Source organism: Oenanthe melanoleuca, chromosome 13, assembly GCF_029582105.1.
Source record: "Oenanthe melanoleuca isolate GR-GAL-2019-014 chromosome 13, OMel1.0, whole genome shotgun sequence".
Taxonomy (NCBI): Eukaryota; Metazoa; Chordata; class Aves; order Passeriformes; family Muscicapidae; genus Oenanthe; species Oenanthe melanoleuca.
The window spans coordinates 8,773,461-8,845,355 of record NC_079347.1 but is presented as its reverse complement, the minus strand read 5'-3'; the positions used below and the strand labels follow the sequence as shown (position 1 = coordinate 8,845,355).

The 71,895-nt window shown below is 44.7% G+C and overlaps 1 protein-coding gene across 1 annotated transcript; it reads right to left on the bottom strand.

Moving 5' to 3' along the window:
* Positions 1-52,214: 52,214 nt before the first annotated feature.
* On the bottom strand, positions 52,215-59,846 carry NMUR2 (neuromedin U receptor 2). The gene is given in 7 exon segments (XM_056502531.1): positions 52,215-52,253; positions 52,255-52,475; positions 53,385-53,510; positions 54,202-54,286; positions 59,125-59,520; positions 59,522-59,560; positions 59,562-59,846. Coding segments are annotated over 7 exon segments (1,191 nt in total).
* Positions 59,847-71,895: the final 12,049 nt, after the last annotated feature.

Sequence of the window (71,895 nt, the reverse complement as noted above, 5' to 3'; positions counted from 1 at the left end):
TGGCTTAAGCAAAAACACACGTCCCAGTAGGGCCAGATATTAAAATAGCAATGGGAGAATTCAGCTGGTTGGAGTGGCCTGGAGTTGCCTCTTTGGTGCAAAGAAATTCCTCTTTAACATGGGGGATTTTTTATATGCTCATCCCCACAGAGAAAGAAAGAAGAAAGGTTGTTTGTTTCTGTGCTGAGGGGAGTCTCAGAGATACCCAGGCAGCTGCTGGGAGGTGTGAGGCACCCAGGGAAGGAAAGCTGTGCCCAGGAACATCAGGATTCCTTGTTAGGGGACTGTGTAGGGAAAGCCAGCAGGTCTCTCTGCTGCTCTGGCTGCCTGCCACGTTTCCAAGCACGAGCCAGCTCTGTCTGGGCAGCTGGATCTGTTTGAGGACTCTGCCAATGACAAGGCAGCCAAGCTGTGAGACTGAGAGGTGGTCGAGCTGTCAGAACCTTCTCTTGCTTGCAGCTGCTATGGGGGGAACACAAATGCAGTTCCCTTGCTCTGGCCCAGACCAGCACTCTGGGCAAAAACCACCTCTACCTTTGTCATTTGATATGGGCAAGCAGGTGAAGAGCTTTGATTGTAAAATCTGGTGTTTTGGGAAAGTTTTGATTTCTTATTGCATTTATGTAGAATATTTTCACTTCAGGGCTGCAAAATTATAATTTTATCTTGAGTTCTCTTACCAGCCAGCAGCAGCAGTTACCCTGTAGCATCCCAGTTGAGCACATTACAAAACCATAAAATAACTTGATTTGACTGCTGAAACGTCTGAGTATCCTCCTGCACATCTGTATCCTCCAAACCAGGAGCTTTGGAGCTAGATCAGAGTGTCTTCAAATCCCAGAGAGAGTTCAGATCCAGGGCTGCTCCCAGGCCTGACTGTTCCACAGCTGGATCTCAGAAACATCTCTGAAACTCCTGCCATTAACAAAGATGAGTCAAGTGGGTCATTTCTGCAGCTGATATCTTGTCTGAGTCATGAGTTAAAATATTGTGTTAGTGAAAGACTGAGGTTCACATGATGATATACTGTTATTTTTGCAAGAATTGTTTTGTTGTCATTAGAAAAAAAGGTAATTCTACCCAAAATGGGAAGACTTGTCTGGTCTTGGCTGATTAGCACTGATAAATGGATTTGGAGAATGAAGTCAAGTTAGGAATTTCTGCTGTCTGGCAACTTCATATTCATTATGAAAGTCTAGCAGGGGTTTCAGTCATGCTGCTTTGCACTTGGAAACAGTTTAGCTCATCTCAAGACAGTGTGGGAACAGTCACAAATGCCAGGAAATATATCTGTGATGCCACCAGAGAGAGGAGAGGGATTTGAGGGCTTGTAATAAGAGCTGGGAGCCAGAGAAGCCAATAAACAGCTCAAAGGAAGTCAGGAGTGGCATCCCTCTCCCTTGTAAAGGGTGAAAAGGGAGGGAAGAGCATCCAGCTCGGTGATAACACAGGAGAATGGGAATGTTTGAAGGATATTTTGGGGACACTGAGCAGTGCCAGGAGCTGTGGACTGGCCCAGGACTGGCAGGCTGAGGGCTCTGGGCTCTCCAGGGCTGTGGGAGGGCAGAGGGCACACTGGGGGCTCTCTCAGGAGTGCAGGCATGGACTGGCACCCCAGGGGTGTGTGCTGTGTCACTGTGTGTGTCACACCTCAGCCAGGGCTGTCTGCACCTGCTGGGAGATGTCACGGGTTCTGTTTCTCCTCTGGCTGCATAAATCCCATTTCTGAATGATTCCCTATCCAAGGTGCTTCCCCACAACCAAAGGGACCAAAAAACTCCTTGGATTTTCCATAAAATAGAGAAAAACAACCATTGAAGAGAAGAAGTATTTCCCATGGAAATATTTTTATTTCTTCCCTGTGTCTGAGCATGGGAAGCAGCTGAATACTCTCTTTCCTTCCTGAATGGAAGGGATGGGAAAAGGAAGAGGAAGAGAAAGGAAAGGAAAAGAGAAAGGTAAAGGAAAACCCCCAAAGATTCTGGGGGTTTCTGCTTTCCTCACTTAAACAACCAACCAACCAACCAAACAAACCCAAAAAACAATCAACTAAACCTCCAAAACACCAAAGCAATTTATTTTAGAAAATGCACCAATTCTCTATTTGGAAATTAAATTCTGAAATGGCTTGGTTTTAAAGTGCTAAAATTAGTGCAGTTGGCATTTAATGGATTTTCTTTAGCAGAAACTATTCCTGGCACACCACAGAACAGCCCCTGCTCCTGCACTGGTGGAAGCTGGGAGCAAGGTTAGAAATAGACTATTTACCTGCATAAAAGTGCTTCCTCCAAAGCAGCCTGATCTATTCCTAGGCCTTTGTGTCTTTTGGCTCTATTTCTGCTGCTAATCATGTTGTTAGTGGGATTACACAGGAGAAAAGGAGGATTATTTTTCACAGTATGAATGTGTGTTTCGATTTTTGGGCTTCAAAATGTCATCCCTCTCCTTTCAAGGGGCCAAACTTTGTTTCAGATCAAGACAGGAAATAAAATATCATGTTTTGCTTTGGGAAGCTGTGTTGGTTGTTGGTTGATTTTCAAACTGTCAGTGAATCACATATTTGGTTGTTCACAGAGTACTAGTTGATATTCATTCCCCACAAATGGGGAAACTGAGGCACAGATGGGCTTCACCTCCCCAAAGTTTGGTCTAACTTGACCCCCAAGCAATTCCTGGGGAGAACAGATACTGCTTTTCATTTTTTTTCATGGGCTGTTAAGGCAAGGCTGAGCACAGGGTTCAAAATCTCTGGATGCAGTTCTGAAACTGAAAATCAGGGGAGGGGGGGAAAAATAGGAAAAAAAAATAAATGAGAGGCTCAAGTCTTGTGGGAAGCAGGGATGGCAGCTGAGCCAGGTCCAGCAGGTCCAGCCTGTGTCTCCTGTGGCATCCTGGTCCTGTCTCAGGTGTGCAGGTCTGGGCAGGAGGATCCCCTTACATCAGTGGATGATGATTCTGGTGCACTGCTGGATCCCTGGTGCTGTGGGGTAATTGAATGGACATATTTCATTAAACAAAGCCTTCACCATCTGTTCCATCCCAATTAGAAATGCAGAAAAGAACATATTTCTCAATGACAATGACAGGGAGGGGGAAAATGTATCAATGGTTTCAAATCATGTAAAATTTTTCTGCAAGACAGATGCACAGCTGGGAAGTTCAGGTTATTTTCTTGAGTCAGATTCCAGATCTTTAATTTTCCTCCCTGAAACACCAGTTTGGCTGGGTAGGAACTTCTGCAGTGTTGTCCCTCACAAAATTTGGAAAGGGGATGAGGGGAGGTCTGTTCAGCTCATTCCTGGGACCAAGGCAATAAGGAAAGAGCTCCCTATGAATTGTTTTGTTGTTTTATCTTCCTGGTAATGGAAATTGCACATTGATGCTATGCTGACTCCCCATCTCTTCCTGAGGGAAGCTGAACTTCCAAGCTGAACTGAGGTACCAAGTAAAAGAACTCTTATTTTTTTAATTGCAAATCATAGTGATACACTGACAGGAAAAAAATTATTCTCTGAAAATAAAGATCCAGTGGTGTGAACCACAGTTTCTGTCCATGTCTTGTGTGTCTGGCTAAGAATGTGTTTGGTTTCTGCTCCATCCATTTGCTGGGGATGTCAGGAACCAGCAGTTGTCAGCAGGAACAGGCAAGAGGGGGATGCAGATCAAATGCCTGATGTTGTCCTAGGAGGTGATTTCCAAACCAGGAGGCAGGTTTGCTCTGACCTTTAGGAGGCAGAGTTGACTTGTTTTATTGCTGTGGTGTGTTTTATCTTTACATTCCCATTAATCATTTTCATTCCAATGAAACCTGTAAGCATGCAGTGCACAGAGCTCATTTCATCAAGTCCATGTGTGTGTGTTTCTTTAAAAAAAATGCTGCAGCCAATTCTGTTAAATTATTAGCCCTGTAATTCTCAAATTTACTGTCACCCTCAGGTAAAATTGCTGCTGCAACTAAATAAAACCCCTGGAAATGAATTGCATCTCTTGACAGCCCTTAAGCCCTTGAGGCATTTAAATTCTGGATTTAGCACAGGATTATTACTTCAGTGCAGCAGTTCACCATGTCTTGGCAGAGCTGCCCATCCTGGCTCCACCACGGCCCTTTTGCTGTGTTTGCCTGGTGTCAGTGTGGATCCAGCATCCCTCATTTCTTTGGGAGTGCTGGAGACTCAGCTGGAATTCCTTCACATCTCCTCCTGCTGCACAATCCAAGCCCCTCATTTCCCAACCAGGACTGCCCTGGCCAAGATCCCAGTGCCTTTCTCAGTTTGTTTGCTGCTGGTGTTGCTTTCCTCTGGCACTCTCTATATTCTGAACTTGAAGTTTGCATTTATTGTAAAGGGTGTGGGTATACAGGGCCCTGCTGAGAGCTGCCAGCCACAGCTCAGAGCAGGATGGAGAGAGAGTGGGGGTGAGGTAAGAGAAAGAAGTAAGAGAGTGGTGGGAGAAGTAAGAGAGTGATTTTCCCATTTACAATACAATAAATCTTCTTCTATGTTGAATATTCTAATTTCCACTAACCAATCTAATACAAGATACAAGTCCTATAGCATTTACATACAGCCTATAAGAATCATTACATTACCATAATGTGTTATACTTTAAACCCTAAAAACTACTCTTTGGACCCCTTCTGCCAAGCTAGCAGGGTTTTCTCTGAGCTTTGGACTTGCTCTCCAGCAGAAGGCATTGTTCTATCAAGAGGGGATTACTTTCAGCTGGCCATCCTATTGTCTTCTAGTTATTTACTAAGGTTTGGTATCTCAAAGATGGCTTTGATTTCAATCTCGCTTATGGTTTCTATAGTCTCAAAATCTTTTGCTAAGCACTCATATTTATAAGGTTTTCCTGTCTCATCCTTTCCAACAGGAGGGGTCATTTTGCTGTTTTTAGTAGCTTTGGACTCTCTATGACTGGAGCCAGCATGTCCACCTGCTGAAGGGGCTGTGCATGGCTTGGTGACATGGCTGTGGCCATGGAACCAGCAGGGCATGGTGGACACTGCTGAAGGCTCATGGAAAAATTCAGCCTGGATTTTTCCCAGGCTGTTGTCTTTCTCAGCTCAACCTGGACCTTTCCCAGGCTGGGGATATTTCTCAGACACTAAACAAGGGAAGGAAGAAAGAGCAGCACAGATAAACACCTGGTGTTGACCACCCAACTGTGTGAATGTCTGGTGATGTTTTGCACAAAGCATGTTTTCAAAGAGGTGTTGCCTTCTCTGACCAATGTGTCTTTTCTACTTTGTTTTTCATGATCTCTCCTATATGTATGCCATGGATTTTTCAATAAATCACTTCTTGCTGCTTGGAAGGAGTCACGTTGCTGTATTCTTTACAGCCTTACAGCCACAGATCATGGAGGGAAGGAGGAGCTGGGGGCTGCAGGGTCAGGTCCTGCTCCCAGACACTCAGAGATGCTGGAGCAGAAAGAGTGAAACCAGCCAAGCAAGTTGAAGCTGTGCAGAGCATCAGCAGGGATATGTCCTTTTCCTCTTTATTCATGTTAATGCTTTATAAAGTGGCAGCCTGAATTGCATCTTCTTTTTTTGAATTTTGCATCTTGGGCTACTGTCCTTCTGCAAAGACCATGTCAAAGCCTCTCCTGTGTCCTTGCACAGAGGAGGAGGGAGCACAGCCTGGGCAGCAGTGCTGAGGCACAGGGCAGTGTCTGGGGAAGGGCTTTGAGCTTGGGGAGCCAGAGGCAGTACAGCTAATCAGAAGCTGGAGATAAATATGTAATGGCAGCAAGGCAGCAAGGATGTTATTGATAATATCCGAGGCCTTGGCAGGCAGTTCTGGGTTCTGACGTTTAGCAGGAGGTCAGCAGCAGAAGGACAGGAGACAAACATCACCATGATCTTTATTTTGTAGTCTCTGAAGAAGATCTTAACCCCATGGCAGTCTAAGTCCTGATTAAATACCCTCTGTGAATACTGATGAGTTAATGAGCACTTGAACTTAGAGCTTCTGGCCAGCTTCTGCTGATCCCATCCCAGACAGAGTTAGTCTTGATTCTGAACAATTTGGATGTTCTAAGATCAGGATAATAGTGCTTTACCTCTCCCACCCACATCCCAGCTTTCACAGATTTGAAGACACCATCAGCCTCTGGAAGAAGAAAACCAAATCTGACTCTATCCAGAGCCAGTTACATCAGAAAAGAGCCCAAACAGACCTCTCTCACTTGCTATTTGTGCTCAGCTCCTGATCACTGCAGCTGCAAGACATTTATAAACAGACTTAAAATACATCTCTGCTAATTTCTGACAACTTTGCTTGAGGACCAAATCCCAAAGAAGACCAATATGGTGATGGTCCCCAAGCTCCTTAGAAGATGCCTGCATCTCAGCTCACAGGCAACCTTGGCCAAGTCTGTGGTGAAGAATCCAGAATTCAGACATTTAGTGGTGAGTTGAATTGCTGTGTGAGTTTTGCTTGTCCCTCACCCAGACCCAGGGGAGAGCATGCAGAGGAGCTGATGGGGTGAGGGATGGGAGCAGCTCTAGTCCAGATAAAGCAATGAGCGTTGCTGTGCAGCACCCCAGTGTCCCTGCCAGCTCAGGGGGCAGCCACAGGCCTGGCTGTGTCAGAGCTGGAGGTGGCAGCAGCCCTGTGAGCAGCACTGGGGGAGGCAGGGGCAGATAATGCCAGAGGAGAGCAGCACAGCAGCACTTGGCACTCAGAAAGGTTTATGAGCTGCAGAGCAGGGCTGCAGCAGAGCCAGCCAGGACTCAGAGCAGTGCCCAGGCTGATGATGCCCGGGGATGCTGTGCTGAGCTCTGAGCCCCTGCACACAGATGTCTCACCCCACACTCCACTGAGCTGTGTAATGGAGAGCTGACTGTTTGTGACAATTTAGGGCTGTGCTCTGGCTGGAAGGTCAGTGTAAATTAAGATGGCATGATGAGAATTGTGAGGACATAACTGATGTGCTTAGCATTTTCTAGCCAGGAATAAACAAATTCCCAGGTGTCACAAATCTACAATGAGTGAAAATTATTCAGCCCTCTCCTCGGTGCTCTTGTGTCTCCTCTGACAGGCACTAATGGGGTATTAGAGGCCAGCAAAAATAGCTTTTGCAAACCTTAAGCACAGAGCAGTGCTCAGACACTTCTCTGCTTTTGGGTCTCAGGTAAAATGTGTGCCTACCTTGGGAGAGGTACATCCTGCTGGGAGGCAAACAGGCTGTGTGCCTCAGCTGGAAGACTGAAAAATAGGGTTCAGTTTAGACTGAAGAGACTAAAGAAAAGACTGAAGGCTGAAAAGTAGGGTCCAATGGCCTCAGAGAGCCAAACCAGCCCTGTCAGCTGAGGGCAGTTCCATCCTCTCCCTCAGACAGCACTGAGCACATCTGCCTCCCAGCCCTGGGCTGTGCTTCTGGGCACCAATGTTGGAATGAATTGTTTCCTGGGACTCTGATTTTAGACTTGGACATTTGACCAGCTACGATGGAGAGCACAGCAGGATGCAAAGAGAGTCTGTCACAGCCTGAAGCCATGTTGTCTTAGCAGGAGAAGGAAGGAAGTCCTGGCATCTAGGAACTTCATGGTTGTTGGACAAGCAATGGGCACAGCTAGCACTGGGCTCTGGGATGGATTCAGAGTTTGCTGCTGCAGATTTGGACTGTGATTTTGTTATAGAGCTGAGAGTAATGGCTAATTAATCAGCTGAGTGACAGAGCTGGGGGACCAAACCTGCCCCTCCTGGGCCCAGTTCCAAGCACAGGCATTACATGCCCTGTTCTATGCAAATGGAAAGTTGTGTGAACTGTTCTTGTGCCACCAAATCCCTGCTCAGGAGTGAAAAGCTGTGAGCAGCTTTCCCCTCCTCTCTGGCTGAGACTAAACAGATAAATGGGGTACCCTTTCCTTCCCATTTCCCTTCCTGTCTTCCCAAGCTTAAAATCCAGATCACTGCCACAGAGGCAGTGAAAAAACAAATATTTCTTATGGTTGTATTCCTGTCCAGAGAAATAAACGGTGTGTGCATGTATGTTCACACACACACACACAAATGACGCATTTTAATTTTCCTCATAAAGGATGAGGAACGTGCATCTGGGCATGACTGTGAGCCAGGAACAACGCATTCATTTCCTCACTATTGCTTTATCCCTTTTGACCTTAATTTGAATCCCTCCGAGCTGGATGGCTGCAGCTGTCAGGGCGGCTGTGCCTTGCCGTGCTGGGACCCAAGGAATCTCTGAGCACCCGTCCCTGCCCGGAGCCTGCCATTCCCTGATGCTCTCCCCGCCCTCCTGTGCTTGGTGCATTCATCCTGCAGCTGCCCCGATTGCAGGGAGGCAAATGAGGTGATTCCCATTAATTCCACCTCTGTCATTTCCCTGCCTGCAGCCTGGCTGATGAGCTTGTCAGCCCTCAGATGACAGCAGGACAGAAGGTCAGGTTCTGCTAACAATGCCCGAGGAGCTTGATCTGAGTAGCAGGACCATGCTGTTGTGGAAGGGCTCTGACTCAGTCTGCCTTTGCACAGCTTTGCTGCAAAACTTTTCCTTCCTAGATAGAGCCTGGCTCCTGCAGATCTTCCAGACCAATCTGTTAAATGATCCCCCTTTCAGGGGTGTCACTTCCACCGTTAGACACAGTCTGAGGCACTGCAGGTGTTTCTGTTTAGGTGGAAAGGGGCTGGGGTGAGGGGGTGCTGTGAGCTGAGGGGTGGCTCCTGAACCCTCTTTCTGCACAGATATTTTTAAGAATAGCTCCAGGCAAACACTCCCAGTGTCTGGTGACAACTGGAGACCCTAGAACTGTGTAGTGGCTTGTGAGCCTGGGTTTACAGGGACTTGATGCAATGGGATGACCCCACAACAGGAGCACATGAGCACGTCATCCTCCTGTGTCACCCACAGGAACAGCTGTCAAATTAGCCTTGGACTCTGCTCTGTGCTTCCCCTCACAGTTTGGTCTCCTCAGCCATGCCTAAGCTCAGTGCTCTTCTGCATCTGCTCCTCCCTGCCTACCTCCTTCCTTGCCCTGCTGTCCCTCTCTCCAGAGCCTGTCCTGGTTTGCATCTCCTTGGCGAAGGGGAGCGACAAGAGCAGTTGCTGTGTCCCACCCCTCCCTGATCTGTGGAGCTGCTTTTCATTCTCGGCTCATAGCAACTAGAAGGAAACCGTAGCATCTCCCAGCCTGAGGGAGGACAGTCCTGGGGCTCACCACAGCCCACCTTAGGAAGAGATTCTCCCAAATCCCATGCAGTTTCCAACGGGCCATGGTTTATCCTTCCTGGTGCTGCCTTGCAGCATCCTCTCTCCCTGCAGCACTCGCTGCAAAGCCCGGGCAGGGCTGATTTTCTAAGGCTGGATGGACCCTGTCATTTTTCTGGCTCTTTCCAAGCAGCACATCCCGGCTGACCCTGCCAGCCTGCATCAGGACAAAAGAGCGGCGCCCCTTCTCGCTCCCCGGTTATTTATTTATTTCGAGGCGAGCGGCAGGAGCCGGCGGGATGGGCTCCCTCCCCGGGAGCAGAGGCAGCAGAAGGCTGCTCAGATGGTGCAGCCGGCAGATGGCTGCGGGAAACCCCCAGGGCAACGCTGACTAAAGAGCACAAACTGCGCTGGGCCACGGCCAGCAGCAGGGAGGGATGGCCGGGAGGAGGGAGGGATGGTCAGCAGGAGGGAGAGATGGTCAGGAGGGAGGGATGGCCAGGAGGAGGGAGGGATGGCCAGGAGGAGGGAGAGATGGTCAGGAGGGAGGGATGGCCAGGAGGAGGGAGGGATGGTCAGCAGGAGGGAGAGATGGTCAGGAGGGAGGGATGGCCAGGAGAGAGGGAGGGATGGTCAGGAGGGAGGGATGGCCAGGAGGAGGGAGGGATGGTCAGGGGGAGGGAGAGATGGTCAGGAGAGGGAGGGATGGTCAGGAGAGAGGGAGGGATGGTCAGGGGGAGGGAGGGATGGTCAGGGGGAGGGAGGGATGGTCAGGAGGAGGGAGGGATGGTCAGGAGAGAGAGGGATGGTCAGGAGAGAGGGAGGGATGGTCAGGAGGAGAGGGAGGGATGGTCAGGAGAGAGAGGGATGGTCAGCAGAGAGAGGGATGGCCAGGAGAGAGGGAGGGATGGTCAGGAGGGAGGGATGGTCAGGGGGAGAGGGAGGGATGGCCAAAAGGAGGGAGGGATGGCCAGGAGGGAGGGAGGGATGGTCAGGAGAGAGGGATGGATGGTCAGGAGGGAGGGAGAGAGAGAGGGATGGATGGATGGATGGATGGATGGATGGATGGATGGATGGATGGTCAAGAGGGAGAGATGGCAAGGAGAAAGGAGGGATGGTCAGGAGGGAGGGATGTGTGGGAAAGCAGAGAGCAGCACTCAGCCCATCCATGGGGTGCTCCCCAGCAGGTTCCTGCCCTGCTAGCAGTGTGGTCCACAGCCGTGCTGGGAAGGGATGCAGGGACCTTCTGGTCGGTGCTGCTGCTCCCCCTGGCAGGAGGAGCTCTGGGAGAGGTGGCTGGGGCTGCTGGTAGCCCACGAGTGGCTCTGCCTGTCCTGGCTGGCTCAGCAGCAAAACTGAGCTGGAAAAGCCATGAACGTGTCTCCCTGCTGAGAAGGGAGTGAATCATAGCCAGGAGGTCATTCAGGAGATGGTTCCCCTGGAAGCTGGGGGCTGGAGGTGGCTGCATCAAGGTGAAAATGATCTGGAACTGAGGGTTTGGTGGTTTTTTTTCTTTGTAGCTGATTTGTCATTTATACATCTGCTTTCATGAATTTGAATTCCTCAGCTGAGCCTTACCTGCTGCACCCAGATGCCGCAATTCAGCCGTGGCTGTGGACTAACAAATGTTACCCTTGTCCACTTTGTCTTTTGTATTGGCTTCATAAGAAACCAGAGTGTGAAAACACAGCACCATCAAACCTAGCTACAGCAGGTTATTCTGCAGTAAACAGGATAATCAATTGCTCAGTATCCCAGTGTCTGCTAGCACTGCATCTGTTTGAAGTATGTTTTTCAGTGAAAAGATGGCTCTGCATAATGCATAAAACCTCTCTTCTCCATCAATATACCTGGCCAACAAGAACTGAGCTGGAATTTGAACTGAGTAGAAGTTCATTCTTTTAGCACTCTTTTGTTGTTTTAAAGGTTAACTTTTCTTTCTTAAAATTGATTGTTACCATCCTTTCAGAAAAGACAGTGTAAAGACTGGGGGGAAAAGATAGTGTTTGAAAATGGCTAATGGAGCTGTAGGAAAATATAACTTATGAAAGGAAAAATAACTCTCCTAGTCAGTGCATTAACTCATGTCATGACCTTTTAATGGCAGTGTTATAGGTTAATTAGTGTCTGTGCTGTCCTTGGGCCTACCAGAGTTATTCACAAAGGATGATGGTCTCATTAGGTGGGACTCCATAAAGACAATCCCTCTATAAGTGGTTTAATATCTGTGTGTGTGTGTGTGTGTGTGTGTGTGTGAAAATGTTTTGCTGTTTTCAGCAGAAAAGGACATTAAAGGAAACAGAAAATAAAATACCTGCATGCTGTTGAGATTCTGACTGAGGGCTTAGAGGGAGGAATTTTTCTCTTGGATTTTCCTACATTTGGGCTTTGTTAACCTGCTTTGAGGCTGAATTGAGGCACTGAGAGCTGGAAGTGTTTCCCTTTGAAGGACCTGCTTGCTCTTTGCAGCTGCCAGAATGGCAATGATCAGCCTCCTCTGAGCATCACCGGCTGCTAACACAGGATTAATGTTGCATGGGCCTCTCTGCTGAGGGAACACAGCAAATGCCTGAGGTAATGCAGCCTTCTTCCTCGAATTGAGAGGGGAAAATAGGCAAAACGACCTTTCAGCGGTGAAAGTGAATGGAAACGGAAAGAAATGGAAGAGGCAGAGAGGCTGCGTGAAATGCTCCCCTGTCAGACGGGAGGGCTGAGGAAAGACATGATTTTTGTCCCTCATTCTTTGTATATGTGTCACATACCTTTGGCATCCTCTCCTCTCCTCTCCTCTCCTCTCCTCTCCTCTCCTCTCCTCTCCTCTCCTCTCCTCTCCTCTCCTCTCCTCTCCTCTCCTCTCCTCTCCTCTCCTCTCCTCTCCTCTCCTCTCCTCTCCTCTCCTCTCCTCTCCTCTCCTCTCCTCTCCTCTCCTCTCCTCTCCTCTCCTCTCCTCTCCTCTCCTCTCCTCTCCTCTCCTCCTCTCCTCTCATTTACTACTGTAGTCTGCTTCACAGAAGATTTCTTTAGAAAAAGAACCCATGAGGTTTATAAAAACCAATAGAAAAATCTGCATTTTACTGAGCTTTCCCCAGGAAGGAATACTTGTCAGGTTGACAGGACCAGAACAGCATCTTCTTTTGAATCTTAAAAAGCAGATCACAGACAAGACTAAAGGAAATGGTGACCATTTGCTTCCTGGAGAGAAACCCAATTGCTTCATTAAAGAAGAGTTGTCACATGCTTGTTTCTTAAATCCTGCTAAATACCTGCTTAGTGGCATTATTGACAGGCTTTTCTCATGAACATTGAGCTGTTAAGCTGCTCCTGGTTTTCAGCAAGAGGTTAAAGGATTTCTCAAAGCTCCCAATGAAAGCCTTACTAACTGGATTAACTGCTAACATGGATTTAGGCTTTGAGTCAGATTAACCCCCATTGCTCAAAGTAGGTTCTACTTGTTCATCTTTTCTTCCCTTTGTCTTCCTTCTTCCCAGCTCTTCCCTTTTTTTCTATTGTGAGAAATAAGGGAGAAATAATCCTCTGTGCTTGTGTTTGAGCAGTGGGACACTGGAGGCACCAGCTGGGCAAGGTGGTGGCCGGGCCCCATCAGATGTGACAGTTTCTGTTTGGAAAATGGGGGGAAGCTGTGATAAGGAGAGTTATCAATTGGTCTGCAGATTTGGCTTCTGCTTGTCTTTGCTATTCTCTTCCTTTCCTCAGCAGCATGAGAATCATGAACTCTATTTCATAAAGTGATTTAACTATTTACACACCTGGCTGGGCAGAGAGCACAGAGTGCCTCAAACTGGATAACCCACGGTCTGCATAGCACCAAAGACATGAAATTAATCTAATTTAGGCTGTAGTTAAACGTGTGTTCCTTCAGCATTTTGGGAGGACTGAAGCACCATGTGAGCTGCTTTTGGCTGATTGTTTCTGCCATTGCACTGCTTTCTGGGCAGGTGTTTGTAAGCAAGTTAAAGCATCTCCTGCCACATTTAGAGGCATTACCCACTCAGTCTGGATCCCTAATAAAGGGGAGAATTGGCAGCCCCACTCGTTGCTGTGTGGTGGTCCTGGGGATGGCTGGCTAAGTGAGGGTCTGCTCCAGCCCATTTCCCAGGACCTGCAGTGCAGGAATCTGTCAGCAAATGCTGAAGGAAGGAACCAGGGCTCAGCACTGTGGTTGTTCTTGCCTGACCAAACTGGCACACGAGTTGATTCCCAGCCCAGAAAAGAGATCAAGGAATGGAGCCAAGGCTGTTTCTGCTTCTCTGTCTCCTGCTCACTGCCCCGTTCAGACCTCTCAATTTCCTCTTGTCCCAGTGAGACCAGTGATGTGATGTCCAGCCCAGAGGGGTCACAGCCTGCTCTGGCCCGCCCAGGCTGGCAGAGGGTTCGTCTGTCCCTGGGGAGGGACACTCAGATCCCCCCGGGGTGGTGGCTTGTCCCCAGGGGTTGGAGCTGTCTCATTTAGCTCTGTCTGTGTGCTGGCTGGGATCTCAGCCCAGCTGGCTGAGGCCCATGCTGCCAAACAGAGGCTGAAATGCAAGGAGCTCTGGCAGAGTGTTTGTACCCCAGTGAACATCACCCTGAGTGTGCTGGGTCCCACCGTGTCACTGTGCTTTTCAGACACTGCTGTTTCCAACCTCGCTGGCTGGTGATCCCAGAGGGCATTCAGGAGGTCTAGCAGCCCCCTGCCTTCCTCTGGGCCCTGGGAGTCTATGCACATCTGTGCTGCTTTGTGGCCAGCCCCTCTCTCAAACTGTTGAGACTCTTCTCTACAAACCATCATCAGGATCCAGACGACCCTGCCTTCTCATTTCCCTCCAAAACTCATCATCTCCCCTGTGCTCTTCTTAATCTCATGAGATTGCTCTCAGAGTCCCTCCCAGCTGCCTTTATCAGAATCTAATCCATTTTATCTGAATTGCTAACCTGCTTTCTGCTTCCCCTCCACCTTCCTTACCCCCACCAAATGTCACTTTAATCTCCCATCCCATCCTCCTGCTTTTCCCAGAGATCAGCTCCTCCTCCTGCTGCTCTTTCCTCCAGCCCATCAGGCTTCTCTGCTTTCTCCCCAGTCTGCACCTACACCCCCAGCTGCTCGGCATCAGCCTGTCCTGCCTCCCCACTGCCAGGGGAATCCCTCCCACATTTCCTGCACTGATTTCCTCCCACACCTCACTAAACATCCCAGAGGGCACACCAGGTCACTCCTTTCGTGCTTTCTGCCAGCAAGTGCCGATTTCTTGGGGCAGTCAATAGCTCCAGGTGTGTGACACGGTGATGCTGTCACCCAGCAGTGGCTCTGCAGCACCTCTGGCAAAGCTCTCAGGGGTGGCATGGCCTGTCTGCCTGCTGGCACATCTTGCTCTCAGCGTGTGCAAGGACCTCCCAAAGCCCTGCAAACATAGGCAGAGCTGTTTCTCTGCAGTGCTTAGCTCAGCACTTGGGGGCTGTTCACACCCTGCCTCCCCTCTCTGGACATCTCAACAGTTGTTTGTGGAATTCCTTATGGTTTGATGTCTGGCATCTTACAGAACAGCTCTGTCATATCCTTTTTGCATCACATGACAAAATTAACTGTTTCCTAGTGATGAAAATGACTGTTTTCTAGTGTTATGACCTGCAGTGAGACAGGCCAAAGAAGAGGAAGAGGGGGAAAATAAAATTAAAGTCTATCACAAATACCAGAAGGAAGTGAGCTGTTTATGGGGCCCAGGGGAAGGTGACCCCTCTGATTTAGTGTGGTGATTGGAAAGGGTTATGGGTAGATGGTTTGGAATGGGATACAGCACAGCTCTTAATGTAGTCTTTTCCTCTTAGGGTATGAATTCACCTGCAATGTGACAGGCATGAAAGCAGAGAGGTTGTAACATGGATCTCCCTTTTTGTTCTTACAAATACTCCAGAGCTCTTCTAAGCTCTGTGCAAGTCGAAACAACATTAAGTTTCTCCAGCTTATTCTCTCAATTCCTTTAATTCCCTTTGAGCTAAGGGAAGCAAAACCTTTGATGCATTGATAAGACTTTGCTTCCCACTGCCTAACATTCAAATGCCCCTTCACTGCAAATGCAGGGCTCTGTCTGGGCAAGGGCCCTGCCTTCAATTGCACAGCAGTCAGGAGACCCCCTGCCCTCCTGATCTTCTTAAGGGTTTGTTTTTGAAGAGCTCCTCATAGCAACTGTGGCATAAAAGCACTTGAGTGTGACTAAGTATTGGCCTTGATGGATTTCCTAGGTCTAATCCCCTGCACATTATCCCAGCGCTGGCTTTACAAGCAGAATGATGAATTTTAATAGCAAAACAGAGACTTTCTGGTGTTGATGTTCCCCCTTTAAGGGAGGCACCAGACAGAGCTAGAAGCTGTGAGATCTGAAATGGGCTGTGGCCACTTCTCTGCCTTTGCAGACAGGGTGGAGCAAAGTACTGACTTGAGCTGAGATCTCAGCTTGGTGAGCCTGATCTCTCCCTGCCTCTGCCCCGTGGGTTTGACATGGGACACTTTCTGCCAGTGCTGCCTGTTAATAACAGACATGAAACACAGATGAGTATGTCAAAGCTTTGGGAGTTTTCCATGTCACCTTTCACTGCTGGGAGACCCATCATTCTCCCAGGACTCCATTGGAAGTAACTTAATAATCTTATCCCTGGAACAGCACTGACTTGCTCGTGGGGCTAATTTCCTTGTAGTCTGCTCCCCCAGCGCTGATCTACACGAGTGCTTTCCATTAAAGTGTGCAATTTGTGATATTTCATAGTTAAGAAACGCTTGCCAGGTGTTATTGGTTTGGATTTTGGCATGTAATGGCCAGGGTAGCAAGCACTAATAGATGGCTCTCTCTGACCATTTTCAGCAGTCACCTTGCCTACTTCTTGCTGACACAGTTCTTAGGATAATTAATGAGCTGGCACATTCCTAGGAGCTTTGTCAATGAATTAATCTCTGCACAGAGGGAACAGCTGAACACAGGTTTCCTCCTGTTGTCTCTGGCAAGCAGGGGAGGTGGATAACCTGCAGGCAGGCAGAGAGGGGGCTGTGCAAGTCTTGCTTTAACAGGGGCTGAAGTTATGCATCTTGAATATATTTTTGTGCACCTGGTTTTATCCTCTCAAGCCCTCGTGTGTCTGATCAGAGTGTCCAAGGTGGTTACTTTTCCTGGCAAGGGAGTGCAGCTCATCATTAACTCGATGCTACAGGAGCAGAGGAGAGGTTCAGCTCTGCTGGTTGTGTGAAGGCATCTGTGTGGAATCATTTTGTCCAAGTAAGCAAAGAAAGGTGAGATTTAGGAGGATGATCAACCCAAGCTGCCTCTTCTTGATAAATTGTGTTTCAAGACTGATCAAACTCCAGGACTGAGACTGGAAGTGAAACAAGGAGGGACAACAGTGCCTTCCTGAGGGCTCCAGGCATTGGCTTTGTCCCACTGGAGGAAATGTCCATAAGGGCAGTGAAGGAACATTCCCTTCACCCTCCCAAGAACAACAGATTGGAGGGACCCCCATGGCCTTGCACTGCCATCCTTCTCTGAATCTCTACTCCCAGAGGCTCAGTGAATCTGTGAGAGCCTCTCCAGGCAGCTCCTGTCACAGCTGACTGCTGCTCCCCTTCTGCAATGTTTTATTAAACACTGGGCAAAGCCCCTCCAAGGGTTATCACTAAGGGCTGGGGAAAGAGGAATGGGTGGAGATTGTTGCTAGTGTGGATAAGGCAGAAAACTTGAATGTAAAGAACTTGTGACTAAAACCTCTGAGCTCTGCCTTGAGACATCAGTGGGGTGAGAGGTGCTCTTGGCTTCCTTGAGCCATCTCCTGGGAAGGAGATCTATGGATCATTACACATCTGTTGTGCTCAGGAGTCACTCCTGAAAAGCAGGAGGAATCTCTCCTCCTCTGGTGGGACACTCCCAAAGGAGAAGGTTTTGTACTTTTGCAGTAGAAGTGAAAAGGACTCCATGATGTGGGTCAGGGCAAGCCCAAGATTTGATTTGCTAGAATGTCCAGCACAGGGTCCTTGGTTGTGAATCACTTGGGCAAAAGGATGTTTAACTTTTGAGTTTAGGAGCTGCTCCTTGGTTTGGACAGAGTATTAGGATAATAACCCAGCTGCACAGCCAATGTTGTATTAGAAGTCCCAGGGCTGCTGGTGTTAATCCCAGCACTGTCTAAAGTAACTCTTGCCTCTGTTAGGAAAGAAAATTATGTGTTTGCTTGAGGGACAAGGTGATCCATGAGAACTAAGAAATGGATGTTTCCTTAGGGTGTCTAGAAGTGAGACATAAAATTTTTCATCTGATTTTGTACTTGCTTGCTTTCTTCCCTCTGGTTGCCAGCCCTAACCAGCCATGGGGAAAACTCTTAAGGTTATGGCATGTCTCTGTTTATTTGACTGTGCAAGAGATTGTAAAATGGCCTAAAAGTCAAGTCCATCCACAGGTAATGAGAGGATTGACTTTAGTAAAGAAAGGAGGGAAACAGTTCTGCAGTGAAGCCACTGACCAAGCTCTGGAAGACAAGCTGGGTTATTGCTTGCCTGTGGGATACTGGCTCTCCCCTGGACTGTGCATGTTTTGCTTTCACTGTCACCAAAGACATCTTAGTGATGAAACCAAAAGAAAAGTAACATGACTGGTTTGTATAAAAATGTATTTCCCATTTTGGTCGAAAAGGAATCCTCCAGGCTTCTACTTTTCTAAAATCATCCAGGTGCATCAGAGCATTTCCAAACCAATTTGTCATCATTTCAGGGGCTGACTGCCTGTAGGAACAGGGAGAGCAGTGGTTGGGTGCTATCCCTGGGATGTACACATCTGTTTGACCCAGCCCCAACCTACAGCTTCAAAAGGATTTTCACAGTGTTTCTGCAGCCTCAGTGAATTACACTGGGCTGGATTCTGCACTGGTATTCCAGCTGTGCTTTTATCAGTGTAGAAAAACACTAAAATGTCAGCTGGAAGAACACAGGAATACTGCACTCCCACCTGGGGACATTTTTAAGATCAGTGATGCAGCTAACACACACACGTCCAGTCCAGCATGGATACAGTGGCTGTCGTGCTCTATTGAACTGCTAAACTATTTTTTGGTTCATATAAGTGGCTTTGAAACTGCAGTGATAAACAGACCAGAAATTTCTACAGAGAGCTGAAGTATTTATCTACCACTGCCTTCACAGTGCAGAATCCCTAGAGGTTTATGGTAAATTGCTCTCATTTGTGACCCCTAAGAAAGAGGTGGATACATCCAAATTTAATGGCTGAATGAAGTTCCTTTAAAGTGTTCACACACGTGTCCTTTAATGCTGCTCACACTGTGAGAAGCTGTGGATGCCCCATCACTGGAATTGTTCAGGGGCTTTGAAAAACCTGGTCTAGAGGAAGATGTGCCTGCCCATGGCAGGGGGGGAAATGAAATAACCTTTAAGGTCCCTTCCAACCCAAACCATTCTGTGATTCTGTCTCAGAATATTCACAGCTCAGGCTGTTCTCAGCTGATCTCAGGGTATTTTTCAGCTAATTTAGATGGTGACATCATTCAATGGCAAGAGAGAGGCTCCTTCTGTGGTGTTTCCAGAGCAAAAGTGAGTTGAGAGGTGATTCAGATCTTTCAGGTAAAACTTCCCCCAAAGATCTGTTGTGTTGCTGTGAATTAACAAACCAAGATCCATCTTGGTTGGATGGAAGGGAGAGGATGGAAACTTTCCAAGGAAATGCAATGTGCACCAATAAAATAAAAAATGTCCTGGCAGCCCTCATGTTAGAAATCACATTGTGTGGCTCTTATATTAAATTTCGTTTTTAGTTTTCAGAAGGCTGTAGCTGGTGGCTACTGTTGTGTCACACAGAGTTCCAGTGGTTGTTTTTGGTTTAACAGTTTCAAGTGTTTTCTTTCAAAGTCTTCTAACAACTGTTTCTGTTTTAATTGTGCAGATTGTCCCTCCCAAATTGTTTGCTCAAATGTCAGGTTAGAAACAAAATGGTCAAGTATGGTTTTTATGTTCTTGACCATGTCTGTGTTGTATCATCTCATTCATCTTTCTGATTTTCCTTCTGTGGCTATTATCTTTGTAGCCTTTTTCCATGGAGAAAAATCCCAATTATCCTTACAATCCTTTTTGAAATTGTGTTCATTTTTTACCATTCCCTCTTGGGTTTGGTACAGATCTGATCACAGCACTCACCAAGGAAATTACTTGTGGTTTCCTTAGCACACAGAACATTGGCATCTTCTGTTTCCCAATATTTTGACTCTGAAGCAGAAGTTTGACACATCTGCTCAAAACATCTGTGGTGTTTAGAGTGTTTGATCATGCTGAGCAGATCAAAATGACCTTTGTTTTCTCAGGCTTTCTTTCTCTCACCAAATGTTACAGTGAGTTTAGATCCTTTCAGACAAACTGTCCCAGCCCTTGGGGGTTTCACCTGAAGCTGTGCTGCCCACCTCACTCACATTTGGCAGTCTTGTTGAAATGGTGTCCTTGCAGGGCCTGTTAAATTTTCTATTTCCCTGCTCTCATTGTTGATTGTTTTCCATGCAGAAGCTGAGAGGCCCCTCCAGACCTTGCACTGACAATAAGGCTTTTCTGGGGCTCTGTGCAGGTGAAATCCAGGCAAACCCCAGTGTGGCTCTTTGCCTCCCTCAAGTGCCTGGCACACACAGACCTCTGTGCAGCTGTGACTCAGGCACTCAGGTGTGCTCTGCACCTTGAAGAAGCTCATCTCTATTTTCCCTCTCCTTTGGAAACATAGATATGAAGATTTTTGGATAGAGGAGTTTTTCTTTGCCTGGGCACATCAGGATGAGAGAATGATGGCCTCTGACATTGCTGCCTGAGACAACTGCTCCAGAGCCAGCCTTTTCCAGGACATCATCACTGGCCCATCTGACTTCCTAGCAGTCTGAAAAATTCCACATTTAAACTTTGCAGCCAGGTCTGTCTCAACACTGAGGTGGTGAGAGCAGACCTTGCTGAATTGGGTTTGTGCTGCTTCCAGCCCACCTGCTGTGAGGCACTGGGTCTTCTCCTAGGCTTGGCAGGTTCTGCCCAGAGCTCATTGCACATTGTTCCTAAAGCTGTGCTGAGCAGATCAGAGCCAAGGTTGCTCCAAGAGAGCTCAACTCAAGCTCAGGACATTGCAGAATTGTCCTTTAGTCCTTTTGTCATCTATACCTGTCTTTTCTCACTCCCTTAGCTATCCATATCCCTTTCCAAAGTCACCAGACAGCTCCAGTCAGGGCAGTGGCAGCAACATGAGGAACACCTGAACAGAGAATTCCCAGCTGGCTGCCTCCATCCTCAGCAGCAATGATTAGCCTGGCTCTGAAAGGCAGAGTGCAATAAAATGGAGACAGTTCTGCCCTTGATGCATAGCAAGTGAAAGACTAGAGTGAAATATCTCTGAAAACTTTCCTCCACTAAGAGTAGATGAGTGAGCACAGCCCTTCTCTGTCTGCCTTTCTCTTCACTCAGCAGCAGCCTAGAGCTCAGCCTTTAGTGTCTTTGCCCTTCTCTTCCCTACCTTCTTTAGCAGCTCCTATAGATAAAAAAATAAAGTGGCTTTTCTGTTGCCCTAGCCCCATTCTGTCACTCCTGTGCACTCCTGTGAACGTGCATTATCCAACAATAAAGCTGCTGTGCAGCCAGCATGGAAATGCTATTGGCAAAGCTGTAATGGAGGCAGGAATTGATGTCTGTGGCCAGGTGGAGTTCTGAGGGATTGTACCTGAGCTAATAATACCTTGCTGTGAGCCACTGAGTTCACCTATATCATCTGGGGCAGGAAAATCTATTGGTGCTATTCAAGTGTGGCTACTGCAGTAATATCATTTTTCTTTGAAAAAAGAAGTGTTTACTTTTAATTGGAATCAATGCCAGTCACTTGTCTCACACTGAGAGTTAATGAGAGGAAAGTATAAAGAGAGGAAAATAGTTGAAAATTAAAAATATTTTCTGACTAACTATTAAATACCCCTGTTTTTCAGTCATAATTACCTGGCATTAGGCCAAGTGTAGCTGACAAGTCAAGGAGTGAGTTTGTGGCTGGGTAACTGGCCATGGCACAGCTGGACACAATGGATGTTCTGGCACAGCCTTGGGATCAGGCTTGGGGAGGTCTTAGCCTTGTCTTTCAGAGTGAAGAGCCAGAGTGAAAAAAAATACATCCTTCATCCTTTCCAATCCCTCTACCCCATTCAGAGCTGCACTGCTACAAAGCTGGTGCCCCCTTCACATCTCCAGCATCTTCATGCAAACAGATTTGTTGTCCCTCTCAGCCAAGGTATCCCAAGGTATCTGTCAGCTGCTAAAGGCATCATTTTCTGTTTATCTTCTCCTAAGCTGCTGCTCCAGCAGAGCTGCAAAATTAACATTGTGCTGAGCAAAACTGTCTGTGTAAAACAAGGGCAATTTATACAGAAATATCCATAATCCTTCACATTAAAATTTGGCTGTTAAAATTCTGGCACCTCTCAGAGGTCACTCTAACCTAGTTAAGTTCTGTTAAGAAAAACTGTTATTATAGCTCACAGCTTTTTTTTTTCTCCCTTACAAGATTGTCTCCTTTGGCTTGTGCTCTTCAGCACTCACCTCTACCTCCCCTGCCTTGCTCCTGCCTCTCCTGGTGTAAATTGCTTTCTGTCATGCATTATTAAAGACTAAACTTAACTACCTGGACACTATGAAAAGTGCTCAATAGTGGGGTTAAAGCTCCTGCAGTATTTCCTTGTTTCTTCTTTTCCCTGGTTGGTATTTTGACCACAAATGAAGCATGTTGAGGGAGGCTCCTTCTAGAAAAGATGCTAGGCTGGAACAGAACAGATGTGAGTTCAGCTCCCTGCTGTGACATGGGTTTCCTGTCTGTCCTTGGATATATAATTTAATTTGTCTCTCTCATTCTGTCTCATTTGCACATGATAATATTTGTTTTCACCATCCAGCACATCTCACTGTGTTTCTTCTCCTGGTGCACAATCTGTATTAACCAATGTGTACACAGGACTATGGAGAGTAGGATTTCTGTCTCTGGACCTCAAATTTCATAACACCACACAAATAAATACATTAAAGAAGTGGCTCTATTTCCAGCTTTTTCATCATGAGTGTATGATGTTTGAAACAGAATGGTGTTTAGGTTAAACTTGATCTCTCTTGCCTGAAGCTTTTAATGAAGTAAAAAGGAGAAGATTTCATTTCACTATTAGTGTGACAAGTCTATGACCTTAAGAAGAGTCCTGCTGAATTTCTCTGGGGGATAAGTATACAGCTATATAAATCATAGAATCATAAAATATCCTGAGTGGGACAGGACCCACAAGGATCACTGGAGCCCAGCTCCTGTCTCTAACAGGACACCTGCAAGACTCACCATGTTCAGACCCCTGAGCTCCTGGTGCTCCTTTGTGCAATATTCCCTTTTATCTGAATGGTGGAACCTGGATCAGCAGCTGTCCTGCTCCCATGGCACAGGGCTCATGAGCACTTCAGGGTGCATGGCAGGTCCTGGCTTCTTACAGGGCACGTTTCAAGGAAAACCTTGCAGAAAAAGAATGGTACTGGGCACATCCAGACAGAGAGGAATTCCCTAGCAGGCAGGGGAAGAAAATGTCACTTGCAAAATGAGTGGATGTTTCTGGGACCATGGCAGCATCACAGACTGGCTTTGAGGATGAAAGTGCCATTGCAAAGTAGGAAAATTCTTGTTCCAGTGTAAGTGGGCAAACCAAGGTAGGCACAGAGTAACTGGGCAGAGAAACCTTGGGCAGTTCTCTCCTGTTTTCTGGCAAGGAGACACAGCAAACCTTACTTCCTCTTCATAGCTGGCAGCATGAAGTTGCAAGAAGTTTATTCTCAAAATGTACTAGAAACAATCATGGTAGAGTCCACATTCCTCATCATATAGATAAAAGTGACTAAATTGGGGCTTCTGACAGCAGCAGCTGGGCTGGAAGTGAATCTCCTCCTCTGTACAGAAAGGAAGTAAATCACATCCAGAGGGTCCCAGAGAGCTCCTGTCTCTGACACTGATATGGAGGAACAGACTGAAAAAGATCAGCCTGACAAAGAAAAGTATATTTATACTGCAGCAGTCAAAGGGACACAGGCACTGGACCCTGGGGATGTTCCCTTTCTCTTTCAGGGGTCTCTGATCCTGGCAGGACCATTCCCCCCTGTGCTCAGTTGTGAAGCTACTCCAGGATATAAAAACTTCTATACTGCAAAGTCTTGAGCTGGCAGAGGAGCACAGTTCAGTGGCTCCACCATGCAGGTAGTTTTGGGGGTATCAATGACACCAATTGTATTACTGAAAGTTAGTCCAGGGTTTAAACATCACACAAAATGAAGTGGCAGAGGTTCACTCATCACCTGGGGGTAACACACTGTGGGTTATCCCCCTGGCTTGTTGAGAGGTTTAGAAGGACTCTGCAATTTCACTGCAGGAGACTTTGCTATAGTTCTTTTTGACCACATCCTTGGGATTTTGTGTGGGCTGGGGTCTCTTTAGTAGCTTTATAGGATCAGAGGAAAAAAAAAACAACAGGTGAGAAGGGATTTTAGGAGTTTTCTTTATCCATTTTTCTACCCCTCTAGCAAGGACCAGCTATCTATCTTTATAATTTCTGATGGATGTTTGTTCTTTAAAAGCCTCCAACAGCGAGACTCTACCATGCCTCAGGCAATCTATTCTGTCCCCTACTTCCCTCACCATTAGGAGGCTTTTCCTGAAGTCTAACCCTCATATCTCTTGCTGTCACTTAAGCCCATTACTTCTTGTGCTTGCCACCTGGTTGTGGCAAACAGATTATTTCCATCCTCTTTCCAACCACCTTTAAACAATTGATGGCTTTCAGGCTCTCTCCAGTGTTTTTCTCATACTCTCCAGTGTTTTTCTCTCCTCTGCCTGAACCAGCAGCTCCCTCATTGCCTCACATAGATCATGGTGTTTGACAGTTTTCTCATTTCTCTCCTCTGGAATTTCTGCAATTGTTTCACTACTTTTCTTTTTTTTCTTTTTTTTTTTTTTTTTTTTTTTTTTTTTTTGAGGTCCAGTGCCTCCAGTGGAGTAAAACTGAGGTTTTATTAATACAAGCTGAGGGAAAGAAGTAGATCAGTTACCTTTGCTTACAGCTCATGACAAATTCCCATCGTCACCTTACACTTGTAGAAAGATAATTTAAACTAAGGCAGAAACTGGTGGGAAATTATTTTCTTCATGTGGCAATTTATCTGTTGTCTTTCAGATGGTGCTATTAAGTTTTATTACAACTCTTGTTCTTTCTGCAAATGATTAAATCTCTGGGACAGCTGGTACTGCTGAGGTGAACCACTCCTCCATCAGTCCCTGCTTTGAGTGTTGACATTTGGGTGCTGGCAGCTGTTCCCAAGGAATCAGGGTGTCACTGGAATTACCCAGTCTCACTGACCCTGACTTGGAAATTTGGGGGTGGAACTGTGGTATTCTTGTCCCAACAAAACAACAAGGTGGCTGATACTGGACATGGGCTTCCAGATGAGCAAATGGGAGCCAGCTGGTCACCTTTTTTCACCTTTTCCCATTGTAACTTTGTTTTGGAGATCCTTTCATGTGCTTTGAAGGAAAGGCAGGCCAGCAGAATTAGCTCTGTGCTGATACAGCATAGGGACATCTCCCCATTACTGATTATTGCCCAAACACAGAGAAAATGAAATAAGAAAGGTCAATGTGACTCCACTTCCTGAAGGACACTTGTGTTGGATCCCACTCTGAGACAGACATAAAAACACCCACAGAAAGTAAGAGAAAGAGCAACCAAGTCTGAGTCCTGGGAGTATTCCTGATGGCCCAGGATCTTATCTCACAGTCTGAGCTCTGATGAGCACAAGAGATAGAAGATTTTGCTGTGAAGGGAGAATGGTGGATATGAAAAAACATGGACAGAGAAAAAACATCTTTCCTCTGAGGAAGTTCCTAAGTGTGGCCTTTGACTTCAAAGGAAGGTTTGTAAGGAGCAGCTGATGTTGAGAGGAGATGGAGAGCCCTGAAAAGTTTTGATGTGTTTTGGGTTAAACCTCCCTTGCTTCTTCCCACTGAGGCCATGTGAAGGCCCTTCTCCACGTTTGTCTCTCCGTGTCATTCCCTGGGTTGGAGCCTCAAAGGCTTAGGGATGATCAAAGAACCTGTAGTGAAAACAGGTCGATTTTCCTCAGCTTTTGAGTCTGGACTGAGTTCTTCTACTAAAACATAAAAATTCACAGAGGACCATTTCTCTCAAAGAAGGGAGACAGACTCTTTTTTTTTTTTTTTTTTTTTTCAATGCATGGACTTTGCAGCTGACTCCAACAGGTGACATTTTCCAGCTCCAAAGGTCTTCAATAAAATCCAGATTTGGTGCATTGAGATCCAGGTCTCTCCTCCCAGACTGTAATTTTTAGAGGCAAGGCTGCCTAATTGCAATGTGGGAATCCTTTTTAAAAAGCACCTCCTGACAGGGATGCTCTTTAGAATAGGCCATTAGTCTTGTGACAGTGCATCAGGGAATTAATGAGTTTTTTAGTGAGGCAAACCTCACATTGCCTTGCTCAGGCTCTTCCCTGTGAAACAGAAATTGGTCAAAGGAAATCAGAGAGGAGACACCATGGAATGCATAAACAGGGACACAGGATGGGACAGCAGAGCTGGGGGGCTTTCAGCCCTGCATGTGGTCAGTGCCTTTTCCTTTGGCACAAATCTGCTCTAAATAAAGCCCCATGGCCTGAGATTCACTCAGTGGCCATCACAAAGAGAGGTCTGAACCTACAGAGAGGCTCATTTAGGGAGAGATCCCACTGCCTATACTTTTAATGCTGCTAAAGATTCCCCAAATTACCTGGGATGTCCACACTGGGCTTTTGGAGACCCAGCACTTCCAGAAGTTCATGGGGAGATGCTCAATTATCTGCAGTGGTACCAAACACCTGAGCTTAGGGACCTGAATTGATCCTAGAAATTGCACTTGGAGACAGATAAAATCTCCAAGGACAATTCAGCCCATCCAAAAATATCTGTAGAAAGTATAAGTGTGAGGGGTTTAGAGGAGACTCCACACCTTGTACTTGAATTTGCCTAATATTGCAAATTTATCAGTCCTCACTTGGGGTTGGCCCAGTACCTGCCAGCCTTGGACTCTGATCCTGCTGCTGAACTGGTGTATGTGACACAAAACAGGGACCATGAGAGTGTTGAGTAAAGAACAAAACTGGGGAACATTTGAAAGCATCATAAGGGAAAATGGGAAGAAACAAAGAAACATCACATTCACTTGTAATTGTGTTAATATAAAAATAAATATTCCACTATTCAGAGCATGTTTTCACCCTGATATACCATGATTCAAACTGGCTACAAGACCTCAGGCTTCAATTTTTTGTTGTGTTTTCCTGTCAGATTTTCTTGCTGATGGCTACAAACACCTAGAAACTCCAGCAGCATCAGCAAAGCACCGTGCTGTCCTCATGCTCAAGAGACTGAGAGAGAAGCTGGCTGGAGATTGTGTTGACTGGACCACAACAGCTCCATTTAACTTCAAACCATGGTCAAGTGCTGTGTCAGCTGCCCTGCACACTGAGAGCTGCCCTGGCAGCTGTGCTCCTGCAAGGGAAACGTGGAATCAACATCTCTGCCCTGTGAGCTGGATGCTTTACTCATGGTAATTAGTCCATGGAAATGTTTCTGCCCTGCCCAGCTCCACAGGTCTGCTGCTGTTCCATGCCCTGCCATGCAGTGGTGTGTTAAAAGGCCTTAGAGGGGTTTTTTGACTTATCTCATTGAAATCTCTCTGTTGAAATTCTAGATTTTATTGGATTCATCTTGTGGGGATTTCATTAGATCTACACAAAGAATGGGACACTAAAAAATGCAGAAAGAGATAGGAGGAGGATGATTAGTTTTGCAGTTCATTTGACCTGAAGGACTGAGCTAACACATTCTTGGTGGTTCAGGTTTTGGATATTATGAAGTTCTTGCATAGGACAGGCTTTTTGGCTCTTTTTCAAAGTGTACATGGTGAAGATATGTATTTATTTTAGATAAACACTTAGCCAGGAGGAAGACAACATGTGGGGTAAGGTAAATTATGCAGATAATATTCTATTATGTGCACAGAGTAAAAAGGACAAGGGACATGAATTTCCCCAGGGAAACACCTCTGAAAGGGGAGGCTGGGACAGTACACAAAAGAAAATAAAGAAGAGAAGGAAGAAGAAAAAATAAATTGGAAATAGTCAGTTCTGGCAGATTTTGCTTGAAGGAGACAGAAGACTGAATGAGCAAAAGATTGTACTGGAGGCAATTCTTTCCAAAGAAAGGACTTTGTGTTGACTGTCACTTATCCAGGTCACTCCTCCAGCTCCTGAGCACAGGATTTTGACCCTGCAGGTATTTATGAAGCTTGGAATGAGCCATTGGATAGTGTGAAATGAATCTATTTGGAAAACAAGTTGGAGCATCTCTTCCCTCCAGACTTTGCCTTTGTTCCAAGGTGGGGAATGCAGTGATTATTTTGTAGTTCTGGTCTGTTCTGTATGGTCTGCTAAGGTCTGGCTGGAGCAATCCCTGTGGATTGTGTGGCAGTGCAAGATCAGATGCAGCAGAGAAAGCAGCCCCTGGGCTGGGACAGGCATAAAGCCCTGCTGAGGGTGGAGTAATAATTGTATTTGAACAGCAGAACACAGGGAGAGTCTCAGTGGGCAGTAACACTTCATTTCACTAGCAACAGCAAAAAGAGGCTTCTCCTCTGTCTCTTGTCTCACTCCCAGAGCTGTGCCTGGTAGCAGCAGGTCTCAGAGCTGTGTTTTGGATCAGCCCTGGTCCTGCCTGCACTGCAGCTGCAGTGCTGAGAGGTGTGTGTGGAGCAGGCTGGACTGTGCTCAAGGGAAAATTGTGAGAATAAAACAGTCTGGGGGCTTTCCAGTCCTTGTGGTAGGTCCATAAGGTGTGAATCTCCTCCAGATTTTCCTCACTGTGTTCAGCCTCAAACTCTCTGACCTGGCTTTTGAGACTTTGGGATGCAGGGTTTCTCAGGATATGCTGCAGCCATTGACAGAAATATAATTGTCTCTTCCCATGTGACTGCCAACACAGGCTTCACTGCAGATAAAAGAATGGGAAAACAGATCTAAGTGCTGGAGCCCTGTGGCTCTGCCTTCACCTGGCTCTTTGGGTGACCCTGGGCTGTGCACTGACCTCCTGCAAGCAGCTGCTGGAAGAATCACAGCCATTCCCTGAGCTCACAGGTACAATCCCACATTAAGAAAACAAGCTTATCAGTCTTCTGCATTTGTGTTGACACCTGCAGGTTCAGAGACTTTTTTGTTTGTTTTCCCTGTTCTCCTCAGTGTATAATTGGCCAGATTACATTTACTGATTCTCTCTTGCACTAATCACAGCTGCAGACTGGAGTAATTTGCTGATGCTGCACAAGGAATTGTCTCTCCTGGAGACCTGGCTGGTGTGATCAGAACTCACATATGGTATTAGAACAAAGGGCCCTTCAGGCAAGTGGTTCTGTTTATTTTGGCTCAGGTCAATGTTGCTCCTCTCTCCCTGTGTCTTCTCCTCCCTGTGTGCTGTGCACATCTTTTTTCCTCTGCCTTGGAGCTGCTGGCTCCTTGCTGTCAGCACCAGCACCACAGATTTGAAAGATGTGGAAGAAAAGTGTCCAACATACTGCTTGTAGTTTATATGCTGTGATGCCTTGCTTCCCTTTTCTCCTACTTCCTTTTCTTCTGGTTAAAAGTTGAATGGTTTCATGTGGACTCTCGATTTTTCACAGACACTGTTGGTTCCACCATCTACAAATGAGTCTAATCCCAACAGCAATTATTGGCCTTGACTTATTTCCTATTCCCTTTGTAACAGTTGCTGGCAAAGCTGCTGCTCTCCTGATGAATTTTGTTGGTCTAATTTTTGATAGCACACTTACAGCTAAGGCCAGCAGCCTGTTAAAACTGTGCCACCTCTGCATTTAATATTTCTCTTCCCCCAGCTCTCATTTCAGCTAAGTATTAAACATTACTCACAGTGGTGCAAAAATCAGTTGCAGTTTGCAGTACTAGGAGGAAGAAAAATCACAGGAAATAATGGATGGAAAGGTAAGCACTGAACATCAGCATCTTTGGTGGTTGTGTACTGATAAAGCATAAAATAATTGCTGTCTCCTATCCTCCTCCTGAGGCTTTCACTTCTTGACAAAGGGGCAGGTAAATAATGGTTAATGTCTCTCTAGCATCAGTAGATGTGGGCTCACAGATTTCTTGTATTTGTGCTGGTATTTACAAATAAAAGGTTTCCAGGTTTTATTCTTGGCCCTTCCTGTACTGTGTGTAAATGTATTTTCTTCTGTCATTTAGCAGTGCTTAGAAAACAGCTGGTGCCCCCAGGGTAAACCTTTAAACAATGTCCTACTCTGACAAAATTCTGCTTCATCAGCAAACCATGTCGTGCATATTTCTCTCATTGTTTTGCAAATTGCTGTTACAAAGAGCTTTTGCATTTAAACAGGCTCTCTCTGACCTAAGAGATAGTAAAAATTACATTAGAGATGCCATAGTAACTTGTCACTGTGACCTGCCCTAAATAGCTGGACTTATTTCACTTGGATAAATCATTTATTTATAATGACCTATTATGTCATCAGAATTCTGCAGCAGAGATGCTTCAGCTCCAACTTACATGAATATTCTTTTGAAGGGCTAATCAGAAGAGATATACCATCAGGATTATGTGCTTTAAAAATACAGCTCTAGACAGCACTGCCCAAACTGGGAAGTAATGATTAATCTGTTCTGATTACTGTGATCATATGGATCCTCGCTGCTCACCCGTTCCCCATGATCTCAGTTAGAAAGAACTCTAATTTTTAGTTCCTTTTTTTCCCTAGAGCTGCATTTCCATGACCAAATTTGCAATTAGAGCCCAGTGCTTCCAGACTTCTTTTGATAACTTGAGACAACAGCATGGTGCAAAATTTTCTCTCTCCCTCTCCCTTTTAAGAGACTTTAGTGCCTCTTTGTCTGTTAGGAGCATCTCTGTCTGCTTTGGATATGTACATGGAGCTTCCTGAACCTCAGAATTCCCTTTGTGCAATTCTGCTAATGAAAAGCCAGCCATAGAAGATGCTTTGTCCTTGTAAATCCGTGGCACAGGGAGGATTCCTGTGCTGCTTCCTGCCTGCTGTCACTGAGGCCACAGTTCTGGCACAGAGCGAGCCATGAACAGCTGCAGAAATCCAGGGATGGCCCAGCTATTGCTTCCTGGAGGGATGAATGTGGCAAGAAGTGTCAGGAAAAGGAAATTGCCAGTCATGTTCTCTGGCCATGTGCTTGTGGGAAAGGGCTGGCAGGTGGCTCCTATTCCCTTCATGGAGGATGGGAGTAGCTTTTTTCACTTTATCTGCTAAATGTCTGCCTAAACAAAACTGTCACAAAATACTTTCACATGTAATTATTGACCTCAGCCCCAGCTCAGGTTGGTCTTTATGTCACACCAGCCCTTTGCTACTTTTGAAGTTTTTCTCCAGAAACTGCATTGAGAAACCATTTCTGCTCCTCTTATGAGAAACAGACAGTGCCCTACAAACCAGAACATGGGGAATGACCATCTCCCCATGCCCTGACCATGCCCTGTGTCCACTGTGCACCCAAACACTTCTCAAAATGTTCATATAATGTAGAGAAATCGTGAATGCAAGGGAATATTCCTGACCTGAGAGGTGGTGTGTAAATGTGTGAATTTTTTATTGTGTGGCTGCCTGTGTGGGGCACTGACTGGTAAATTTCTTTGGGCAAAATGGTCTTTAAAGAGCAGTGAAAAAATTGCAGGCCTGGTGGAGAAAATGAAAGTGATTGTCCATCAGTATCTGCTCTGAGAGGGAAGCTGGGCCAGGAGGGACAGCACTTGCATGGTGCCTGTGGGTCCCTGCAAGGATTGCTTTTAAAAGCTCTGTCTTCACACCTTTACAGTCCAAGTAAAGTGGAGAAATAAATCACTGTGCACAGTTGTCATTTTTCCCCTCTAAGCACCAGCCAAAGCGTTTAAGTATAGCTAAACCACTGTATTTCCTCAGAATAAACACTCAGATACTCAAAATAAATTGCTAGGTCCTGGTATCAAAGGAATGATTTATAACCCAATTATACTGGGAATTTTATTCTCTATTGTTTCACTGATAGGTTATGGGTCAATTAGATGTTTTACTCCTGGGGAAACACATCCTCATTGCACCATAAAGTGACACACTGAATTTGGCACACTGGGATTTGCTCTGTCCATCTCATAAACCTCATCCAGTTTGTGGAAAAACTTTGAGAATCATTCTGCCAAGGGCCAGGTCTGTAATTTTTGTAGCATTTTGTCTGTTTACTGCCCAGGCATTGGCAGGAATGCAGAGAGTTCCTTTTTGGTGAAAAATCTTCACCATCTTCTGTTTTCTCTCAGACTTGCAGTGTACAGAAGATGTTCATGGTGCAGCTGAGTCTGTAAGGTCTCTGGGGAATGGATATTTTTGAGCCTTCAGAGGAGGCTGACAGCATCAGTAATGGTCTTCAGCAGGGGCCATAAGCAGACACCTGGTGAAGAATAAGAATAGAAGGAACTTGTTTAATCTTCCTCCATAACATTCTTACTCTCTGAGTACAGTCAGTTCAAGATTTCCTAAGATTAATGTGATTCTCAGTGAGCTGCCCTGGGTTCCTCTTGTAGCTGCTTGTCCATTCTGCCCTTGAACATCCACAATTGTAGAACCACTGTGGAAAAGGCACATTGCTTTTAGAACAAAACCTATTCTCCCCTACAATGGTACAAATCCACATTTACTCTAAAGCCTTTAGCTGAGTAATTTTTTATCAGTGAAATCTCTACAACGGAGGGGGTTTGACCAAGTTAGTGAATGTAAAAGAGGAAGTACAGGGGGAAAATGTTTTATGATTATGCCTCTTAAATCTTGCATTACTTTAGCAATGCAAACTCAATGGTGCATTTTAATTCCCTTGTTAATATGGACTTTTCCAGTCCTGCATGTTATCAACATCAATGTAAGCCAGAAAGGGAATCCAGCCCAAGGGTTTTGTACATCCTCTATTTGCTCCTCCTCCTTTTTCTTTTTATGAATTAGAGTGACAATGTAATAATCTTGAGTAACATTATACTTTTCTGTTCCTATAAACTGCAGTCATGTTCTCCAGCCACAGGGATATCGAATATAAAGTAGAAATAAAATCCAACCCCAGTCACATTGCTACAGTGGCACCCCAGGCAGATGATGGTTTTGGTATTCTCATGCCCATGTTTTTAGTTTCCTGGACGTGGCTCTTGGCATCCTGGAGTTGTTTGTAGTAAATGGTGCTCACTGAGCAAGCCTGTCCCTCAGAATGCCTGACTCTCCTCGTTGCTCCTCTCCCCACATCTCGATTATCTAACACATTAATACAACAAGCACTGCAATAATTAGGGCACCATATGGCACTCACAATTACAGAGCAATTCCAGCATTGGTGGATTGGGTGAGTAGTCAGAAAGAATAAAATAAGCAAGGCTGCTGGTGTGAGCAGAAGATGACTAAATCAGTGTACTCACATGGCAGAGAAGCACTGAGTAAGTTATGTGTGTGTACAGGCTGGACTTGGGGAATTTTTTAGTTTGTTCTCATCCAGGATGAAAAGGCACCCTGGGTGAGAAGGGTGCACTGAACTGCTGCAGAGAGATAAGTGCCCTTCATGGCACATCTCTCTGGAGATGATCTTTCTTATACTTGGCTTCCCTCAGGTCGGTGAGTTCTCTAATATTTCCCTGCCTGGGATTGTATTGCCATTTACCAGTTATAATGGGTATTTAGTATTTTCAATTATTTGCCACTTCACTGAGAGCACAACAGTCATTGGAGCCATTGTGGGATTCTTAGTTAATCCTCTAAATAATAAAAGGAATCAGGGAGCATGTATAAGCTGTGGGATTTTCCTGGCCTGGCTGTCAGCTGGGAACGTGAGCAAATCATGCCCACGAGCCATCACAGTCACGCTCACAAAAGCTTTGGGGCACATGCAGAAACACAGATTGTGGAGTATTCTTGGGCTGTATCTCTGGAGAGATGTTACAGCTGGGCTTGAAGAAGTCTAGTGGTGATGTAAAATGCATGTCCTTTATGGATGGCTGCTCGTATGAGCAGAGTGTCAAAGTTTTGGTGTAGAAAATCCCATTCAGTGCTTTCTCCCTGCTAAAACATCTTCTTCCAACTGAAACACTTCGGCTGCTTGGATGAAGATTGTCTTTCCAACTAAATCACTGTTTTCATACTTGCACTAAACATTTTCTATCAACGTGGAATAGACAGGATGATGCCACAGAAGGAAGGACAGGATCCCAGGGAAGGTTAGTGGGTGACCTCCCAGGATGTCACCTTCTCCTCAGGAAGCCCCAGGACATCCTTTTCTTTGTTTCTACAGAGCAGATGCAAAGCAACCAACTCCTTTTTTTCCTGAGGACAAATCACTTCCAAGTACATCTGGATGAGCATGAAGAATGAGAATATGAATACAGACAATTATGATGGAGTAGAGGGCTTGTAAATTTATACCCAAACTTACCCCCTGGTAACTCATTCATCTGCCTGTCTTGACAGAATGCATGAGAAATAGTGGGACAATAAAGGCTTTTGTTATGCTGAAAGATGTTAATAGCTGGCCCCAGGGTGAGCTGGGTTTCCAAGACAATCACAGATAAGACAGACAACACAGCAAAACTCAGGAGAAAGAATATTGAAGCCTTTATTTTGTAAGTAGAGAGACTGGGGCTAAGTCGGAGTGGAGGTTGTCTAAAGGTACAGGTTTTACAGGATCTTATTTAATGGAAAAGTACTTTCTGGGACAGCAGGGTAGCTGAACTGCTCATTACACATATGGAAATATCCAGAAAACATCATTATAGACTGCTGTGCCCAGCAGGTGAGGGTCTAAGGAGGTGTCAGGGGGCACTGGGAATGGGCCCTTGTGCCCCTCCAGCCTCTGCCCCACTCCTGCACCACGCTGGGAACAAAAGGAGATGCTCAGCAAAGAAATACCCCAGGGAGCAGCTCTGACAGTCTTTGGTTAGAGATGTTTCAGAAAAGTTTTCTTATAATTCAGCCTTTCAGGAGGGAGGTTATAATGCAGATCTGTCCTCACCACTGGTACAAGTGAATCTCCTTCTCCCATCTCCTTTCTGTCTCTTTTCTCTGCTGTCTCTCTGTGAGCTGCTGTCCCTGGGGGAAGACACCATCAAAACCACAGCCAGTGGAAGGAATGTAGATGTTTGCTTATAGTTCATTAGTCTAAATCTGGACTGGCTTGGTTCTGTCTGGAAATAGTGTCCTTTCCAAGGTGATGCTTTTGTGAAAAACTCAGGAATAAACTCTGGAATGGGTCCACTTCTGTGTATTTAGGGAAACACACACAGGCATTTTGGGTGGATTCCCCTGGCCTGAAAGTTGGCTTCTGGTGTAAACAAGTGTACAGATTTCCTCTGTAGTTGGTAGAACTAAAATGAGACTCTCAGAAATGATCCCATTTCTCTTGGACAGCCACCTTAGCATGAGACAAATGGTCCTGGGAGGTGTCTCTCTCTCCAGTGACTGCAATAGAAACCAAGAAATCCTGCAGGTCAGCTGCCCATGCTCAGCTGAGAAGAAACCAACACAGAGTTCAGCAGCATTGGCAGGTTTGCTCCATGCACCCCTGTATACTTGATAAAAAAAACTTTCCAGAGCCTTCACCACTGCTGCAAAGCACAAACCCCACAGCTGCTCTCTGCTTGAGGAAGAAAGCAAGAATATCCTAAGGGAAAATGCCCAGAGGATCCTAGGAAGTATTTGGATATGTGACTGGTAAATAATAAATAAATGACAGGTTAGCAAGCAAAAAACCTGAATTTTTTAAGGCAATGCCAATTATTGTAGATGAGAGCCATTGATGTGATGGGGCAAACTGGAACTTTGATGGGATGAACACACTCCAGAAATGCCAGCCCCAAAAGTTAAACAAGTGACTAACAAATGTGACACAGAGAACATTTTGCTCTTGGTAGCCATAATATAAGTAGAGCCATTTATTCAGTTTAGCTTTCATCTTCTTCTTGCTCTTCTGTCCTCAAAAGAGATAGTTTGGATCAAGTCACAAGTCCACACTGAAACACAATGTACCTTTGTGATTGATATCTACAAAAACTCAGAGTGACAAGGTAATAAAACTGTAAAGGTTTGGGTTCCTTCAGGGAAATCCAGTTGCACTCACTTTGCTGTGAGAATAATGGGGTGTCTATTTTGTGGTCATAGAGTTAATGCATTTGATGCAGGTAGAATGATTTGCAAGTCACAGGGACTACTTTGGAAGGAAACATTAAGTAAAACTTTTTAAAAATCACTGTTTCTTATATATGTGCACATGGCACACCATTATAGACTAAGTGTCTGTAAAATGTTGGTGCTCTGTTAAATTATGTCTGAGAGAAAACAAACCATTCCATGGCTCCTGGTGAGCTGCTGGGACTAGGCTGGTGCTGCTTTGGAAGAGGATGGGTTCACATTTTTGAGCAAAGCCGTGGTGAAGCTGGATAAACACAAATGTACTGAGGGCTGATGTTTCAGATCAGGGGGAGGATTTCAGGAAATTCACTGAAGTTTTCCTTGTGCTTCAGTTCACCCAGAGGGACAACTTGAGCAAGAAGGAGCAGTCACACTGAGAAACAGATGCCAGCTTGTGGAGCAGAGCAAGCAGAGGAGAGCAGGATGATGCAAGGCAGAGCACATCTAATGGGAGAGGATGAGGAGCTGCTTTCAGGATGGTGGAGTGTGCAGTGTTTCTGAAGCCATGTTCAGTCACCAGTGGGCTTAGCCCTTGCTGAGCAGAGTCAGCATGAGGGTTGCCATGTTCTGCCATCCAAAGAAGGAGGCACTGCAATATTCACTCACCTCAAACTGCAAGTGGGAGATGCATTGCAAAATCAGTGGCTCAGCTTGCTGAATATGCAGCACCTTCCACTGTACAGTGAAGTGCTGTCATATCCCCCTTGTGAGCTGAGGGAGGTCCCTGTGGCATAACTGGGGGTCCCTTAGCTCATTCTCATCCTCATCCTTCCTTCCCCCCTTCCCTGAGCACTTGCTGTCAGATCTGAGGTAATGAGGAATTTCCTCTGCATTCAGGAGAGGGATATTTCTCCTTACAGGCAGTAAGAGGATTGTGGCTGGAGCTGCAGAAGGAGGGGAGAAGGGGTCAGATGTGTGGAGCCCACTGAGGAGAGGCTGACATACACAGGGAGGCTGAAGAATTTAAGATTGTATTGTAAACAACAGTGGTGAGATTGCTCTCACCTCACTCCAGGTATCTAATCACCTGGCCTGATTCAGATTTTTACATTAGGTTAAGATGGATCAGTGTGAGCACACCCCTCTCTCCCCACTGGCTGCAGTCAGTGTCTCCAGCAGATGAAGTTGTCTGAGCTGGAGCTCTCTGTGTCTGCTGGCCCCATCTCAGGGAGGGTAAATTTGCCTGTTCAAATCCCAGTTTGAGCATTGGGATATTGCTTCCTCTTTCAGTGCAACCTGACTGTACAGCCATTTCTACACTCCCAGCAGACTAATTATTACAAAAATTCTCTGTCATTGCTTTGCAACGGTCCACAGCTTAACTAATTTAAAAATGCAAATGAATGCTAAATTGCAGTTGAATCTGAACCGTCTCCTTCTCCCTCTCTCTCCCCTCCTTTCTATTTTTCTTCTCTGCTGGGAAAAGAAAGATACAGCAGACATTAAATGCTGATGGTGAAAATCAATCTTTCAGATTTGAGGTAATTTTAAATTAGGTCCCAGCGCCAGGGATAGTGACATCACCAGGGCTGCTTGATTGATCCGTGATTTGAGGAGAAACAGCCTGGACTCGATCCTCCCTTTGTCCTTACAGAGAGAAATGAATGTTGCAGTCTCCAGCTCTTTTCCCAGGGAAGCTTTCATACTCAGATGGTCTCAGTTAGGGAGAGGCATTCAGGGAGAGCAGGAGCAAATGCCTGAGCTCAGGCACATCTTCTTGCACTGCCATGGTCCTCGGGGCTCTGTGCTTGTGCAGAATCAGCTGGGGGACTGTCACCCTGCAGCACCTCTCACCAGCTGGCTGACACTGAGTGAAGCTGTTGGTACATTCAGACTGTGTAAGATCAGCTGGGATTGTCTCATCCCTGTCCCCTCCTTTCCCTACTGCTGACATCAACTCTTCTCTGAGAGAGGAACTTCTGTAAGGAAGAGTCTATAGCTACATCCTTGACAGGGACTTGGACAAGGTCTAGCACCATGGTTTGTGGTTTTTAGCTGCAGGATCACACTGAGAGTCATTAAACACTAAAATCACATTAAATAGGCAGTCTTGTTGCTTTCATAATGCCAGCACTGCACTGTAACACCAACACCCACATGGAATATTCAGAAATGGAGCTCTTGAGCATTTAGAGTCAGTGATGGGCTCAGAGTTAGGTATTGGGATTGCATCCCTCCATCCATGGCAGGAGAGTCTGGTAATCCAGACTTGGCTGCAGATCTGTGTGCCTGTAGCTGAGTTAGGTACCCAGACAAGAATACCCAAAACAACTATATATACCAAACTAAAGTACCAAAACTCCTCTGTGCTTCAGGGCTGAGGATAACAGACCTTAACCATTCATCCTCTGCTCATACACTGATGATAGTCTTCGTGATAAATGACATCTTGCTGAGCAAAATATAGAAAATTACAGGAATCACCCCAGAGGGCAGCTGCTGGCAGCTGTGTACAGTATATTGCTGTTCATGAGGCATTTTTTCTATATTGCAAATTGATGCAGAGATGAAATTTCATGAGTGTTTGTTGACACTCACATACATGCAGACAGATTTCTAAATGGGATCTGCAGAGGTGATTAAAATCCCAGTTCCTCACAGTGTCCATTGGTTTTGTAAAATCCCTTGCTTGCTGGGCTGATGTGTGATGGGAGGTAAAACATGGTTCTTTGGAGCTGTGAATCATTTTGTTGCCCCAAAGCAGATGCTGCACACCCCTCATGGAAACACACAGCTCTCCTCCCAGGTCCCAGACCAGTAAAGTGTGTGAGAGACTGGTTTTCCATTAGAATTCAGATGTCACAATGATAGAGTCTTCCTAATCCTTTAACAAAAGTGTGCATGGTTAAATCAAACTTTAATGCCTCAGGCTCTGGGTAGTTTTGTTGACCATCAGCTTAGTGCCAATCTCCTGGGATATTTTCATGAATTCAGAACATGCAGAGGGTGCTTCCTTGCTCTTGGCTGTCGGGCAGATGTAGCTGTTGAATTCCCATATGTGACCTCTTAATAACCACTGTGAGGAAGAGGAGCCCTTGGCCTTCTGTTCCATGAAGAGCTTTAAGTGTCTCAGCCTGGGTGCAGATGTATCTGTGAGAAAGAACAGGTATTCTTCTGTGTGGATGGACTGCATTCAAGTAGGGAGGAAGGGACAAAATGGAACAAGGAAGAGTGTTTCCTGCATTTTCCCTGAGGGTGTTCCCTCCTGTGCCCTGGGCTCCCCAGGGGCTGTCCTGGAGCTGGCAGTGCCAGCCAGGGTTTGCAGGCTCCCTGTTCTTGGCAGCCCATGTCACAGAAAGAGCTCTCGGGGGCAGATTTGCTTTAGTGCTGCTCTGTTATCCTGAGCTCCTGAGGGAGAGGAGAAGTCATTGTTGGGTTGCCTGGGTGCTCCAGAAGCAGGCTGACAGTTCTGTGATCCTCCCTGAGGTTTCTGTGTGTGCCCATTAGAGCCTCTGGGGATCAGCACATTGAGGGATGTCTGCAGGATTTTCCCAGCACTTCTCCAGCCCCAAGTCCAGAGGGAAGGCGACAGAGGAGCTTTTATGCAGACTAGGAACTGCAGGAGTCCTAATGGCCTGTCATGCTGGCTCTGCTAGAGATTTGCATTATTGGTGATGTTTTTGTAGGAGCTTTATAGCCAGGCAGATGACAGCCTTAATTTTGGATGTGTGTACAAGGCCAAATCCTCATGGTGACACCAGTGCAAAACCAACATTTATTATTGTTTTAATTTCAGAGTAAGCTCAAGGCTTACTTTGGGAACAGGATCTGACCAAAGACCACCTGTGCAGTGGGATGGGATAAGGAAAACCTGGTAAACCACAGTACCTCCAGGCACAGAGTGCTGCAGATCTAGTGTTTGTCCTTTCCATGTGTGCTCTGAATTAATCCCTTCAATGTAAAAGCTCATTTCCCTCCTGCCTCAGTGTTTGGGGGAGAAAGACTAAAACTGAATCTCCTCTGTGGGATGTTTCAGAATTCCATACATTGAGTGTGCAAACACACACACACACAGAAATATCTGTATGCATTTATGTATTTTTATGTTTTCATATCACCTGAGGGTGTTTTTTTTCCCTGTGATTCTCTGCTAGTAGGCACCAAAGCAAACCTAAGATTAATTCCATTTAATTTTAGTGATAAAGAACATTGCAGTCACAAGAGGTTTGCCATCAATGTTGGAGGACATTAAGTATTTGGGGTTTTTTTAGTTGCAAGATAATAATGTGCTGGTGTAAATGTTTTATAATTATCTCATGAATTATTCATGGATAACTTGTTAACCCAGCATTTTATGGGATATGGTCTCTGGAGTGCAAGGAGAAATTTAAAGATAAATAAATGTGAAGACAGGACCCAGCTGCAACAATGAAAATGCATTGAGGCCTCTGATTTACTTTCTGTCTGCACTGAAGGGTGGTTTCATTCTTTTATTTATATTTTTGTGGTGATGAGCCACAGAACTTGAGTAAGTGGATGAGGTTATTCTCTATATATAGAGAAAGAAAAGAAAAGAAAAGCTGGGAAATAAATCAAACTGCCTTCACTGTTTTTAATCTGAAAGTGGTGCTTGAATTATTTCACCTATTGTTCTGCAGCTCAGAGGTTCTGTTATTGTTGATACCGTCTCCATCTGGTGAAGCATTAATGAAAAATGGCAACCAGCATGTATTTCTCTTTATGCATGTTACTGGCCCTTTTTTGTCTTCACCTTTCCTTCTACTTCCCCTTCTTCTCTCTTCTTTCATCCTTATTCTCATTTCAGTTCTTCAATAATTTCTTTTTTAAAATTATTTCTTCCCTGTTTCCTTTTCCATTATTTCTGTTCCTCTGGGATTGTCTTTTTCCCTTCACTTTCCTCTGACTCTTTCACCATGTCTCACCTGTTAATGTTTTTAATTGTCTGCTACTCCCTCTTTGTTCTCTCTGTTACTCACAGGATCTTTGTGGTGTCTGCTGAAGTCCATGAGCCTTGACCCCAACTTTCTGAGGAAATAAACACTTGGAGAAAAGCTCCTGAAATTCAAAGAAACCAGGTGGAAACTTCTGAAAGAATGTTGAAACTCACACCTGGGCTTCCAGCCCGAATGCCCATCAGGCCTTGATAATTAAAATGCTCCAGGAACATGCAATAACAGCTTTGCCAAATGCCAGAGGTCAATGGACAAATTCCCTGCAAGGGCCTGAGCAGGCTGGCCTGATATCCATGAATCCAAATGGAAAAGAGAACATGGCAAGTGACACAATCCCAACGTGAGCAAGGGCTGTCCTTGTACCCAGAGAAACAACTGACAGCTAATTCAGCACTGAGACCTCCAGGGATCTCTGCAGGAGCCAAAGTCTCCTCTGTGGAAGATTGAAGCTTGGTTCAAACTCCAAGGTCACCTCTGTACAAGCAGTGGGAAGGGAACAGGATAAACCTTGGCATCACCTGACTCACTGGCATCCTGAGCAGTGTTGAATTTATTGCACTGGAGATTCCACAAAGAGTTTTCATCCATCAGGAGCTCTGGGTTCTGCAGAATCTGACAGATACCTGCAAATATTTTGGAGTGGCAGTTTGGAGGGTAGCTGGTATAACCATGAGCCAGCAAGACACTGTAGAAAGATGAATTCACAAGCAGAAATTTTTAGAGATGGTATTTGAGAATGAAACAGTGATTCTAGCAACCTGCACCATTCATTTATTTAAATTTATGCTATAAAGTGGACAGCAGAGGAAAGTCAAAACTTGCACTGATGATTTTTCTTTCTCTTCCCCCACTGCCCCTGATCTTTTATTTATTAAACTGCTCTGGGTGCACCTTTCAAATTATTTTTTTGGCTTACTGTTTATTATATCTTCATCAGCCTTGAAATGGCAGCTGCAGGCAGCTTGATAAATGGATTGAAAAGCTGCTTCTGCCAGAGTCAAACCAACAAAAACCCCTCAGTAGCCATAAGCCTTTTTGTTTTAGCATTTCTAAAACAAGCACTGTTTCCCTCAAAGCATCGCTGAAGTGATGCACCAGTACCCCTGAGTGTTTCAACAAAGGGATTTTTTTATCCAGTGATGCCCAGGGCAGAAGTTCCTCACTGGGTCATGAACAGGATCAGCCTGCAGCTCTGGAGAGCAAGGGCAGAGAAAGAGAGAAAGAGAGAGATGTGGTCTTAGGAAAGCTGAGAAAATCTTGACTCCAAAATGTGCTGGGCAGATCAATGGAGTAAAATGAGCAAAATGTATGAAGTTGGGTCCTGCTCACAGAGACTTTGAAGCTGCCCTGCTTCCATACAGCAATTTTTTACCCAGATACTTTCTGAACTCTTCCTTTCCTTCCAATCCTTCTTTAAATATGAACAGCTCAATATATCTCTGGTTCAAACCTTTTGTCCTTAGCACACTTATATTCCACAGTTGGCCCAGCCTGCCAGTAAATAAGAGTTTAGCTTATTGGCAGTGGTAAATGGTTCAACCCCATCTGTGAAGACATAAAATATCCACAAGAAAATAAATACCCCATAAGAAGGTGGTAAGGAAGCATTCAGGTGAAAACTTGTGGTGTTATCTGCAGAAACTTACAGCACAAATGTTTCAGCAAAGGAATTGGGAGGGGGTAAATCCACCATCACCATCACAAAAAAAAAAAAAGGAAAAGAAAACAAAAAGGAATGGAAATGTGTGGCTTGGGAGAGGAAGGAAGAGCTCTAGTGGTGAATACTGCAGGCAGAATGACAGAGGCTTGTCTCTGCTCCTCACTAAGGTTGTTCAGCTCTACATGCAAAGCTGATGAATATCCAGGCAAAGCATGTGAACCTGCCTGGGCCTGAGCTCGCTGGTGGGGGATTTGCACTGTGGGTCCCCTGACAGCAGAGCAGCCCTCTCTCCTGGCACTGCAGCACTGCAAGGACACCTGATGGGCTCTGCCAAAGTTAAGATCTTGTCTCTGTCCTTACCCACTGCCTGCCTGGGCTCTGACTGTCCCTGGCTGTCCCTGACTGTGCCACCAAGGTCCTGGCTGCTTAGGGACACATCTTCCCAGTAGTGATCCCAGTGCCATAACCACACTGTGGGTTTTCTGTCCTGATTATGGAGAGCCACTATCACTGAATTATTGCAGTGACCCAAACCTGTCTCCTTTTTTATCTGCTTCAGAGCTGCCTGGGCTCAGGAAGAGCTTTGCTGTTCCTTGAGGCAGGAGGTGAGTGTGGGACAGAGGGATGGATGCTGCCCAAGGCCATGCAGACAGGAATGGAATGGAATGGAATGGAATGGAATGGAATGGAATGGAATGGAATGGAATGGAATGGAATGGAATGGAATGGAATGGAATAAGAGGTAAGAGAGCAGAAGGTACCTGGACCCTCGTGATTATCTGGTTATTTAGAATGCATAATTGCAGTTTGTTTAACACCAAGGGGTAACTGATCATCCACAGGAAAGAAGCCAATGGTGGAGATCAATATTTCTATTGCTGTGCTAGAAAAAGAGCAGTAAAGGAGTAGCTCTTTAATTGTTAACAGCAGAGAAGGAGTCTGTGCTTAAGGCTGTTTGTAGCAGGGGCCAGCAGAGGGTTTGTGCAATGCTGGCTCTCATTTCAGACTTGAGATTCAGTGAATGAATGTGGGTGATGTACCCTGCACTCCAGATGTGGCCTGGCTGGAGACAGGACAGGGAGCAGCTCTGCCATCCTTGATCTAGAGAGAAAAATAAAGTCACTGAAGGTAAAATAAGGACTGTAACTTGAGTATATCTCAACTGAGCATTTTAGTCTCCATTTTCCAGTCAGACCATAGTGATGAATATTTTTTCTACAGGCATAAGAGTTACCAAGAGCTGACTTCACTTGGCACAGCCAGAGCTGGGTTTGCACTGGCACCTGTGGGATCCTGTAGTAGAAGCACAGATAATCTGTTTTACCAAAATGTTTAGCTGAATTAAATATTATTCCAATTAAATATTTATTGAGCCCTTTTTGGATGGTCTTATGGAAAGAGGAGAAGGAAGTGACTCTTTGAATGGTATTCTATGTAGGAATTCTTTATTATAGGCACTGACAAGGAATATGGCTCTGAATTAACTATATCTGAGCTTGTACTTGTTTTGGTCATTGAATCAATATTCCTGATTTCTCATCCAGAGCTTGCACCTTGTATATAATTATTCTGCCGTGCCCTGTGAAACAAAGGACTGAGAATTGTCCCGGAACAAGTGTATTTTCCAAGTGGGTTTGGATCAGATGTTAGCTCTGGCTGGGACCTGGGGAGCAGCCTGGCTTTCTGTGAGCCTGTGCTGGCTGCACACACCTGAAGTCTTCTGCTGAGCTTATCCAGACCTCTGAGTAGTTTCTGAGAAAAAAAGAAATGGGAACATGAAGAATCTCTACATCATAAATCAACACCGGGGGAGCTGGAGCAGGTTTTCTCTTGGGGTGTCCTGTGTACCACAAAGGCAGGCTCTGAAACCAGGGCACCCCAGTGCTCAGTCCCACAGGTTTCCATGGCACAAGACTGACCTCCAGCGGCTCTGCCGGTGTGGTTGGGCTGTGAATCTGGGGAAGATGTGTACAAATGCTCCTTAGAGGCCACACGTTCAGTTTTCAGGGCAGGTATTTGCTCCCTGCCTTCCTCAGAGCTTCCCAGCATAAACACAGGTGCTGGGGAAAGTCTCCTGCCGAGCTGGTAAATGTGACATGGGTCAGCTGAGGTGGGAAATTCTGAAAATGCTCTCAAGAAATAGGAAGGAAATATCCTACCTATGGCTTGTCTCCCTTCAGACCAAAGTGGTGAGACAGAAAGGGGCAAAAGAGAAAGGGAAGAATCTGAAACTTTTGGGCAGGGTGAATTTCATTATGCAAACAAAATTCTTCTGCCTGTGTATGAGGTCCTTAACCTCATGATCTGCATGATTTGCAGCTCCTCTGCAGGGTGAGGGGGGAAACATCCCATTTTAACCTGTGGTTCTGCTTTCCAGGGTGGCAAGCTGCTGGGAGGAAATGCTCACCTGAGTGAGGAGGAACAACCTGCATCATCACCCAGGCTTTCCTCCCTTTCCAGAAACCATACATCCACCCCTAATGGTAGAATTACCATTCTGATTCCTCCAAAACTGACACAGAGCCTTCCCTTTTTCATTGCTGGTGGGAGTTTGGTTCCCCTGTGTCTTTGTGAGGGTTTCCTTGTGTTTCATGTGCCCTCAACATCATTGGTGCATCCTTAGTGCAGCACCCAGCTTCTGCCAGTGAGGAGTCACTTGATGATTTAGGAAGAGGTGTCCTGGCTGGGTGGAAGCTGCTGGACCTCCAACAGAAGGAAGAAGATATTTCCTCTGCCAGTGGAGAACTGGGAATGGTAAGACACAGCAATGCAGCAATGCTTATTTATCTGAGAAGGTGAGGAAGCCATCAGCTGCTAGAGACAGGTCCTGACCCTGGCTTCCAAAGGAAACCTGGCATCAGAGTGAGGACAAGATATGGTGTGAGGGACTGCCCTGGATCTAGTTCAGTTGTTGTGTTTTTACCTCTGGGGGGATTTTCAAGGAGAGCTGTCATTGGTGAATGACTTTTGAGCACCCAGAGCTGCATTAACCAAGAGAGATCCTTGACCTCTCCAATCCTGCACCGAGTACATCTGATATTCTGACTCAATAAGGCTCAGATTTAGCTCAGATTTGTACTCAGGGCAGATTCCAATCACAGACTTTGAACTGAGCCCTGTCAGAATGTGGAAAGGGGAGGTGCAAAGGTTGCAGTGCCCTTGGCATCTGCATGAGAGAAGCATTCACCTGGTGATTTATACTGATGTTATTGTGGAGCTCAGGGGCTGTGGTGAGCTTGGGCAGGCTGCAAAATGGAGAGATGAAATGCCTCACTGAAAAGGAACAGCAGGAGCTGGGAGCAACTGGGAGAGGTCTCTGGAGGGAGCAGGGCAGGCACAGCTGAGCTGCCTTTCCCAAAACCTGCTTAGCATAGGCCAGGGCCCTCGTTTGCTATTGACTGGAGGGATGTTTTACAAGTGCCCCTTCTGGTTCAGAGAGATATGAAATCTGTCTGTAATTAAGTTAATTTGGACTTGAATATGGGGAAAGATAATGAGCTGGAAATAACAAAAGAAGAAAGATGGGAAGGTGTTGCTAAGGAACAGGTCTTTTGCATTAAATCCTCTTCCCTCCCCAGTCAAATAAACCATTTCTAGGATGTGAATGGCTGAGTGATGGGGCAGACAGAGCAAAGGCATGGAAGTGACTGCTAGATCAAGAATTCAGAATAATAATGGAGGTGAGAGGAGGGGTGACTTGGAGAATTGAGAAAGGCAAAAAGGGAGACAGCTGTGGCCAGTACAGTTCAGTGGCAGAGCAGTGGCTTTGGGCTCAGCAGAGTGGTGTCCTGGGCCTGGCTCACCCCTTGTTTGAGGGAAGCCCCCAAAGCCCTGAGCCTCCACTGGGAAGTCCCTGAGATATGGACATAAGGACAGGCCACCATCCCTGTCCTGCTTATCAAAGGTCAGCAAACAGCCTCTCAAAGCACAAGGCTTTTAACTTCTCCAGTGCTTGACCCTGCTGAGAATTCCCACTGGAGTCAAGCACCAGGGTGAAGGCTTAAGATTGCTTCTCCTTGGCTTTTAGGAATGGTATAAAATAAAATGTGTTCAAGCCAAAAGGAGAATGGAAGAGAGGTCCACAGAAAGGACCAGAATATTTAACAGCCTGCAAAGCATGAGCAAATAGACAAGTTATTATCAATGAGTTTGTTTGAATTTGACAGAGCTTTCCTGCAAACATGGGGGAGGGAAGGGGGGAGAAGAATTCCCTGCCAGTGTGAGCTGTAATAAAGGACCTGCTGTTTTCTGATTCTCACTCTCTGTGAAAATTGAAAAGGTTAGCCAGGTAATTGAAATCGGGACTGGAATACAAATAACAGTGTGAAAACCCTACAGCTGGCAAATAAAGTTGCAGAGAAAAGACTCAATTCTCAGTGGAATTTCTTAGCAGCAAAAAGACTGGATGGATGGGGGGAAAGAGATGATTTTCAATATACCTGTTCCTCCTGGGAGGGAGGATAGGGAGTGAAATGAGACTGGAAGGAACCAAACTGAGACTAAGACTTCTGTGAGTGTTCCTTGCTGTTAATGCAGGAGACACAGGAGAGCTGGGCTGTGCTGGGCTGAATCGTGTCTGGCAGTCCCTGCTGCTCCTGGAGGAGGGCAGTGGCTCTGCTGGGATTTGCTAGGCTGTGTGAGCCCCAGCCTGGGGACTGTTCTGTGTTATAAGCACAGAGAGCCAGCTCCACATGGCTCAGCCCCTCATTTTGGGACTGGGATAACCAAAGCAGATTTTCTGGGCCAGTGTCAGCTGCTGCTCATCTTTGTTACACAAAGCAACAAGAACTGGCTTGCATCATTTTAAGCTAAGAGTGTGCTGTGTCTCAGTTCCTGCCAGTGCTACTGAAATGGAAATTGATGCCTGCTGCTGCTTCTGTGCTTTGTTTTCTGCAGGAGCAGGAACCTGAGCTGGGAGGAAGCAGTGCTGCAGGGCTTAGGGGAAGCTCTTTTGTGGTGCTAACCAGGTTTGTTCACACTCCAAAAACCCCTTTTCATGCAGGATTTCCCTCACACCAAGCCAGCTAACAAGCCCCAGTGTGTACATGGTTAAATAAACATGGTTAAATGTACCTCCAGGTTCCTGTGTTGCTTTGTTTCCTTCCTCACAGTGTGGTGAGGTTTTCTGCTTCCCAAAACTGTGACTCTTTAAACAGTGACTCTTTAAACTGTGACTCTTTAAATTGTGACACTTTAAACTGTGACTCTTGTAGGTTTTTTGCTGCAGATGCTCTGTGCTGCCCAACCCACCTGCACTGCAGTCAACAGCAGCATGAAAAAACTTCTTTTTGGAGACTTTCCATAGAGTTCAGGCAGGTGCTTCTGGCAGGACAGATCTCTTTCCTGCCCTTGTCATCTCCTGCAGAAGCAAAGGAAAGAAAAGAAAATGGAGAAGTTGCATACACTGAAAATTCTAGGTGTGCTGGAGCTTTGTTGGAATTTCTCTGCCTTTTGAGTGTAGCCAGGTGTCCCAGAGGCAGCAGCCCCAGATCACAAAGTGGCAGGTGAGCCCCAAGGATGCTGCTCTCCCACTCTTCAGTGGGGATTTAGCTATGAGCCACTTTCTTTGCTCATTTGGAGCATGGTTTTCCTAGTGAGTAATTTCTAAGGGAATCTCTTGGGCTCTGAAGGAATGAAACAAATTGAACAGGTCAGATAAACTTACCTGCTCTGCAACAAAGAGCACACAGCACTCCAAGGTCACTCAAGCCTGGTTGCCTGGCTGTGTTTTTCAGCTAAAGAAAGTATGCATAAAAAATACCTGTAAAACACCTCAAGTAGATGACTGAAGTAGGTCAGAAAAATTGTTTGTTCCCCCTCTCATTTAACTAGAAAAAGGAATACAGTTTTCCTCTGATGGAGATCATGTTGAAGACATCTGAGTCAAAGGGTCCTCTGGAAAACCCATATTTAACCAAAAAATCAAACAAAAGCCTGTTCCTCTGGGAAGGAAATTGTTACAATTCATAAAATAGTGTAAGCTGAGGATGCAAGAAAAAAGTTATTTGGGGTTTTACAATAGGAATTTCAGTATTTTATTCATGAATTAGCTATCCTAGTGGGAAGCAAATGATTCCAACAGCTCCCATACACCTAAAATTAATCCCTCTTTAAAAATTAAGTGGATTTAAGACAATTTGCCTTTGAAACATCAGCTATGGCTTTTCAGGGTTTCACAAAGTCTAGACAGTAAAAGAAAGTCTTCCTCTGCTGGTAGCAAATGAACTTAGCTCTGTCTGGGTATAACCAAGGCAGGCTCTTGGCTACCCAGAATGGGTAAATGAAAAGAAATGTGGAAGGAAAACCCACAACCCTTGACTCTCCTGGAGAGGTTTTATATTATGGTTCATTTCGTACATGGCAAATTCCTTTTTCAGGGCCAGGGAATCGTGCAGAAGATGTTCACTGTCTTTTGGTGCATTGTGACCTGCCCTAACAACCTCAAAAGTGTGTTTTTCCCAGGTGAGGAAACCAGCAGGGCCCAGACTGGGCAATTTTCTGCAGATTCTTTGCAAACTCTTAACCCTCAGCTCACTCTGAAGGACATTTGCCATCATTGCACTGACTTGGACCGAATTCTAAACTCAAATTTTAATCCTTGCAAAAGCTTGTCTGATTTCTTGTTCATTCTGCTTTCATTATCATATTTCTCCTTACATTAATATCCATTTGATATGGAAATGCCACAGCTCAGCAATTTGCTAGTTTGTAGAAAAAGAAACCTCAGTGGGGAAAATACTAGCAAATGTCGTAAGGAAAGCAGAGAAAATGAGACAACTGTGGGAAAACAGAGAGGGAGAGCAGACCTGGCTGTTCCACAGGCTGGGAAGGAGCAGTTTTTGCTTTGGGACCCTCTCCTGGCTATGACATCTGTGCTGCCCAGTTTTTAACCTCCTGCCCTGTAGGAGCAGTTGTGCAGAATTCTTGAATGCCACAAGGTCTGTGGGGATTTGTGCAAATATACCAACTGAAATAGGTTTGTTTTGTTTGTTTTGTTTTGTTTTCTGTTTGTTTTTGTTTGTTTGTTTGTTTTTGTTGGGTTTTTGTTTGTTTGTTTATTTGTTTGTTTTTTTAAGTACTGTGACTTGTAATGAGTCCTTGGTGTCCTGCACTTGGTGCTGGCTGAACATTTGGGGAATGTCCATCTGCTTCTGCTCACATGACATCAGAGGGAGAAACAAGAAGCACGAGGATTTCTGGATACTGATTTCAGTATCTTTATTTTCATGTTACATACAGATACAGATAACCATCTCTGCAGCTGAAATGCACATTTACTTTTACTGATAAGCTGTAGTTTAAACACTTCAAAACACAGTGGTGTTCAAAACCTCTTCATATAAACTTAACAGAGCTGTTCACCTGCTGTTCATGGTGTTTTTTCCAACTGAACCTGGTGTTAGATCTGAGCATCACTCACTGGCACTGAGCACAATTCTTCTCCCCTTTGAGAGCTTCCTTGTAGCACATTTCAAACTCTCCACATTTTGTTCACTGTGCTGGAGCACTGCCCTAGCTCTCCACACTTTCTGCTCACACATTTACACATTTCCCAGAGGGAAAGAGAAACAGAGAAATAAATCAATAGACAGTTCTGTCTCCAAAGTCACGCTTGATTTCAAATAAATACAGTTTTATCACACCAGACCACTTCTGGGAAAAGAGAGTTGTTCTCCATTTTTGTGCAACAGAAGTTTTCTCAGCCAGTTGCCAACATTTTTCAGCACTTGGCTATGAAAGCTTCTTAATGTATAAATAAAGGAACAGCATCAGCTTTCATGACATCTCTATCCATCTTCCTGTTTTTTTCATCTTTGAATCCAGCTTTCAAAATGCAGGAGGTAAATACCAGAGCAGAGTGATAAATAACTCAAGCACTGACCTTTTGGGAAGAAAAGTCTCCAGTGGACATTGACTACATTTAGGGACAAAGTGCATCAATTATTTTCCAGAGATCCTCCCTCAGGAGTGAGGGGGTATTGAGCTGTGCAGTTACAGGGAACTTCACTTGGAGTCTCCAGTTAGTCCACTTTTTTTTCACTGCATTTATTTGATTTGCAGCAGAATACAGAGGAGTTTTGACATGCCTCTCCCAATAACACTTTCACAGAAGGTTTGGCTTGGTGCAATGACTAAATGTTTTCAGCTTTGATTTTGATATTTGGCCAAAAAAAGCTCAGGAATTTTTACTTATGTGTATCACTGCTTTTGACTAACAACAAATTAAATGTAACAAAAGCTGCTTTTAGGGCAAGAAATAAGTTAATTCAGAACCAGGTGATTCTGCCCAAGGAAGTCACAGGGTGAGGGAGGAAATCCAGCACAGCCACTGCCCAGGTGGGCATCAGGTGGTGCCCAGGTGTCCCCAGGTGGTCCCCAGGTGGTGCCCAGGTGTCCCCAGGTGTCCCCAGGTGGCTGGTGGGATCACAGAGCTCGGAGCAATGACAGGCAGAACAGGGACCTGGGCAGCCCACAAGCAGCAAGGCACCACTGCCATGGCCTGTCCAGAGGGAAAGCACTCTGTGATCTCTGGCAGAGGGAAAAATAATGCAAAATTTCTGCTTAGATATGTAAATGCCACTGGTAAAATGCAAGTGTCCACTTGGGGGTGGCAAAGCATTTCAGCTGAGTCTTGAGGGAGCAGGAATGGCCTTTTTCTCCATGGGCCTCTTCCCCTCTCCAAGGTGTGTTTCTCAAGACTGCAGGTGGTAAAAAGGGTCTGGAAATATTCCCCTTATGCTCCAGGAAAAGAGACTCTCCAGCTGCCATGAGACTCCCACCTTGGAGTCCCACAGTGAGAATCAAAGAGAAAACTTCAGGGCAAACAAAGAAAAAGAGTGTGGTAACCAGGAGTGCAATCCTCCTTGGCTAGGAAATGTCATCTGGATCCCCAGTGACCAGAATGGAAAATGTCTTTATGCACACAGTGTATCATCTTGCAGGGACTCATGTTCTTACTTGCTGTGATAACTCTGTGTTCTCTGGCTGTGCCAGTCCCCTAGTGGCACTGATGGGATGATTCTCTGTGGCAGTGTGTGCCAAGGCTGAGCCCAGCCCTGTGTCAGGAGGCACACGGGAGGCATTTCCCTGAAACACAATGTGTGAGACAGAGTTCTAAAAAATTCTTTATCACATAATGGACCCTCCCTGAACTTCCTTGGCAAAATTCTACAGGGTCCTGTCCCTGCAGCCTGCAGAGCCCAGGAATTTGTCAGCTCTGATATGAGCACTGCCTTCAGGATCTGTTTGCACTACTGGAATGCAGGAAAGTTTGTCAGACCTTGTGTTGGCAAAAACTGCATTTAGTAGATGCAACATCACTGCCAAACTCCCCATTTTATTGCCCTTGTATAAGGTTTGTCCCAATTCCCTCTGTTGTGAGTGCTGCCCAGGCTCCTCCCTGGTGATTGCTAGTCCAGTGGATCTCTGATTTCTGCAATCCACCTGGAACAGGAGGAGTGAAGTCTGCTGAAGCACAACCACAGGGCTTCACTGGTGGAGACAACACACAAATATCTGAAGTTGAAGAAATGGTAAGAAGCTCAGAAAGGAAATGTTTGTTTTATTTTACAGTTGTTGGCTCCCTGGCTCTTCTGGTGCAGAAATAGCTGTTGCTGGTAGCTGGTGTTTATCAGCCCTGCTCTCACTCTTGCCTGTTTGCTAATGTTGACAGGAGAGGTTTGCAGCAGGCACCTCTCAAGAAGGTTGTTGCAGAGGGAAGTGGGACTGGCTTACCTGAAGCTAGAAGTGGGTAGAGAAGGTTTGTCCTATTTTAAAATAAGTGAAAACTGATTTTTCAGTTGCTGCACAAGAAGCTGTTTGGTAAGACTTGGCTAAGCTGATTTTCTCTCCTCTTCTGGCAACACAGGGAGTGTCTCTCACCTTTTAAAGCAGCTCTTTGCTGGCACAGCTTGCAGTGAGCAAACTCAGATTTCCAGCCCTCCCATTAGCTTGGGGGTAATACATTGCTTCCCTAACAATCCCAAATACACTCTCCTCCCTCATTCATTCAGTGGGACACCTCCTGAGCAATTCCTGCTGAAATCAGTCTTTTAGGAAGTTTTCTTCTGCTTTAGTTTCTTAAAGTAATTTCCTTAACCTTCAGTCTCACTGGGTCACAAGATGGGAAGTCACAGGCCAGTGGAGAGCTGAGAGCTGCTGACAGATGTCCCTGTGCGTGCCAGGGAGACTCGTGTTCTCAGCAGAGTCCATGGGATTGTGATTCTGAATCACAAACATGCTCTTCTGGGATGAAATCTTGCAAGTGGGATGTTTAGGGGCACAGAGTTTGCAGCAAGGAGGAATGACACTGAGGAAAGCCATCCTGAAGCGCTGGGACAGCAGGTTGTAAATGATGGGGTTTGTGGCAGAGCTCAGGTAAAAGAAAACACCTGGGAGAACAAGGGTGGGGGAAGAAAGAGACATTCATTTGTGTGTGAACCCACCTCAGAAGAGGAAAATTATTTATTGGCTTTACAGCTGCACCAAGCTTGGGTGCAAGGATGGAGACAGCAGTGGAAGCTCTGCTCCTTCCTGGCACAGGCAGAGGGATGTCTCACCAAGGTTAGCTCAGCTCTCATTGCAGTGAAAGGAGAGTGGGAGAGAATGTTAACTGGAGCTCAGTCTCTCCAGCTGTTCAGGAACCAGCTCTCCTTTGAGCTGCCCTGACCTGCCTCCAGCACTGCCCTCATCCCCACAGCAGGACTTGCACAGCTGGTGCCCATCAAAGCTGTCAGAGGATAACTTCCAGCCAGGGGAAGCTCATTTCCTACAACTCACCAGGACAATGGCACAGGATTGGATTTGTCTGAGCTGCCTAATGGCCACATTCAGTGTTTTCCCATGGCAGACTGAAAATAAGATTCCTCTTTGAAAAACCCTTAGTTTTATAGTTGCAAGGCCATAAAGATTTGGTTTCATCACCCAGGGCTGAGCAGTATGTAAGGCTCGTGCATTGGGTAAGGTTTCTATTTGCCCCAGAGACCTGTGGAGGATTCTGCCTGCTCTTGTGTACTTCTTAAAGGTAGCTGAATGACAGCAGTCTTGACTTCTGAACATGTTATCCTTTTTTTTCTTCTATTCTTTGTGAATTCAACATGTCCAGATCTTGAAAGCTGCAGAAACCTGCCTGCAGTTTTTATTCAGGCACTGTTCTCATCACTGCTCACCAAACCTCAAGGTTTTCCACACAAGCCTCTTGTCCCCTACAAAATAAATGACTACACATTCCAAGCAAAACCACTCACAAATACCTTTTTTTTTTTGCCAGTCCTTGTGGAAGGGGAAGAGGAAAGCTTTACCTGACACCACATGAATTAAGTTGAAGGCATTGGCCAAAGGCTCAGTCCATTCCACAACAAAGCTGAAGAAAAGTCGGTCTATGTGGAATGGAGCCCAGCAGATGGCAAAAACTATCACGAGGACAACTGGTGTGGAGAAAGGGGAGAAGAAAAACAGGTCAGAAATGGGAGGATAGGATGCACCAGCCCTCTGAGCAGGGAGTTCTGAAAGCTGGATGGAAGACTTAATACATAAATTATGTGCACAGTTTCAAAATATTTCCATCCTTTCTGTCTTACCATTACCAACTAAAAGAACAATCTTTCCACTAATTTCTGTATTGGATAATGCATGAACACAGAATGATATTCAAACAGAGCAGGAAACAGTCAAGCAATATTGGGGTATATATGGAGGCCAAACCCATTCCAGGCTCAGAAAACCAATCTGGCTCCAAAGCACAATTTGATGTAATGCAAAACAGATGTACATTCTGTAAAAATGTACAAAATAGATTATTTGCACTCTGAAAAAAGGGATCCCCTCTGAAGGGCTGCAAGAGTTAGTTTAGAGTGAGAGATGTTGGAAAACTGCCTTGCAAGCATCTGCCACAAAGCTCAACCTCCTCTTGTGCTGGGAGGAAAATTTACTTTCTGAGTCTTTTGGTAGTTACCTCTGATGCTTCAGTCCTGCAAGTCTAGAGAAAACAGCAATGAGCCTTTTTTTAATGTGACAGCTACTCATCTCATAACTCTTGTATCCAATGAACTTGCTCAATGCCCTTCAGGATCTGGTCACATTCCTGCTCAAGGTAAATAAAACACAGTCATTACTTACACAACATCTTGGTGACTGATTTCCTGGATGGCCTCTGAACATTCACAGCCATTTCCTCCACTTCCAAAGATTCATCTCCTTTCAGCTGGCAAAAGGAGGGAAACCAAAGGACAGCTTAGACAAGAGAACACATCCCTGCCAGACTTAGACTGTTTGATATTTTGATAGTTGTAGCTTGAGAGAGCAAAATTTGGGATCACTTGGGACTCACTGAAAAAACCCCTGCGTTTAAATTTCAGTTTTTGTCTAGAAAAACATGGAAGCTTTAGGTTCAAAACAATCTGCAGATTTTATGCATATGAACCTGCATATTTATAGCAAATTTGTATTTCACTTTCCCATTTACCTTTTCTCAATGAGTCAATATTTGGTTCATAGTTTATGTTCCATTTCAACAGTATTTTGCTAGGCATTATTTTCTCTTCTAGCAAAATATTGCTTATTTGTTTATTTTCCTAAAAGTGTTCCCCACAATTAAGCACAAACCAATGATCCAAAAAATACCCAGAGAGGCCTGAGTACAACACAGCTGTAATCACTGGAAAAAATCCTGTAGCATCCAAGGGAGTTTGTTTCTAAGTGTTGGGAATAGTTGATATTTAACCCATCTAATGAACAAAGCCCAGAAATTCTGCCTTGCATGATACACAGATTTAGCCACACACTGCTCAGGCACAATAAGAGGTTTTTCTCCAGTAGTTTCTTCTGAACTTTAAAAAAAAAAAAAAAAAAAAAAAGGGCATAAAGAGCAGCAATCTGATCATCCCTGGAATCTGTTCCCAGTGTGTTTATGATGAGAAGACTGGTGATGAATAGATCAGGTTTACATAAACAGGACAATTGATCTGAATACCACAGAAATCATATCTGGAAAGTCCATACTTGGTCCCAGCTTTCTGCAGTGGGAACTCCTGATTAGCCAACAAATTTGTCTGTTTTCAGTTAGAGAAACTGGAACCAAAGCTTAATTATATATGAGATGATATCAGGAATGAGGGAAAATCACTCTGGATTTGTAAAAACTTTGTGAAGACATGCTAGTTGTGCCATTTGCTTTTGCCTTTTATACTGTGACTTTGTTTTCTGACTTCCAATTAATAATGCTTTTCTGTATGGATGATGAAATGAGCCCTTCTTTCAATGTTCTCTTTATTCTATTTATAAAAGGAAAAAACAAGTAAATGGAATTAAAGCCAATTTTAATGCAATTCAGCTCTCATATTTTACATTATTCCCCTTGTAACTTTTAGTCATAGCCACAGTTGCTTAAGGAAAGGACTCAGTTGATTTGTAGCACATCTACTGATAAATTATCAGATTTATTAAAACCTCTGGATTCCCTTCAGTGGTTTTCAGTCTCAACAGTAATCTATTCCAGGCATATTCCAAAGCCTCAGAGTACAGTGTGCTGATGCTGTAATAAACCAGAGACACATGTATCTTTATTTCTCCCCTTCCATCTGTCATTTTGATGATGCTGTAAGGTTCCTCTTTAGCCTCAAGTGATGAAGGTGTAACAGGTAAGAACAACTCAGCATCTGCAGTTTAATAAAACAATGAAACATTACAAACAGGGAGGGAGAAAAATAATAAATAAATGAGTCCATGGTTGTAACTTGAGTTAACACCAATGGTTTGAGGGGGTAGAACCCCAGCCAAGGTACTGGTTACTTTTACACCACTGTGATGTATGAGGCTGTGTAGGTTTGAGATGAATGCTGCCCTTTCACTGCAAGAGAATTAAAAGTGACTGGAGCAAGAAGCTGAAAATTGGATTTCCACCCCAGGTCTTTATTAGCTACAGCATTTCACCCCAGAAATCAAAAGCCTGAGTGAAATTAGGGTCTCACCTATCCCCAGACAAACACAGTGAGGTCACTCTGCAAAAGAAGTTCTGTTTTCTGTAATCTGCAACAGCAGAACAGTTTTCTGTAAATTCCTTGGCCTGTCTGACACTAGTGGTGATCAAAGTTTCTCTCCAGCTGATGGAAAAATTGATATTTAAACCCACAAGGTTTCTGCTAAAGATTACGGTCCTGCCTGTTTTGGAGGTTTGCCTGGAGCAGCTGCTGCTGCTCTGCAGCCTGGGTGTGCCCTCAGCTCACCCCATGGCAAAGGAGAACCAGCAGTGGAACAGGACTGCTGAGCAACCTCATGGAAAGGAAACAGACTCTGGAGGAGTGTGCTGGGCTCTGCAGAAATTAGCCAAAAGTGGTCACCATCCACAGATGATTCTGGGTGTCTAACAACTGGGCATTTGGGGGCAGAAACTAGACTTGGATGATAAAATCTGGACCATTATGCATTTGCAAGAATAAGTTGTCTTGCTTCAAAAACAGCTGAAGTTAAGTTGCCACTATGTCCAAATTATTATTACTATTACTATTACTATTACTATTACTATTACTATTACTATTACTATTACTATTACTATTACTATTACTATTACTATTACTATTACTATTGCCAGTTACTGAGGGGATGAGAGGCTAAGAGAAGAGTTGGAACCTGGAGAGAAGGACCACCCAGCCCACGCTGTCAGAAACCCTTGTTAGACAGAGTATGACTTTTAGACAAGCAGTGATCAGCACCTGTGCCTGTGTCCTTTTGGGAATTTGTTTGTGAGAAATGGGCAGAGACCTTGCACTGAACCCTGCTGTGATGCAGACTTCTTCCCAAGCAATCCCATCCCATCTCAATCAGTGCCCCAGGGATGAACTTCCACGAGCAGCTACTGCCCAATGTTCTCTTCTTGTCCCTCTCCTCTCCCTCCTCAGCTCTTTGGCTGTGGGCTGGAATCATCTCAACAGCTGAACTGGGTTTGAAGAGCCTGGATGATTTAGGGATTTATCCTAAAGGTATCTGTGATGGGAACCCCATGAAAGAGGCAGCAGGAAGCTTCCACAATCAAGCCTAATGAGTTTACAGGGCAATGATCAGTGTTCTCTTTTTCACACTGGTGCTGGAACGATCAATTGACCATGACATGGCAATATTAAACCACCAAGCCTCAAAATTATACCCAAGTAGATAATGAGGTAAGCAACCATTTCCCAGTGAAAAAGACAAATGTATTTTACATTTTTCAAGGAAGTAAATTATAAATTAACTTAGCCTATGACCCATGTTTGCTGCCTTCTTATGGCTGCTTGGCAGGTCACCTGTCCCCATCTGCATTGCATCCTGAGACTGTCCAGCACTGGCAGAGCTTGAGGTAGAAACTGGTGAGGAAATGCCCTTTCTACAAGCATGGATATGAAAAGGTTGCTGAATTTGAGCTGTTGTTCAACCTTTGGATCAACCCTGAGCTTTCCCATCACATTCTGTGGCACTCAGGAGGCTGCAGGGGTTGCAAAAGTCTCACAGATTTCCTCCTCTGTGAGTAGGTAAAAAGTGTCTCCTCTTGGAAAATTATATATATACACCATTCTTCTATCACTTCTGTTGAAGAAATGAAATCATCTTGCTCAGTGCAGCTTAGAGATAAGGCAGATCCAGCCAGGATGGATCCTGTTAAAATTTGGAAGTCTGAGCTGGATATACAGAAAAGCAGAGGTACAAACAGTGAACATTACTGTCTTTAGGAAAGACAGCTTGAACAAATGTGTGCATTTGCAGAAGTTCTGGGGAATCAGCCCTCATCTGGTACCGAGCTTCTCTTCTGGGATGGGGTATAAGAATATCTGCTGCTGCAAATAGAAGTTTTTGCAACCTTCAAGTCTTCCTTTTATAAATTCAGGGATTGTTCTTTTTCATTTTGTAACAATTCTATTCTCATCACCTTTCATTCCCTTCAGGTCTTATTTTGCAAAATATTCATTGAAACTATGTAAAGCCCCCTCAAGAGCCTCCAGAGACTGAGGATAGTTTAACCCATTCACTGCCTCAAGGATCTGCTCTCTGCTGTGGATTTTTGACAGATAATCCATGTTTTTATCTTGGTAAGTAAAAATTGCTTCTGTATAATTTCAGGTAATAGTAAATATCAGCCAGCACAACAAAATTATATATACCAGCAGAGATTTGGTTGAGTTTCTTGCATATTATTTAATAAGTTCATTTGTTTCCCTTTCTTGCTATGGGATCAGACACATCTTTGCAAACTTTAAGTTACATTCAGTGTGATAAAATGGGATTTAGATTGTCTAAATGTCTGTAACTTATGAGAAGAAAGCAGTCATCAAGTCACTGTGATTAGCATGCATTTCAGTGTTGTGCTACGTGGTTTTATAACACTGTGATCCTGATTGTGTTCTCCCCACATTTACATGATGGATACTTGTCAAAAGTAGTCTCAGTTTCTGAAGAGACAATGAATGTAAGCTCTAAGGTAGCCTGGTGAAACAAGGCTGTAGTTATATAAAGAAATGATTGCATGAATTTGCTAGCAGCAGCAATAAGGTAATATTTGAGTTTATGAGCTTTGTGAGTTTTAACAAGTGAATATTACCACCAGCTCCGAGCAAGGAAAAGAAGAAAGTAATGCAATGGAAATTCTACAGTCACAAGAAAATGGAAAACAAATAATACACAAGATTCAATCACTAGTCATCTTCTTTTTATTCTTTTCACATTTTCCTTTTGGTCCATTTCTTTCTAGTCCCTACTGCAAAGGTGTAAATCTCTGAGAGGCTGGAATCAATCTACAGACTTGGGTGTTTCATTAACGTTCAGACTGTGAGCAGCAGTGACGGTAAGTTTTTATAAGATTGGGGTATATTATTCCCCAACATAGCTATCCTAATTTCAGAACAGGATTGCACCAGAGCAGAAGTTGGATCTGCTATCTTCAGAGGCTTGAGAAACACTTTTGCTGTTTTGGGGGGAAAACGAAAAGGCGCAGAACTCCCTGAGAAGCCACACATGGACACAAACACAATGACGAGGCAAGGAAACACCGAGCACAGCTGGAGCACGACTTACTCTGAGCCCCATCAGATAGTACAGCACGCTGATCACCCCCATGGGCAGCACGTAGAAGAGCAGCGAGGTGACCTGCACGATGCAGTTGTAGACCCAGAGGGGCGCGACCACGGCGCAGGTGGCGGAGCCGGGCAGCAGGGTGCCGTTGGGGAAGCGCTGCAGCAGCAGGCCGTGGGCGCCCGTGTTGGGCAGCGCCGAGAGCAGCGCCAGCAGCCACAGGCCCGCGATGGCCCTGAGGGCGCGGCGGCGGCCGCGGGCCCGCTTGGCGCGCAGCGGGTGCAGCACGGCGATGTAGCGCTCCACGCTCAGCGCCGTCACGCTCAGCACGGAGGCCAGGCACACCGTCTCCAGCAGCGCCGTCTTCAGGTAGCACCCCGCGGGCCCCAGCAGGAACGGGGTAGTTGCTCCACATCTCGTAGACCTCCAGGGGCATCCCCGAACAGCAGCACCAGCAGGTCGGAGACGGCCAGGCTGAACAGGTAGTAGTTGGTCGGGGTCTTCATGCTGCGGTGCTTGAGGATGACCAGGCAAACCAAGAAGTTCCCGACCACCCCGACAACGAAGATCACCGAGTACACCAAAGCCATGGGCAGGAACAGGTGGCTCCGTCTGGGCCCGCACAGGAAGGTTAAATAGTCCTCGGTGCTGTTCAAGTAGCCCCTGAGACGTCCTTCATGTAGAACAAGGTGGTTTAACCAGGAGAAATTGCTGACCCAGGCCATTGCTGGGTCTGCTGAAACGTTTCACAGCTGAGCTTCGTTGTCCTTTCTGCTCCTCTGTGCAAGTTTGCTCACTTTCTGCAGAGGGAGGAGGAGGCTGTAGCTGGCTGTGCCAGCCCTGGACGCACAGAGCCACCGAGGATGTGAAGGAGTGTGTTTGCCTGGCTCTGGTAAGGTTTTGCTGCTCAACAGCTGTTCCCCTGCACAGAGCCCCTAGCCACAAAGCCCCTCCTTCCCCACATATTCATTGGCTCGCTAAGTGCATTAGATTATAGAGTACGAAAAGAGGTTCCAGCCACTTGCATCGGCTCCCGTGGCTGATGCACTCACGGAGTCACAAAAGTGGGATCAGGGAGCTGGGAATCTGAAGTACAGGACACAAAACCAGCTGCAGGTTTATGTCAGAGGTGGGAAAGCAGACCAGGAACACCCCCGAAACTCAATCCAAAAAGCTTTTGCAAAATGATAGTGGTGCTACATCCAGTTATGAGCCACAAGCAAAACAAAGCAAAACAAAACATAACACAACAAAACATTCTGGCATGATTTTGTTTTTCAAATCTCTGCTGATTTTTATTTTCTGTTGTCTATGGCAGCAAGTACTTGGAGACAGAGTTTGATCAGTACAAAGCCAATTGGTTTCTGTAGCCATTTTCTGTGGAATTATATAATTCTTTAGCCTTTTTTTCAACACTACAATTGTTTTCCTCCTGAGATCTGACTAAAGATTTTAATTGCAATTCTTATTGACATCAAAATATTTTCTCACTTCCCAAGTGTGCTGGAATTTGATCCTATATTCTTAGCCTTGTTTAGGGAATATTTCTGTACAGAATATTCCATGTTTATTGCCTGTGGGGCACAAACTTCTATAAACTCTTATTTCTTCAAAAATGACAAGCAATCTGCAAACACACTTTCTGAGCCAAAAAATAAGTGTCTCCTGAAAGGATCATGGCTGTGCCAAAATAGATCATTTTGCTCTGTATGAATGCTGAATGAATGCCTTCCTGAACTTCTCTCAAACAAGAAAGGTTCCAAGTCTGTAGATACAATTTTCTGAGATTCAGAAAACATTGAGCTGTTTGAAATTGAAAAGGTGCAAGGTCTGAGAGCTAATGTATGGGATTTTTGTCAGCTTGGTGTGTGATTTATCTTCCCAGAACCTCTCATTAGCTCTCACTTTTGAGTACCTGCCCAGTCCCCTTCTTGAAGCCATGAAAACATTTTACATCCCTGACATCCTTTGGCAAGGAGCTCCTTGAATCTGCTATCTGTGTGTGCATCTCTTTTCTCTGTTTGACCCTTTAGCTTGATCTCTCAAGGAAAAAATAAGATTGTTCCAATAAGCACAGTCTGCCTCCAAAATAGCAGCAGTGCGTGGGGGACCAAGGGTTGGTCCCTTTGAGGCACATTCTGTTTGAGGAATTTGTGCAGTCATTTAAAATGTGAAAGGCAGGGAAGGTACCACAATAATCACACTAAAAACAGAAGCAAGTCTCTTGTGATGACTTTCAGACCTGCTGAAATTATCTCACACATAATCTGTCTACATCAGAAGGACCCAACTCATTTTTTTTTAGCATTGCACAGAGGAATTTTGTTCAGCAGATCGAAAAGTTTTACTGGATTATTGAATAACAAATGTGCCCTTTTGACCCATTGCTCCATTCATCAGGGATTCATCTTATAGCTGTTCCCTGCTTTTTAACAATGTTGAATTTGATCTTGATCTGCTGCTGATGCAAGAGGTAAGAGCAGAAGAGTCATTAGTTGGGTTCCTGGCTGGCACCAGGATTAACTCTTTCAGAGCACAACAGAAGAGAACTATTTGAGAATTTGTGCAGGACTAAACATTTTCTGTGCCTCTGATTCACTTTCAATTTTGTTACTTTTTGGTTTTGTTTTTGTTTGAGTTTGATTGTTTGTTTTGTTTATGTCTTTTGTTTAATTTCTTTTTTCCCCCCACATAATATCTTAATTTCTTCCATTTCTCTTTTTTCTTCCCCCACTAAATTCCATCACTCCACTCCACACTGCAGCATACCTGAGGTGAGTAAACCCTTCTGAAGCAGCCACCCAATTGGCTTCATTTTTCCTCTTGCACATTAACCTCTATAAAGAAACTGAAGTGGAAGATTGAGTCTGTTCAGCTTGAACCCAGTCTTACAGAAAAGGAAACCAGAAAGGATTGAGTCATTTACTAAAAAGCCAAAAGGGCAGTAACACCCACTGTGATCTCCATGGGAGGAAAGCAATGGGCTGTACAAACACATCAGGTCATCTGGAAGTGTGGATGTGCCAGACCCACCTGTGCCTGCTTCCACTTGTTCTCAATCCCTTCTGATCCTGCTGAGCTCAGATGCTGAAAACCTGTAAGAATAGAGGGAGAAGAAAACCAGATAACCCATGGACCAATGTTGCTATGACCACAATTGTATTGCAGATGGAGAGGACAAAGAGTGGAAAATATATTTCAGTTTATTTCTCAAAGCTTTATTTCTCTTTTATATCATATCTGTCCAAAAAGGATAGAAGAATGTATCCAAACAAAGACTTGCTCTGGCTCGGTATGAAAGGAAATATTTTATTTTTACAACCGAGACAGAAAATAAAAACAGATTTTCCTTATGAAAGTTATATTAAAGCATTTGATATTTTTCATTATAAAGCAAACTTCATTGGTGCTTTCTTTTATGCACTCAAGGGAAGAGGGTGTGCTGCATGCTGGCCTGGGAATTGTGCAGCTTTATACAATAGCAATGTAACAAATGTAATGTAATATTTCCATTAATGTAGTGCAATATTGGCAGCATTAACACAGACAGGTTTTTTTGGCACTGTGCAAGAGTCCCAGTGAGGCACTGGCCATGTCTTCATGCTGGTGATGTCTCTTGTTTCCATGGTGGAGCCCAGTGAAATGTGCTGCAGCACATCCCTGTCACATCCACTACGAGCAATAAAGTGCACACTTAAGGAGGGCTGAATTCATGTTTGTCAAAGCCCTGGTAAGGGCACTCATTAACTTTACATTAGAACCTGGTGAGAAATTAGAAAATTGCAAAATTGGGCACGTTAATCAAAAGAAGCAGAGGACAGTGGAAGTCATCCAGAGTATAGAAAATGGATAAATGCTCCACTGGCCCCACTGACAGAGGGGTGTACTTTGAACTATGAGCCATTGTGATGGAGCCTGCTCAACATTTGTTTATGCAGTCATGCAAAACAAGCTATTTTTGGATGTTTTTATCTATGTGGTTTCTCATCCATCATAAGCTCTGGTTGTGGATCTGGAAGTGACAGAACTGTGTGAATGCCCTGGTGTGCCCCACAAATCAATTCTGTCAGTGCAATCCTGCATTGACATGTCCACTTGGCAGCCAGGATTGGAGCTGGCACCTCTCAGCAGACATGAAGGGGATTTTGCTCAGAGTTTGCAGGAAAATGTTGTGTTGTATTGTACAGCTCAGTGCTGCACTTCTTACTGTGCACACACCCTCACAAAGTCATCCTGCTTCACTGGAAGGTGCTGGGCTTGCCAGAATTCTTGGAAAGAAACTCCAATAATTTTTATCTTCAGCAGGTGAAGCTTGGCTCTGTCTCATTTCCAATTTCCTTTTGCAGATTCTGTTGTTTCAGTGGTTTCTCCCCTGCAATTTGAGGATACTGAAGGCAGGGGCAAAAGCCTTTAGAGGTTCTGAGTGAGGGAGCTGCTCTCCAGCCTGTCTGAGCCTGAATTCACTGCTCCTTTCACAGAACTTTTCTGAGCTGCCCATGGGGCCACACAAAGTTCTGAATTGCAGATTCAAACTCCCTGTTTTAATCCTTGGAGAACTTGGCAGTACCAAGTGTTTCTGTCCCAGAGGAATGCAAAGAAGAGGATGCAAATTAGGGTGTGCAGAGCTGGAAAGAAATGTTAAGCTATACTACACTGAGGACATTAACACAATTTCCTAGAAAAATATAGCCTCATTCCCCTTACAAATTCCTGAGCTATAACTATAGATCATGGATTTGACTTGTTTTTTTCTCCTTTGAAAGGCTTGTTTGAAATGTTCCCTACATGAGCTGGAATGTGAATCCTTATTTTCCTAAGTACCTTCAGTATAACAGGCCACCAAACACACAGGTACATTCTGTGCATTTTCTCTTCCTCAAGGCTGGAGGATGCACCTGGGCTATAACAAAATCTGGCTCTGCAGTAGCCTTTCCATTGTAAATCATCTTGCAATTACCTTGGCTCTTCACAGAGAGTTTTCCATGATGCCTGAAGTCCCCAGAATATCAGTCAACACACATAAGAAGTGGATTTCTTGACTACAGTATAAAATACCAAGAAGGGCACCTCTGTGCCTGGAGCATCTGGCATCCTACACAGGCAGTGCAGACACAGGCCACTTCAGGAGTGGAACACATTTTTAACTAACTTTAGTCATTAAAAGCAGCAAATGAGTCTTCACAGATTTTTCAGGTTCCTACTTTAGTCAATAATGGAAAGAGAAACCTCCAGCAGGGATTTCTCCAAAGCCACAGCACGAGGTGAGATACACGACATGGAGCAGCTTCATTTTTCCCATTGTCTCAGAAGTGGGGAAGTGGGTAATAACTGTAACAGCAGGCTTATTAAACAGCTGAGATGAATCTCAGATTTGTACAGCCTTTTCCATCTCCTTCCCATCAGGCTTTAGGGGGAGATTTCATTTTTGAGAAGATGTTTAGGACAGCTGAAAACAGAGCCAGAGAGGCAGCAGTGCCAGGTGAGAATGGCTCAGTGCTAAAAGGCACTCCCCACATCTCTCTTACCCAGTGGGGTGGTCCCTATGGACACATTTTCAACAATGGATTGCTTTGTTAGTATTGACTCCAGAAATTTCTGGGAATGATGTGTTTTGTTTTTAGAATTATGTGTGTGCTCATGCTTTGAAGAGGCAGTGGGTGACACCTAGGGATGTGGTTCAGACTTGATGTTCAGGGGAACAGCAAAAAGAGCTGAAAAAACCCCCCTGATACAGAAAATCCTGTGATACTGAATGTGCCCATCATGCCAAAGGGACTTGGTTTATGTGGGGGAAGAGGAAAGGATTGTCTTGAGAGGAAATGTAGGAATCACAAGCAGGGTACAGGGTGAGTCAGGCTGGCTGAGTCAGGGGGGATCTGGTACTACAGGACTCGGATTTATGTAGATGAATCAGGTGATTCAGCACCTCTCTCTGGCTCTCTGTGCCCATTCCAGCATGAACACTCCCCTGCATCTCTTCCTCTCCTCGTGCTGGATGTATCTCAGGAGAGCCCAACTCACTTGGCTGGCTGACTCAAACCAGACCTCACTTCCCTGACACAGATATTTTGGCAGAGACATTTTTCATCTCACATCCATTTGGCTTCTGTTCCACACTTGGGGTTCAGGCAAGGATTTTCCTCCAATGGAAAGAAAGCCATCCAAACCCTAGAGCCTGCATTGTGCCTAGATGTGTGTTAGACAGACACACTGAGGAGACAGAAGGAACCACAGTGACAATCTTAACATATTCAAAGAAAGGTAGTGATCTATTGTGCTACTGGAGGTGGTAGACAGTCAGGAATTTGTTATAGGACAACTGAATCCATCAATTTAATTGATAAATGGGGCACATGGAATTTACAAGCATGCATCATATATAAATCTATCACTAAGAGAAATATTGAGAGAATCTCTTTTCTGAACATTTCCTTCTTTAAATGTTGGTGGAGGTAGCCTGGCTATAAGAAAGACAAAGATAACTGGAAATGTTTTGTTCCTATTGGAAAACTATATACACTTTCCTATAGAAATGCAGTGATGTGTTAATTTATATTCTATGAAACATTAAATATTTTGTTCAGAGCTACTTACATACTAATGCTAATACTAATACACTAATATTACTAATAAAACCACAATTTAAGAAGGTGGAAATTTGAGAGCATTTTTTCCTCTTGGAATTTCAGAAAAGGCATGTTTAAATTACCTACCTATGCATGTTTAAATTTCTTGTCCTCGTTAAAAGAATAATTCTACTGACACTTTGGCAAAAACATTTGTCAAGTTTCCATTCCCTCCTGCCTCAGCTACTCTTCAGGCTGCTTTTTAAGTTGTATTACAGTGATCACTTGTCTTTGTGTCACATTGAGAATCAATATTATTTGACTTGGAATTGAAGAAACCATTTTTATGAAGAAGGATGTGCATTAATTTAGAACATTAATATGCTGACACATGATGATTTCTTCCTGCTCTTTTCCACATTAGACTATCCCCAGGAGTCATATCTTGGTTAAGTTAAATGCAGCCAGGGATGGTAATGTTCTTTTGAATGTCTCCTGCTACAAGGTTAGAGAGAGAAAGAAAACTCTAGACACAACAGTGATGCAAAAATATGAGCCAGAGGCATAATTTGCCATAGTTTTCAAATAACCTAATGGGCCTTACACATGGAAAGCAAACTGGATCAACTTATTAAAAAGCTTTCTTCAAATTGTGCTGGACACCACAAAAACATTTTTGTGCTTTACCACCCACTCAGTAGGGAGATGACCCCAGGCAAAACTGCAAAATAAGCTGAAATATCCTATCTATGATTTCTAGAGCTGAAAACAGAACAGAGCAGTCCCCATGCAGGGAGAACAGCTCTCCTGTACAGGACTGGGGTGGGGTTTGATGGTCTCAGCATCCCTTTGACCTGTGATTTGGGATCCAGTGACTTTTTTAGGACAGTTCTGCACAGGATTTAGATCAATCTGCCAGTTGGAGTCTGGAGCTTTATTCCCCTCACTGAAACTGGAGGAGAGTGTGAGTCTCAGGAGTTTCCCACTAAAACCCTGCAAACAGACAAGGGGATGAAGGCTGTGCCCTCTTCATTGCAGATGAGAGGACAATGGGAAATGGCTTCAAACTGAAAGAGAGGAGATTTAGATTAGATATTAGGAAGAAATTCCTCCCTGTGAGGGTGGGGAGTCACTGGCACAGGTTGAGAATCTGTGGCTACCCCATCCCTGGAAGTGTCCAAGGCCAGGCTGGATGGGGCTTGGAGGAACCTAGGATAGTGGAAGGTGTCCATGGGGTTGGAAGGAGATGATGAACACAAACTTTTCTATGATCTATGAATTTCTTAGGGGCACTAAGGCCACAGCTGCTGCAGTTCATCTTTTATTCTTCCCCAGTGCTGGTTTACCTGCAGATGTACAAATTTGCCTTGGTCCTGCTCCCCTCGCTGGGACACCAGCCCAGCACCCAGTGTCAGATATTTCACCTAGCCAAGACACCTTCATTATCTGCAAATTTGCAAACTCTGATCAGCAATGAGATCTGGGCTGACCCAGAACTCCATCGATCTTCTGGGATTGTTCTAAATGCTAAACACATCTTGTATTGACAACATCTGAACACATTCTGCTGTACCTTTAATGAAAGAAACTTCTGCACTAGGCAGAAATGACTCAACTCTGAGTCAAGTTGTTGTCCTCTCAGTACAAGAAGTTGTAGTTAAATAAGTAGCAACATAAACTCAAATGGTATCAGAAACAGATTAGGTTAAGGAAAGCAGAACTAGATAGTTTGATGTTTTATTTTTCAATTCTATTTAGAGATCAATGGCTAAAGATTAATGCTGCTTGAAACAAGAAAAGCTTAATGATGGCTGGTGGGACAAAGAAAGGAAATAAAAGGAGGAGGAGAGCTAACAACCTTGAAACAATAAACTAGCAGGAAGATGAACAAAGAAACATTGAGGATTAGGAGTGAAAAAGGACAAAATGGATTTTAGGTATAAAAATTAATAGAATATACCATGTGAAAAACAAAAGGAAGGAAGGAAGGAAGGAAGGAAGGAAGGAAGGAAGGAAGGAAGGAAGGAAGGAAGGAAGGAAGGAAGGAAGGAAGGAAGGAAGGAAGGAAGGAAGGAAGGAAGGAAGGAAAGGAAGGAAGGAAGGAAAACAGAAATAGAAGCACAGGAAATGAGGCCTGGGAAGGATCTCTAGAGGTTTTCACTCCAACCTCCTGCTCAGATCAGGGTCTGCTGTAGAGTCAGACCGTGGGGTGACCTCCCAGGTGTTGCAGAGGTTGCTCTGAGGTCCCTTGAACTCTTTCCTTTCCCAGTTGAACACAGAGGAGTTCTCTCAGCAGGAGCTCCACACCCAAACACCTTGTTAACCTCCCCCTAAACTTGCTCCAGTTTGTCATTCCCAGTTCTAGGGAGCCAGAACTGGATGCACTATTCCAGTATTGAGCCCATAATGCTGATCTGGGTGGGATCACCTCCCTCAGCCTGCAGGCTCACAGCTGGATCCTGTCCAGACTGAGATCCTCCAGCACCCCCAGGTCCTTCCTGACAGAGCTGCTCCCCATCCAGCTTTACTCTGGTGTGCACTTGCCTTTCCCAGCACTCCTCTGAGTGGAAGCTCCTACCTCTAAAATTTAAGGAATGGCCCTTCAGCATTGCTATTTCCAAGACAACACTGTGAATAAACCTGATTACCCTCACATTGTTGTTCATTTTTCTCTCTTCAGCTTCCATTTCACTCAATCATCCCAGAAATGAAAGTTCACAGACTCAATTTATGAGGTGTCTGGGAGCCTAAGTCTCTCTGGTAAAATGAGATTTTGAACCTTAAAGGCTCTTCAGAGCTTTGATGCCCAGGCTTATGTTACCAGTAACAGAAGAAAAATATTGTATCACTAATTTTTCCAGAATTGAAGTTGTCCTACTTAAATATCCACCTTGCCATTTTCCTGGAAGATTTAATGGATGTTGAGGTGGTACTGGACAGTCTGTTAGCACTAATTAAAAACATTTAGGGTGTATTTTTTTCTCAAGGCATAAAAGAGGTCCAGAGTTAGATCAAAGATCCTCACCTCAAGCCTTGTTAATTGCCCTTACAGTGTCCATCTGTAAGTCTCCCAAAACTTCTGGGTGTCCCACAGCTGCCAAACCTTCCAGCACCTCTGTGAATTCCCCTCCTCTCAGGAAGGAAGATGCTGTGCTTCCTTTCTTTTGATTGACAATCATCAGGGTCTTACACAATATAAACTGATTTAACAGCAGACAGAACTGAAAGGGGAGAAGTGCAGGTAGTTCTCTTGTGACTTTTGTGTTTGCTAAGAGTTTTATAGGGCCCTGAGAATATATGGAGAATATCTGCCCCCAGGCTTATGGAAAACCAGTGTATTTCCTCCTATTTGGGAAGGCACAAGGTTTAAAGGATATCTCATAGTCAGACAGAAAAAAGGAAGAGCCAGTCTTAATGTCTTGGTGGAAAAATGTTCAATCTGCACATCTCTGGTCCATTCTGAGGAACAATTCTGAGGCTTCTGATGGTGAGTGTGCAGCTCCCACCCTGAGCTGAACAGGGACTTTTCAGATGAAGTGTTCAGGCCACAGTTTTGTGTCCAAAGATGTGAGAATCAAGGCCTGTGCACTTTGCCAGTGATTCTTTCAAAAGCAATCTACAGAACAATGCAGATGGTGCTTCACAAGTAAAAAGAGTGTGCTTGGTGAGGAAACAGCTCATTTTCAAGAGCATATCCACCCTTTCCTTGGTATAAACTTCCCATGTGATTATCTAGTGCTGTATAGATAATAACCCAGCCTTTCAAAGAAAGATGGTGCCTCTCTCCCAGAGAGATAAAGAGGAAGTCTGAAGTTCTAAAAAAATTGTAGAGATTTAAACTTTGTGGCATTTTGTCCTGTGCTGTACCAGCAACACATTGTAGGAAGTTCATGAGGCATTTTTGCCTCTTTCCAAATGAAATGCTGTTTTTCCTTTCACCCTTTCTGGAGCATTATGTAGATTCTTCTCTGAGACATGTTATGTCCTTTCTGACAACAATTACCATAATGTCAAGAGCCCTGGAGATCTTAAAAGCCCATTTGAGTCTGCTGCAATGATAATTTGAATATTTTAAAACTGCTAACGAATTTGGTACACACTAGCTTGAAGGCTTTTTCCTCAGACCTTATGCATATTGACTGTGGAGTGGGTGCTTTTCCTATTGCTCTTGGCATTTTAAAAGTACAGGCCATGAAGGGGTTTCACATTAAAGAAAAGGGTAGAATTAGGAAAATATGTAGTTTCCATGTAACAGCCAGGCTCTTGCAGATGTATTGCTCTGTTGCAGCTAGACTTCTGAGATCTGAAGGCAACTTCAAGATGAAAACTGGGCCTAAAAGATGGGGCTCAAAATTAAATAAAATAAAATAAATAAATAAGTAAATAAATAAATAAAAACAAAATAAATAAAAAAACAACCCTTCTTTTGAATAGTTTTGTATTTAACTGCAAATAGAGATTACCTTGAGTATGTTAAAACACATGCTCTGTACTGTTCACGTAGAAAATGCCCAAATTTGAAACACAAACAACTCTCATGGAAGCATGTGAAAACTGAAGGGCAGAATGAAAAATCCCACACCCAAATATGAAGAGCTGAACAGCCAAAGACACTTTTCAAACCATGGTATTTTCTGACAGCACCTCCATTAATGCTGGCTCTTTATCCAGTTACCAGGCCAAAAAATTAAAAAGGTTTTTGTTGAAGTCTAATGTCAAAGTTTTGCTACTGTGCTCTAATTTCTTTTGGGACACTCGAGGCAAAGAAAGGAACAAACATCCTCAAACGAACTTGCAGTGCCACAAAGGTGCTGTAAAGATCCATTTCTCTTTCCCACTCCTGCTGGAGAGGGGTGCCAAGGCTTGGAGGATGTGCTGCAGCCACCAGCTGTTTCCATTTGCAGCTTTAGGAGTGGAATGAGCTGTCTGGGCACCAATCTGACATTCCACATATCCAAATTCTGGTCAAGGTGTTGCTGTGTGGATCTAGAGCAGCATGGGATCAGACTCTGGGAATATTTAATCCTTTTCTAGTGCTATGAGGACATTTGCTTCAAAGTGCTTTGTCTTTCTTTGTCATTCTCTTTCCAGACTTTCCTGGCAGCATGGGAACTCTTCCTGCACATTGCACTGGTTGGTCCTGACTTGTGAATCCATCTTAAGTTTACAAATGGATGTATAGAAGCCAAAATAATGAAATTCTTGGTAGCAACAAATTCTCATTGCAATCTTGTGGTCAAATCAGCTTTCTTTTGGGAAATAATGTTTTGATGAAAACTAGAAATTTTTGTGCCTCATGAGGAGTTATTGATTTTAATGAGATCACTCCCCTCCAGAAAACTTCTGAAAGTAAAAATTGATCAGCTTTGGATATGGCAAAATAAATATTTTTAATGTAAAAATATTGTTATGCCTTTTCATTTATATTAGTTTGAATATTTCTGTATTATTTCAGGTCTGTCATAAATATTACCCAAAAGGTTTTGTTAGGAGTGTGTCAAGTTACAGGGTGAAATAGAGCCAGAAATAGCACAACACTTACATGTTTTCTGACCTTTTCAATAAGTTTTAAGTAGTTTAAGTTTCTACTGAGTGGAGATTGAACTGGAAAAGTACCATGAAGCCTTTCAGAGTGTTTCTCATTGAATCAAGAAGAAAAGAGCAGCACTGGAAGCACTACACAAGGAATAGCTGGTTTTGAAAGCTGGTGTTTACCTGGAACTTTTTTCCAACATATAAAAAATTATATTATTTTATAAAAACCGTTGGAATTTTAGCCTTTTTTTTCCCTTCCCCATGGCAGCAGATTTCAGTATTTCAGTTATTCCTCCTGATTTAGAAAGAAAATAACTCTTCGAGCTTTAGAGTTTCCAATGAACTCAAAACCCCAGCAAACTCTAATAACCATCAATTTTCTTTCTCTTAGATTGGTTATGTGCATATTTGACATCTGAAATATTCCACAGTCACCTTTGCAAATAGGATCTGGAGACCTTGGGGAGGCAGGACTGTATTTACATACAGAGCAGACAAGCTTTTAAGGGGTGCACCATCAGACTTCTCATTTTCATGCCAAACAGACAAACTCAGAGGCAGGGCCCCAGCTACACACAGAGGAGAGGGCAGGGAAGGCAGGGCTCAGTTCAGAGAGAACCTGCTAAATGCTAACAAAATAAACTCAGGACATTCTGGACTTCTCTATCTGTGC